Source organism: Lycium barbarum, chromosome 9, assembly GCF_019175385.1.
Source record: "Lycium barbarum isolate Lr01 chromosome 9, ASM1917538v2, whole genome shotgun sequence".
Classification (NCBI taxonomy): domain Eukaryota; kingdom Viridiplantae; phylum Streptophyta; class Magnoliopsida; order Solanales; family Solanaceae; genus Lycium; species Lycium barbarum.
Genome location: NC_083345.1, coordinates 124280002 through 124341744, shown reverse-complemented (window position 1 = coordinate 124341744; position 61743 = coordinate 124280002). Strand labels below are relative to the sequence as shown.

Sequence of the window (61743 nt, the reverse complement as noted above, 5' to 3'; positions counted from 1 at the left end):
AATTCAACTTTAACAAAGACCTCGAGGTTGAAAAGCCTTCCTCCGTTTCAGACAGGGGATTCGACGTGAGGCGATACCTCTCATCTGTTACCGAGGAGAAGCCCGATATAGTCCGGGCCGATTGTGGGTGGGACACTCGTCCAGTTCGAGTTTTCGCCCCCGGACCAGATGAATTTGTTACTGACCATCGTGAAGGGTTTCTGTATGTTTACACATATCCTTTCACTCTCAAGCTCGACCCTCCGGTGGATCCGGTCATTCTCGACATGTGCCAAATTTACGGCGTTACGTTGGCTCAGATCGGCCCAATTGTTTGGAGGGTCGTAGCGTGTCTCCGGTTGTTGGCCAAAAACGCCGGGAAGGAGTTCACACTGGCCCACCTGATACGCCTATACTCCCCGAGGCTATTCCGGGGCGGCGTAATGAAACTGGCCACGCACAGCCGGAATCCATTTTTCTCCAAAATGGATGAAGATAGAGACCGGAGATGGTTGGATCGATACGTCCGGGTGAAGACCGAGGACATTATTCCAGCCGATCATATGCCTTTCCCGCAGAAGTGGAATAACAAGCGTAAGTCCGAAACCTCGAATAATTGCTTTAGCATGCTTCGTCGAATTTTGATTCCGCTTTCTCACTGTTTCTTCCTTACTTCTATCAGCCAACGGGTACGTTCCTCCGGTCATTCGGAATCTGAGTGACTGGGTCACTGTACACCTCAACCAGTATCCTTATGAAAACCGGACATGGGCCCACCTGTCACGTGGTCGATGGGTCGCCCAGAATCACGGTAGTCTTCTACTTCTATTCTACCGCATCCTTCTCTATTCGTCCTTCGATCTTTGCTAACATTTTATCTTTTTAGGTTTGCCTAAGGGCTCGGTAGCCCCTAGATCGGAGTCGGGGACTGCTCCCCCAGCGCTGGTGTCCGAGTTCGACACGGCGGGTTCTTCCCGTGTCCTCGCCGACGCCGCAAAAAGAAAACGGCCCTCCGAAAAGGGGGCAGACGCCGAAAAAGAAGAAAGCAAGAAGCGTTGCCCGGTCCTCAAGGGAATTGCCGGAGCCCGATATCATTGTTAGGAGGGTCGGCTCGGTCCCCTCCGTGGCTCAAATACCGGAGGAGGCGGTCTCCGTTCCACCCCTTCCTTCCATCGGCGAAGGTCTGTTGGTTCCTGCTCCTCGTTCAGGTGCGGAAGAAATACTTTCTCCAGCTCCTCTTCGGTTGATTGACTTTGTCGACATTTTAGGGGAAACTTTTTCGGAAGATGCTCCCCTGCAAAGGAAAAGGAGGTCCGAGGAAGCGGATGCTGCTGAAGCCGATCAAAGAACCGTCCCGGTATCGGAGGGCGAATCCCTCACAGACGCTCGGCCGTCTCCCGAGCATGAGCCCGCTACAACTGCGGAGCCCCTGGCCTTTGCTGAAAATATTAGGGCTGCTCCAAGTTCATCTACCCCGGCTCCGCGGGTGGACGATTTTGATGATATGTTTTCGAGCACTCCCCCTGCTACCGGCGAAGCTGCGGGCTTTGGTTATCTCCCTATTCCTCGGGCCACGAGGCCGGCAACCAGGGCCTCCGAATCTGGTGCCAGGGATGGCATGGTGAATATCTTCCCGGCCCCGAGCGTGGAGCCAAGGAGAAACAGATCGGCCGTAATCACCGTCCCCGAGGACTGCAGCTTTCTATCGCGTCCGGTGGGTGTAGCGAGCTATTTGCGACCCCTCGTCTCTGATTCGGACAGGCGCAAAATGACTGGGGTCACCTGGCAGTGCCTTATTAACGAGGGCATGTATGCGGGTAACCGGGTAAGATTCTTAGCCATCCTTGTATAGTTTATCTGAGGATTTTATCTTTGTTTTGCCTAAGTCTCTGACTTGTTTTACCTGCAGAGTGTGGTGTTGGTTAACGAAGCCTTCATCCGTGCCCAACACGAGATGGACGATCTTCGAGGCCAACTGGATGCCCAGGGCCGAGAAACGGAGAAATACCAGCATCTTCTTCGGGAGAAGGAGGAAGAGTTGAACCGGGCGGCCGTACTGGCCAACCTCCGTCCCGAGCTCGATGCGGTAAGGACGAAAACCGCCGTTTGAAGAGTGAACTGGCCACCATGACCGATTATAACCGGAGCCTTGAGGCTGACAAGATCGGCCTTAGCTGGGATAAAGCTCAGTTTTCCTTGAGGCTAGATGAGCTTGAGACCACGGTTTCCCGCCTCCGGGAGGAACTGGACTGGTGAAGGCTGATGCTGCGGGCTTGGCCGAGAGGAACCGGCTGCTCGGGTCCGAGACCGCTCTGTTCAACGAGCGCGGGAGGGTGCTCGAGGAGAAAGCCGAGGAGCGGTCTCGAATATATGAAGGCCTAAGAACTGAGCTCAAGGAGGCGGTTATTGCCAATGACGGCCTTAAGGCCGAGCTAGAGGCGGCCACCCGTAGAATAAGTGTCCTTGAGGAGAACCGGGCTGATCTGGAAGCAAAACTGGCAAAGGCTGAGGCCGACTTGGAAGAAACCTGGAGAAGTGTGGAGGCGGCCGAGGCTCATACTGCTATTGTTGCTGAGTATGAGAAGTGGAAGTCTCGGCGGATCACCCTCGAGCAAGCTGAGCACGGCCTTTCGGCTCTTCCGGCCCTGATACTCGAAGCCAAGAGGATGGAGGAGGAAGCCAACCGTGCTCTCGGGTCCGAGTCAGACGACTCCGAGCGGACCGAGTTCGAGCACTCATCCACCTCTAGTCATGCCGGATAGAATAGGGCTTGTGCTTCGTCTTCTGTTTTTGTTTTTTGCCTTCGTAGGATTTTGATTTTTGATGTAAAAACACCCCTTGTATATATGAAGAATGTCCTTTTCCTGTTTCTTCGTTTGAATGCTCGCTATTATTTTTGCTATAATTGTTGGTCCGTTCTAGGACAAGTCTACTCGTAGTCGTTAATTCATCGTGCCCGTAGGTCTTATCCGACATTTTGGGGCCGGTGGCTTATCAAATTTTGGCTTGGATCATTGTGATCTCGTTGCCTTGGTCGAATCTTTTGATGATTTTTACGACCTTGTTCCCTTTGTCGAATTTCGACCACGGTACCCAGCGTAGGGTATGCGAATGAGGCAGTATCGAAATACGGTGGTTATCAACCGGGCAAAGTATATTTAACAGAAAGCTGTTATCCCAACTTTTGATAACTTTGTGTTTGCAAAATGTTTGTACATATGAGAATTTTAACTCTTTCTTTCTTTGCCGTAGCAAATGTAAAATGGGACACGATTCGTTATGATCGTTTGGTCCTTACATCGAAGGTTATGGCCGATGGCCGGGCCTTAGATTCGCCGTAGCAAATGCTAAATGGGACACGATTCATTATGATCGTTTGGTCCTTACATCGAAGCTTATGGCCGATGGCCGGGCCTTAGATTCGCCGTAGCAAATGCTAAATGGGACACGATTCATTATGATCGTTTGGTCCTTACATCGAAGGTTATGGCCGATGGCCGGGCCTTAGATTCGCCGTAGCAAATGTTGAGTTTCCTCATCTTTTCTGACCGGGGTCATCTGCGGTGCGGGCATGGTATTCCCCTAGCACTTATCCGAGCTGCAAGGTCGGGTGAGTGCTATTAAGTCCCCAATCGGAGGGTGTGACCTCGGATTTCCGGGCGTTGGTTTTTCATCTTTGTCTAGTAACACGTTGTACTTGTTGCCTCATTAAAAACCTTGTCGAAAAACCCATTTTGGGACAAAACCGTAATAAGGAAAATAGTGCAACACGTGTTTTCAGGCCTAGATTCTAATTTTATCCCGCTCTTGACTTCCTGCAAAAGAGAAAGGTTAATAAGAGAATACGGGGAGATCATACCTTTGCAGTAGTATTTCTTCAGATGGGCCACGTTCCAGTTATTACGCAGACGCTGCCCGTCCATGGACTCCAATTGGTACGATTCTTTGCCCGTTATACCGGTTACCTTGTACGGGCCTTCCCGGTTCGGACCCAGCTTTCCCTCGTTGGGGTTCTTGGTGTGCAAGGTAACTTTTCGAAGCACTAAGTCTCCAACTTGGAAGTGTCGAAAGTTGGCTCTTCGGTTGTAGTATCTTTCCATTCTCTGTTTTCGGTCGATGTACTTATTGCGCCAATCCCAGGTTAAGCCCATCGTGTATATTTCGGCGTGTCCGCTTTCTATGGCCGTGTTTGATAAATGTACCGTTGCCCCGGGATTGATTTCCTCCCCCTCGACCGAGGATCCCAAATTTGCCAATGCATCGGCTTCGCTGTTCTGCTCCCTCGGTATGTGTTGCATGGTCCATTCTTTAAATTGATGAAGCACCACTTGGTTTTCTTCGAGGTACCTCTGCATTCGTTCGTCTTTGACCTCGAACACGCCATTCACCTGGTTTGCGACCAAAAGCGAGTCGCACTTTGCCTTGATTATTTCAGCTCCCATGCTTCGAGCCAATTCCAAACCTGCAATCATAGCTTCATACTCGGCTTCATTGTTAGTCAATTTAGCAGTTCTAACGGATTATCGAATGACATCCCCGGACGGGTTCCTAAGGACAATCCCTAGTCCGGAACCTCCGAGGTTCGAGGCCCCGTCCGTGTGTAGAGACCAAATGCCTGTGGTCCTTGCCGAGGTCAGCAAAAGTTCCTTTTCGACCTCGGGGACCATAGCTGGGGTAAAGTCTGCCACAAAATCGGCCAAGATTTGGGATTTGATAGCCGTTCGAGGTTTATACTCGATATCGTAACCGCTAATTTCTACAGCCCATTTTGTTAATCTACCTGACAACTCCGGTTTATGCATGATGTTTTTCAAAGGGTAAGTGGTTACTACACATATGAGGTGGCATTGAAAATAAGGTTTGAGCTTTCTGGAAGCGCTTACCAGTGCTAATGCCAACTTTTCCAAATGGGGGTAACGGGTCTCCGCATCCCCCAAAGTTCTACTTACATAATAGATAGGGAATTGCGTACCTGATTCATCTCGGACCAAAACTCCACTTACTGCCACTTTGGAGACAGCTAGGTAGAGGAAAAGTGGCTCGCCGGCCTTCGGTGTGTGCAGCAACGGGGGGCTAGACGAGTACCTCTTCAACTCTCGTAGAGCTTCTTGGCACTCCGGTGTCCAAACGAAGTCGTTCTTCTTCCTGAGCAAAGAGAAGAAACGGTGACTCTTGTCCGAGGACCTCGATATGAAGCGACTCAGCGCCGCTATCCTCCCGGTGAGCTTCTGCACCCCCTTTATGTTGTTCACGACCTCGATGTCCTCGATGGCCTTGATCTTGTCCGGATTGATTTCAATTCCCCGGTTTGACACCATGAAACCCAGAAATTTACCGGACCTTACCCCGGAGGCACATTTCTCCAGGTTGAGCTTCATGTTGTATCTGCGGAGCACATCAAAGGTTTCCTGCAAATGCTTTAAATGGTCCTCTGTTTCCCGGGACTTAACAACCATATCGTCAACATAAACTTCCATCGTTTTCCATATTTGTTCTTCGAACATTCCATTAACTAGGCGTTGGTAAGTTGCACCGACATTTTTTAATCCGAAAGGCATGACGTTATAACAGTAAGTCCCATAACGGGTGATGAAGGACGTTTTCTCTTGATCCTCCGGGTGCATCCAGATTTGGTTATACCCGAAGTAAGAGTCGAGAAAACTTAACATTTCATGTCCGGCTGTCGCATCGATCATTCTATCGATGTGAGGCAATGGAAATGAATCCTTCGGGCATGCCTTATTTAATTCCTTATAATCGACACACATTCGAAATTTATTACCTTTTTTGGGCACCACCACCACGTTAGTAAGCCAATCTGGGTATTTGACTTCCTGGATGGAACCTATTTTTAAAAGTTTTGTTACCTCGCCTTTTACGAAGGTGTGTTTTGGCTCCGCCATGGGCCTCCTTTTTTGCCTCACCGGGGGAAACTTCCTGTCCAAGCTGAGCTTGTGAGATGTTATTTCTGGTGATATACATGTCATATCTATATGCGACCATGCAAAGCAATCGGCGTTAGCTCGAAGAAACTCAATTAATTTGCGCCTGAGCTCCGGGGTAAGCCCCGTGCCCAGGTATACCTTTCTGTCCGGTAAGTACTTGATGTGGCGTGAATTTACACCATAATCGATGCTTTTTAACTATAAGTTTTACTTTTTTTTAAGCAAGTCTGTATTATTTTACGTGGTTTTTGTCATGTTTCAGGTTATACGAGGTCCCTAGAGCCTAAGTGTGGAAAACAAGCAAAAAAGTTGCAAAACTGGGGATAACTGGAAGTTCTGGAAATTTTCGCGAAATATTGCTCTTCGCGATCGCGCGGCAAGATCACGCGCTCGCGGTGACGCGCGTCCGTGACACTGCGCGAACGCGCAGTTAGTTCACACGGTCGCGGTCACGCGCGTCCGTGACCCTGCGCGATCGCGGTTCCTCTTCGCGCGTTCGCGATTCGTAAACGAAGCAATTACACGCGATCGCGCAGTGACGTGGCGCGATCGCATTGAAGGATTTTTCAGCGTTTTCGACCAGAACTCGGATTTTGACGAAGCCTTCCATCCCAGTTCATATAAATAGAAAACTAGGGCAAAATATCAGATTATCTTTGGCAGCTCCCACAAGTTGGAGGCTAGGGTTCCTACAAAAATGTTCTCTCTTCTTTTTAATCCTTGTTGATGGAAATCTCTTGGTGACAATTAAGATTGATACTCTTGTTGTGCTTATTTATTCATTTGCATTGTTCTTAATCAAGTAAGTTTTTGCTATTTTAATTATTCTTGTTCTTGAATGTTTTCATTGGATTAGCTAACCTTTGAACTCGCCCATTTACTTTGTTTGAAACTCGGAAGAGGAAGAACGGAGTTGGGATAGAATAATTAACATGAATTTGGGGCGTTAACCCTCATCTAATGGAAGTTGACCTAGGAATAGGCAATACCACTTGTAGCCATATTCGGGTGTTCTTATTGCTCCTAATTGCTTGAGGGATCTTCAATTGGGTAGTCTAGTTAATCTTCGGAAGAAGTTAATTTAGAGTCATTATCCGAGGCTAAATAACATAAACTTGCTATTATTTACAATTCGTGAAATAGATTGGATCGTTACTTGAGAAAGTAGTTTCCCTTCTTCCATTCTTGTTGCCATTGATCAATTTACTTGCTTTGTAGATTAGAATTTATATTTCCATATTTTATAAAAACCTTATCAAAAACAACCATTGATGCGTTCGGGCATAGCTATTGTTAGTGATAATTCCTAATCTGCTTAAATCACCTACATATTGTTCTCTGTGGGATTCGACCCCGACTCATAGTTGGGTAAATTATATTTGCATATGACCGTGCCCATTCTAATTAATAGGGTGGATTTGGACGTTATCAGTACTCGAACAGGATGATCTGCTCCAGCTCCTCTATGGTTGACATGGTCTCGTCCGAGTCATCCGGCTTGACAAAAGATCTGGGTATCCCGAAATCATCCTCTTCATGCTCCGGATCCGGCCCGGTATACTTTGGTTGCTATTGGGAGACCTCCCCTCCGGTTACACCCATTTTTTCCTGAGCCGGCTCCTTGGGCCGGGACGCCGCCTCCTCTACTGCGAACATTTCCTTTGCTGCGGGCTGCTCACCTCGGATGGTTTTCACCCCCTCCGGGGTGGGGAATTTCAACAGCTGATGTAGTGTTGAGGGTACCGTCCTCATGCTATGTATCCAGGGTCTGCCCAATAATGCATTATACTTCATGTCCCCTTCGATCACATAAAACATCGTTTGCTGAATGGTGCCATCCATGTTTACGGGCAATGAGATCTCTCCCTTCGTGGTTTCGCTAGCCATATTGAACCCGCTGAGTACCCGAGCCACCGATACGATTCTATCGAGCAGCCCTAGCTGTTCGACCACTCTCCATCGGATGATATTGTCCGAGCTACCTGGGTCAACCAAAATACGCTTAACCTTAGTTTTAAAGACAACCAAAGTTGAATGATGTCTTCCGCGTCTGCGTCATTGAAGAAAATAGAGCCCCCGGTTGAGTGGTCTCGGATGCGCTTTTCACGAACAATAGAGATCTTTGTCTGTTTCATTACCGGCCCCCGAGGGGCGTCAATGCCCCCAACTATTATGTTGATTGTATGCTGGTGTTTGACCGGTTCGACCCTTCGATGAGCTTCCCTTTCCTTGTAATGATTATTGGCTCGCTCGCTCAGTAGATCTCGGAGATGGCCGTTTTTCAATAATCGGGCTACTTCTTTTCTCAACTGGCGGCAATCCTCGGTTTTGTGACCATGAGTTCCGTGATATTCACTCACCATGTTCGGATCCCGTTGGCCCGGATCTGACCTTAGTGGTTTTCGCCATCTCACATCCGGGACGCGGCCGATGGCCGAGACGAGGCCCGAAGTACTAATGTTGAAGTTGTACCGCAAAATCTTCGGTGGACCCTTATTGCCGGCAGAACTTCCGGCATTGCTCCTGAACGAGAGCCCCCGGCTGTTTGACGGGCGCTCGACCCGCTTGCTACCCCGACCTGAGAAGTGGCTCGGGATCTCCCTTGACTTTTTCGACCTGAAATTTTGTCTCTCCGAGTGGGAGTATGGCCGAAACCTTTCCCTTGATGATTCGACCTTCGTTTCATAACCCTTCCTCGGTTTCCCAAAGCTTCTATCCATTTTTAACTGGACCGGAGGGAGCTCGAACTGATCATCCTCCACCCGAATCTTCGATTCATACCGATTATGGACATCGGCCCATGTCACGGCCTCGTATTCCAGCAAATTTTCTTTCAATTTGGCCGAAGCAGTTGAACTTAGCATGTTGAGCCCCTTTGTGAAAGCTTGCGCGGCCCATTCTTCCGGAACCGGGGGGAGCTCCATCCGTTCCCTCTGGAACCGGTTGACGAACTCCCGCAGTAACTCATCGTCCCTTTGGGTTATTCGGAAGATGTCGGCCTTGCGGACCTGCACCTTTTTGGCACCGGCATGAGCCTTTACGAAGGCATCGGCAAGCATCTCGAAAGAAATGATCGAGTGCTCGGGTAGATGGTCATACTACGTCAACGCTCCCTTCGACAAAGTTTTCCCAAATGTTTTCAGCAACACTGAGTCGATCTCATCTTCCTCCATATCATTGCCCTTTATGGCACAGGTGTATGAGGTCACGTGCTCGTGCGGGTCCGTTGTGCCGTCATACTTCTGTATATCGGCCATTTTGAACCTCTTCGGGATCCATTTCGGGGCAACACTCGGAGGAAAAGGCCTTTGGATGTACCTTTTTTAATTCGGCCCCTTCAGCAAAGGTGGAGCCCTCGGTATCTGGTCCACCCGAGAATTGTATGTCTCGACCCTCTTTTCGATTGAGTCTACCCGTTTCGCCAAAGTTTCGAGCATCTTTAGAACCTCGGTAGAGGAGCCGGCTCTAGAGCCGTCGCTCTCAACCATTCGCGCCTCGTTTCCTCCGATTTTGGCAGTACCCTTTGCCTTTTCCGGCCCTGCTTCACCTTTCCCGCTCTGCAACTGGGCAATTGCTATTCCTTTCTCGGCGATTGCCGCTCTTTGTTCCTGCAACATTTCAAAAATTAAACGTAAGTTAACACCGTCGTTTGGTGTGTCCGGTTCTCTTCGGCCCTGGGTCCGAGACAATGTAACGGAATTGTGAGTATTTAGAGGATCAGTGACCGGTAGGGCGGCATTCGCTTGATCCACTGCATTTTGCCGGTTGAGTCCCTCCCTTGAATCGACGGGGTTCGAGTCAGCGGGGTTTGGCAATGCCCGTAGTCCGCTTCCTTCGTTTTCCGCCACAATCTCGGTGTTATTGACATGACCGGATTGTTCGATGTCGGCCATTTAGTCCGTTTTCGCAGAGACGGGCAGGGATGTTTTTGATTTTGATGAATACGATAGAAATCAAGACCAAAGACCACTATTATCCTTGCCCCACGGTGGGCGCCAAACTGTTTACCCCGAATTTGGGAAACCAATTGAATTTGTACGCGGGTATGGGATATGTGCTTGGGTCTTGATGTATATTTGATAGTGTAAAATAAGCGTGTGAATATGTAGTAAGAAAACGGCTAATAATGATAATCTGCTTAATATTTGATGGAATAAACACAATATAAATGGAAATAAATGGCCTTGGCCGAATCAGATATTGAGAGAGAGATTGTATATATGAATTCTTTTATTATGAATGTTCTTGGTAAGTAAAGGAGCCAACCCTTACAAAGGAGGGGGAGGTCCTCTATTTATAGTGTAACCTCCATGGGTTTCATACAATGTGAACTAATAAAATAATAGTAATAAGGACAGCTCTGCACGGATTTGGTGGGATTAGACTGACGGCGCCGTCTGACACACGCATGGTGGGTAGTTGACCATGACAGGACGCTACTGGCGCGTGGCTCGCGTGCAACGGCCACACGGTCCAACGGCTACTCGGACCGATAGCTATACGGATCAACGACCACGAATGCTCGGGTCACCGGGCTTGGCCGTTTCAATCACGCAGAAGGCAGACCAATCGGTGCCCTCGCTTAGCTCCGGCCCAAGCGTTACCCCGGTCAAGGGCGAATAGTATCCGACACATTCTCATTCCTTCCTCTGGTTCCTCGTTCCACCGGTTTGCCTCGTATCCGGTTTTTACCGTATACAATTATAATTTTCGTAATTAATATATACAAATATTACAATCATCATATAACTAATACAATAAGCCAAACGACCCCTTAAATGTAATTTGCGAAAAGGAAATGGAGATAAAAACTTAAAGGGGCTTTGTAGCACGTGGTTGAATTAACTGGTGAGTTGGCAAAAATTTAGGATAATGACCATACTTTATGTTTTTTATTTCTACTTTCCATTATGGGTCTCAATAATGGGATAGAAATTTGTCGAATTTTTGTAGTTTCCTTTTTTGGGTCAATGGGATAAAAACTTTGTCGGCTTCTGAGGAAAACAGATGGAGGTAACATACACGGGTCACGGGTGCTACGGACTTGTGCTACTTCCAAACCACGAATATTCCAAAAAAGAATTGGTTAGATTATTAAATAGCATACATGTTTGGTCAAATTTTTAAAATTTATTTATTTTAAAGAGTATTTTTCAAAGGTGTTTATCAAAAAAATTATTTTTAGAGAGTAGCAATCTGTTTTTTGTTAAAAATCTTACGGAAAATACTTAAACACGAATCTTGTATCGGAAAATACTTGATCACGAATCTTGCAGAAAATTCTTGAAAGCTTGAGCCATGTCAATTAAGACACTGTTCTTAAGGATATTTCACCTGGTATGGACGTATCCTCCAGGATTCAGTAAACTCTTCTAGTACAAAATTTCGAGCCAAAACTAATAAAAATTTCACAAAATAGAAAGCCCAACACACTACAATCTATTAGAAAAATATGTTTTGTATATGTCTCTAATTTCTATTCCAAAAGAAAAGGACTTCAAATGTATATATAGGTAAGTCAAGACCAAAACTACCAGAGTGAATCTTGTTTCCAAACCAAATTTGCAACGGTCAAAAAGAGGATTCATGATAGTAAAGAATAGAGGCAATAAATGGGTGAAGAGAAACTGTTAAAGAAATAATATTATTTCATTAATTATCCATTAAAGACTGATTAGTTGTATGGAGAAATAATGGTCAATCAATGGCTATTCATGGAGTGGAAATAAAGTTCAGCCTTTAAGGCTATATAATTAATAGTCTTTATGTAATTGTAGATAAAATAATTCTTTTTTGAGATATGAAATAATATTTTTTCAGTAATCCCCCACTATCTAAAAAAGAACACTAATGAATAGACTGAAACAAGAAGCTTTGGAATAGAATAAAATGAGAAGTTTTGTTGGTTTTCACATATGAGCATAATGCGTAGAATTTGGTGTCTCGTAGACTATGAACCAGATCTAGATAAAACAAGATTAAACTTACAGAATAATTGGTGAAGTTTAGAACTTCTACAAACCAAAAATTCTTTTGTAAGCTCATGGTCTTATTCTATCACACTATACTCGCACAATCTTTGTCGTTATCGCGGTTTTGCGCTAAGAGGCCATGCGCGTGTCCAGGTATTCATGAGTGCTCTAGAAATCCTTCACAATTTCATAATAGCGACACCACTCCACACTCATATAGGTCCACCCACCAAGTGTACTATGCAGAGCAATATACCACTTATAAAGGATATAGTAGTGGATTAAGAGTTTATAACTCAGCCTCACTTTGCCTTGCAGAACTGCACAATATTCACACACCATAGGAAGGGATATAATTTTATAGTGCACACTTGATCAACTAAGACTTGCTATTACCCATATGATCCTAATTCATGGAATCTCCAATCATAGGTTGGGTCGCCATCATTGTTGATATTTTCAAATTGACTTAAAAATCTCATTCCCCTCGATATTCTTATAGTCTGTGAATTGATCAGATTCACCTCCGACTTCACATAATTTACACAAATGATTTCATCTCACAGCAATTGCTTTATCACATTATGTCCCAAATGAATGTATTTTATTGCCATTGAAAAAATTATTTTTCAACTACAACTAATGTTGCATGGCAACCACAATATATAGACACGTCGATTTTATCTCAACCTCAATACTCACTAAGAAGTATCTTAGCCTCATTAGTAGCCAACTTCAAACCACAAACTTAAATTTCGTTATTGTCTATTGGCTGATTTTCATATTATTACACCCCCACAAGGGGTAAACACAGAATCACTAATGGATTTTGAGATCCACTTTAGCATTAAACTAGCTAGACACCCCCACATTTTCAAATATTTTAATCCAATGAATAATCTTCCACAATCCATAAGAGATTTTTCCAGTCTTATGAGGTATCCGAATTTGTATATATGTGACATATAAATTTATACTCGAAAACATATCAAAGATAAAATAGAGAAGAAATGGACATAGGATAACGTTCTCATCGCAACGTTTGGATAGTAATTCTCTATCCAATATCATAACTTTATTAAATCCATTCAAATGCGTTTGGTTTAGAAATATTGTCCTAAAAATTATAACTTTTTATCCAGACTACTAAAACACATACATTGCAACTTCATCAAAGTAAGTAGTATGCTATAATTTACAATGATTGTTTAGGCAAGTAATCTAGTCATCAGAAAAGCTAGAGAGTGATTAAAAAGATAACAGGAAAAGAACACCAAAAGTCAAAGCTAATTATCACATTGTTTGTTAACAATTGTAATTCAAGGAAAATGAATTACTACTATATTAGAAGCACCAGTTGGGCTGCTTTTCGTCATCCGTTGTGAGCATTTTGTCGTCCGTTGTGGGCATTAAAATAAAATAAAATTGAGCCCTATATTAAACAGGCCCATTAAAAAAAAATTGTAAAAAAAATGTGGATCCCATATATATTAAACAAGAACTAATATAAAAAAAAATTGTGGGCCCTTCTATATAGTAGTAATATATCCGTTCCAATTTAATTAAAAAAAAATTGTGGGCCCCATATATATTAAACAACAACTAATATAAAAAAATAGTGCAAATTAATAATGTAAAAAAAAAGTGCATCCCATATTAAAAAATCAAACAATATTCATGTAATTTCCAACGTATCTCATTAAGTTAATAATGATGGATTCATTGTCACGTGCGTATTTGTAGCAAACACTAATATAATAAAGTTTTAAATACGGAGCACAAACTACAATGTTATATTAATCGTGTTTTGAACATAGTATCCCATATTATTAAACAACAACTAATATAAATAAAAAATTGTGGGCCCCATATGTATTAAACAACAACTAATATTAAAAAAATAGTGCAAATTAATAATGTAAAAAAAAAAGTGCATCCCATATTAAAAAATCAAACAAAATTCATGTAATTTCCAACGTATCTCATTAAATTAATAATGATGAATTCATTGCCACGTGTGTATTCGTAACAAACACTAATATAATAAAGTTTTAAATACGGAGCACAAACTACAATGTTATATTAATCGTGTTTTGAACATAGTATCCCATATTAACAAAATCAAGCAATATATATATATATAAGTGAATCCCATATTAAAAAAACAAACAATGTCAAAAAAAAAAATGCAAACAAAAAATTGTGGGCCCCATAATTCTAATATATATATATGCATAAAAATAGTGCAAATTAATAATGTCCAAAAAAAATTGCACCCCATATTATATATATATATATATATATATATATATATATATATATATATATATATATATATATATATATATATATATATATATATATATATATATATATATATATATATATATATATATATAATTGTGGGCCCTTCTATATAGTAGTAATATATCAGTTCCAATTTAATTAAAAAAAATGCGAGCCCCATATATATTAAACAACAAGTAATATTAAAAAAATAGTGCAAATTAATAATGTCAAAAACAAAAGTGCACCCCATATTAAAAAATCAAACAATATTCATGTAATTTTCAAAGTATCTCATTAAGTTAATAATGATGGATTCATTGCCACGTGCGTATTCGTAGCAAACACTAATATAATTAAGTTTTAAATACGGAGCACAAACTACAATGTTGTATTAATCGTGTTTTAAACATAGTATCCCATATTGACAAAATCAAGCAATATATATATAAAAAAAAAGTGAATCCCATATTAAAAAAACAAACAATGTCAAAAAAAAAAAGGTGAAAAAAAATTGTGGGCCCCATAATTCTAATATATATATATATACTAATAAATGTGAAAAGAGATTAACGTCGTAAAAAAATATATATCAAATGGAGATCAAATAATGAATAAGGTAAATTAGTAAAATTACAATTCTAATCGACGTTTTCTTAAAAAACCATGCAAAAGATAACATGACAAGTAAAATGAGCTAAACCAAGAATATTTACCAAAAATTAAAAAATAGTATTTCTTCATTTAAATAGAAAATCAATTTCTACTTTGTTTCGTCTTAAACATGTAAAATTAATTTAATAATTTGAATTAGAATTATCCAAAACAAAATTTGGTAAAAAGGAAAATAGTTTCCTTTTAAACAAGTCTTCTCTTTTAAAAAATATTAATAAATTTGCCGATTTTGTATTCGTAGCAAACATTAATATAATAAAATTTTAGATACAGAGCACAAACTACAATGTTATATTAATCGTATTTTGAACATCATATATGCTCTCTCTCTCTCTCTCTCTCTCTCTCTCTCTCTCTCTATATATATATATATATATATATATATATATATATATATAATCACTATTCAAAGACAACTACATACACATAAATGCACTATAATTTAAAGTGTTGGGCCCGTGCGCAGCACGGGCATAGGCCGTCTAGTATTATATTAAAGCCTCATTAACAAAATTTTAAGAAATGAATGTAGACATTACTTCAGTAAATATGACTTTGAAAAATCTTCTTTTGTCATGTCATAAATCAAAACAATCAATCAAGTAAATATACTACATTTTCATCAAATTCAAATGAAACTTTCACCCCACTTTTTCGAATAATCCCATGAAAATCAAATTAGTTCAAATATTAGGAACATGTACTACCTCAATTAACGTTAATATTTTTTAGGATTTTAAGAAGAACTTTTCCATTTCAAGAACTTGAGTAGTTCTAGAATCACGAACATAAATAAATCATTCTTTTTCTTCAACTTGGGTGTAGCACACAAAATTATGTTAGCACAAATATGCTTAGTACCACCAAAGACTAACACCCTATCTCTCACATTAGCCACAAAATTTGTTTGAAAAATAACCACAATAATTATATATCATCCGCTTACTCAAATTTATTTTAACTTAGCGGCATTATCATTTTTCTGAATCTTTTCCACATTTAGGGTTATTATGGCTTAATTTGCCACACACAAGACCATAGTTATTTCATAAATCACCACGTGATAATCCAAATATAACTTATTCACAAATCAAAATTAAAAACAAAATATAATATCATCTTAACAATAACCCATGCAATCATTGAATTTACTTTGCTTCGGGACAAATAGAGATAAAGTACTTCACCAAGAAAGAGCTCATTTTTATCCTAGCCAAAACAGATTTTCAAATTCAAAAGTCACATAATTAAATCACACATTAAGTCTCTGCCTCCAAGTTGCTGTTAATAAGACCATGAAAAATGTCATATATGAAACTAGAACAACAGATTTATCCAATGACTTAATAATCCTTTTAAATGTTGACAGAATATCAAATATTTAACTTTTGTATGGTCTGATGTGCACTAAATTCACATTAACAATCTACAAATTCACACCAGCAAATAATTTACAATAAATATTTCTAAAATAGAAAGGAGATTATATGAATCATATTGACGCCAAATCTACCTATTATAAAGTACGTTTAGCATCAAATATTAGCAGAAACATACTTGGAACTTAGACAGCTTGTACTAAGTTATTGTCTATTAATTTTTTGTAAGAATAGAGTGAGAAATATCCTTAAGATTGTTAGAAATCTTACGGAAAATACTTGATCACGATCCTTGTCTCGGAAAATACTTTATCACAAACCTTGCAGAAAATTTTTGAAAGCTTGAGGCATGTCAATTAAGACACCGTCCTTAAAGATATTTCACCCAATATGGATGTATCCCCAGGATTCAACAAGCTCTTCTAGTACAAAACTAGGAGCCAAAATCTAACAAAGATTTCACAAAGTAGAAAATCTAGCATACTACAATCTATAAGAAAAATATGTTTTTGTATATGTCTCTAGTTTCTATCCCCAAAGAAAAGGACTTCAAATGTATATATAGGTAAGTCAAGACCAAAACCACCAGAGTGAATCTTGTTTCCAAACCAAATTTGCAACGGTCAAAAAGAGGATTAATGATAGTAAAGAATAGAGGCAATAAATGGGTGAAGAGAAACTGTCAAAGAAATAATATTATCTCATTAATCATCCATTAAAGGTTGATTAATTGTATGGAGAAATAATGGTCAATCAATGGCTATTCATGGAGTGGAAATAAAGTTCAGCCTTTAAGGCTATATAATTAATAGTCTTTATGTAATTGTAGATAGAATAATTCTTTTTTGAGATATGAAATAATATTTTTTCAGCACTTTTGGCTAACAACTTTGAAAACATGATTTTGGCAATATTAAAACAACCATTTATCAAGAGAAATATTAAAAAAAGCTTCTGCTTTTGGAAAAATCTACTTCTTTCAACTTCTGAAGACAGTTTCTGCTGCTATTCCATGACCTCAATTTTTTTGTAAAAGCTTAGCCAAATGTCTGAACTTCAAAGAAGAAATAAAAAAAAACATCTACTTTCTACAAATCATTTTTATTTAAAAAAAAATTAAGCACATGCTATAAGTTTGTTTGAGTTGTGTGAATATACCCTTTAACCCTTAATCTAAAACTTTAAGCTTTTCAGTAATTCTTATTGTGACACTTTGATGTGTAAAATTGATTTTTTTTTATCTAAAAAGAATATAACTCTAGCATACTCAGTGAACTCTAAAAAAATAATGTAAATATATTTTGTCGATGAACAACGTTAAAACTCGTGGTAGACATTAGTCAACTATACGACCTCTAAGCTCCAATATATATGTATGGCTGAATTCAAAATCCAACTCCCATTCTGTATCCATGACATAAGATGACATTACTTAGGGGATGTCGTCATCGTTGCACTCTCTTTATTCTTTTTCTTATTCTTTTGTTTCTTCATTTCAAGAAAAGTAAGAAATATCAAACCAATTACGTATTGTCTTTGTTCCAATTTACCTGATGAGGCTTAATTGCGCACACAGTTAAAATAAGGAATTTACAAAAGAAAATTATTATTAAAAATAACGAGGGAATAGTGGTTGAAAAAAAAGAAAAGAAAAGGAGAGTCTCGGTTAAGTACGGAAAAAATTATTTGCAGTAGGTGTTTACACTCAAACAATAAATAAAAGACATGGATCAGTCATGCACAAGTTTATCATTTAAACAGGTTAAGTGATATATATTTTTACCTTATTTTTTAGTTAAAAGAAAGTTAAGATAATGAGTTTCGTGTAAATACATGATGCGAATAACTACTTAATCGTACCTGGTCTGATCTGAAATTTTTAAAAATCAAATAAAGGGTCCAAAATACCCCTTTACTTTTATTTTATTGGTCAGTTTTATCCTCCTTTATAAGTGTTGCTATTTCTACCCCTGCAGTTACTAAAGTTATAAAAAATACCCTTCATTTAATGAAAATCTCCAAATCCACCCAAATAACCTGATTTCAATTGAAATTACCCGCTCCCCTATTTTAACTCATCCCACGACCCACTAAACTAAATCAAATTAAACCCCAACCAACTAAACTAAATCAAATTATCCCAACGTTCTTGGGAGTGGTGGAGGATTTGTTTTTTTTAGAAAATGGGTTGGGTTTAATTTGGTTAGTTTAGTGGGTTGCAGGTCAGGTTAAAAGAGGGAAACGGATAATTTCATCTGAAACCGGAATATTTGTGTGAATTTGGAAATTTCCGTCAAATAAAGAGTATTTTAGATAACTTTGTAACGGTGAGGGGAGAAGCAACCCCAACGTGTAACGGAGAATAAAAATGTCCAAAGAGGTATTTTTGACCCTAAAATAAACCGTCATGTAGGCAAAGTGTGTACTATCACTATGTAGCACCCGTGTGGCTGATATCACAAAGTTTATGTCTCATTGACCCAAAACTGGAAAGGACAAGAAAAAAATAAAGTCCTCCATTTTTTTAATCTTATCCTAAACTTTGCCTACTCACTACAAGTCTTCAGCCAATAAACCTTCCAGTTTATTCTTCTTCATTTTAGTCATAATAATAAGCAGACCCCACGAAGAAGAAGAAGAAGAAAAGCTGAATAATTCAATCTCCTGTTCCTTTAACAATTCTTTAACCAACTGATTTCCGTGTTCGCGTCTATATCGTAGCCACGTGCTCTCTTCTTCTTTACTTAATTCATAATCCATTTATATCCAAAATCTATAAAAACCGCTTTCAAACTTTCACCAAATTCTCAAAGCCTCAGCAACCAACAAATCAACAATAACAACAACAACAACAACATACTCTTAGTCATAGCACTTTACTCACTACAAAGTTCGAATAGTATACTCACTACAAAGTTCGAATAGTATTGACTATTACAACTATATCAAGAAAACAAGTAGTTTCTTCTACTATTCCATAGATGAATTATAATAACACGATCTTGTGCATGTCAGATGCCAATTCAGGAAACCTGGAGAGAGATCACTTGCAAGAAACATCATCATCATCAGGTCAAGATGAAGGAGCATTCCTATTAGCTTCAAGCCGACCCAAGAAACGTGCCGGAAGGAAGAAGTTCAAGGAAACTCGCCACCCGATTTATAGGGGAGTGAGGAGGAGGAACAATAACAAGTGGGTTTGCGAGGTTCGTGAGCCTAGTCAACAGAAAAGAATATGGTTAGGAACTTATCCTACTCCAGAAATGGCGGCTCGAGCTCACGATGTTGCTGCATTAACACTTAGAGGTAATCTAGCCACTCTGAACTTCGCTGACTCTCGTTGGAGGTTGCCAGTGCCAGAATCGAAGGACCCCAAAGACTTACGCCAGGCTGCTGTGAAAGCAGCCGAGGCGTTCCGTCAGGATTCTGACTTAGTTAGAGTTGACTATATGAATGAGGAAGTCACTTCTAGTGCTAAAGAAGTAAAGTACCAAGAGATAGTTGTTGGCGGGGCCAATGGAAGTGACGTTGATTTTAGCACGAAGTCATTACATATGGATATGGAGAACATTTTATGTTGCAATTGGGGAGAAAATAATGAGATGTCCGAGATGGAAGGATGGAGAGAAAAGATGTCGGAGGAGCTTTTGTTTTCACCAACTCCTCGTTTAAGTAGTTATTTCAGTTGGGATGATGTGGAAAGTGAAGTCGAAGTGTCATTGTGGAGTTATAGTATTTGATACTAATATAGGAATAATTGGATTTCGCTTCACTAGCTAGTACTTACAAGCTAGGACTGGCATCTTTATATTTTTATATGAAAAAAAAAACACTTAAAGGGAAAATACTCAACAAGATTGATGTGAAAGTGTTCACAATAAAACAATTTGCTGATCATTGCAAATAGATTCATGTTATTATTTGTAATACCATTCAATAAGAACATACCTCCTCGAATTCTTTTTGTATTATTATAGTACATGCATCCAGCATAAGCATCATATCTTTTGTACACCCCTCGTGGAGATCCTTCAGCCTACATATAATAATGAATGTGTTAAATTTCCCAATTCTTATATTATTTATTCACCACATAATAATTTTCGTAATTAATATATACAAATATTACAATCATATAACTAATACAATAAGCCAAACGACCCCTTAAATGTAATTTGTGAAAAGGAAATGGAGATAAAAACTTAAAGGGGCTTTGTAGCACGTGGTTGAATTAACTAGTGAGTTGGCAAAAAGTTTAGCATAATGATCGTGCTTTATGTTTTTTCTTACTAGTTTCCATTTTGGGTCTCAATAATGGGATAGAAATTTGTTGAATTTTCGGGGTTTCCTTTTAGGTCAATGGGATAAAAACTTTGTCGGCTTCTGAGTAGGAGTGTACAAAGTAAACTGACAAATCACATCAAATTGATAAATCGAGTCAAACCGAGAAAAAATCACTAGTTTGACTTGATTTGGTGTTGAAAAAAAAAACCGATCATAATTGGTATGGTTTGATTTTAATTAAAAAAAGTCAAATCGAACCAAACCAACCCGACATTACATGTATTCAGTTTTTAAAATATTTTATACATAAAAATATTTATTTGTAATATAATTTATAAATATTTCTTAAATTTTTTCGTAGTTTTTTTAATCTATTATCATATTATTCAAGCTTGAACTTAAAATTTTGAATGTCAATAAGTTTTATATCCTATGTTAGTAACTCAAATAAAATCCAAACCAAAACCAATTCAACACTAATGCTAACAAAAGAAATTCAATTTACCACTAAGAATGACAATAATATTGGATATCTATTCTTTAGTTTTGCATAATTGATTTACAGAGTGAAAATACATACAACAACAACAAGCCCAGTATAATCCCACTGAGTGGGGTCTGGGGAGGATAGAGTGTACGCAGACCTAACCCCCACTTTGAAAGGTAGGGCGGCTGTTTCCGAAAGACCCTCGGCTCAGAGTGAAAATACATAACTTAAGTTTTTTTTCTTTGTCATGTAATTAATACTTATTAGCCGTACTTATTTTAGCATGACTTAGTATTTTTAGATTATGGTCATTTTCTTTATAGCTTGTTAATTAGCAATATTTATTTTACCCGATTTTATTAGCTTTTGTTGAATATTTTAATACAATGTCATCACTCTTCTCACATTTTGTGTTATTTTCTTAAGAAACACCTTAATTATATAGTTGTATCTTACTAGGACTAAAGAAATATTTGAAGTCAAAGTTATATGTTTTGTATCAAGACTATTCCGGAAAAAAAAAAAACCGAAAAACCAGAGAAAATTCGAGGTTGAAAAACCCGAATTTTAAGATTTGATTTGGTGTATAAATTTTAAAACCCGACGCAATTGATTTGGTTTGATGTTTAAAAAATCCGAACCAATCCAGTCTATGGGCACCCCAACTTCTGAGGAAAACAGATGGAGGTTTAACACACACGGGTGCTACACTGCTACGGACTTGTGCTACTTTGAAACTACGAATATTCCAAAAAAGAATTTGGTTAGACTAATAAATAGCATGATTGGTCAAATTTTTTACTAGTTAACTAAAGTTAAAATAATTAATTTCGTGTAAATACCTAGTACAAATAAATATAAACCATGTACATGGTCCAATTTCAAATTTTTTCTTTAAATAAATCTAAACAATCATGTAGGTTTACTAATTTCACAATTGACCAAATCAAATTAAACAAAGTCAATACTTCACATTAAACAAATTCTCGTACCCGTATAGCAACGACATATGTCAAGTGTGTACCATCGGTGTGTCTCATGTCGCTCTTTTCCGAACCGACACATTTTCAACTCATTGACCCAAAGCTAGAAAGGGCAATAAAAAAAAGTCCTCCATGTTTTAATCTTATCCTAAACTTTGCCAACTCACTACTTCAACCAATAAAATTTCCAGTTTATTCTTACTTCATTTTTCTATTCATATAAATAAGCATATATTTATTTTATTTTATTTAATAATAGAAGCAGACCCCACGAAGAAGAAGAAAAACTGAATACTTACACAATTCTTTAACCAAATGAATTTCCGTGTTCGCGTCAAGATCCTAGCCACGTGCTCCCTTCTTCTTTACTTAAATATATAGTCCATTTATATCCAAAATCTATAAAAACCACTTTCAAACTTTCACCAAACTCTCAAAGCCTCAAACCACCAATAAATCAACGACAATAACGTTCTCTTAGTCATAGCACTTTACTCACTACAAAGTTCGAATAGTATTGACTATTACAAACAGTCCTGACTATTTCAAGAAAACAACTGGTTTTTTTCTACTATTCCATAGATGAATAGTAACTCGATTTCGTGCTCTTCAGATTCCAATTCGACAAACCTGGAGAGAGATCACTTGCAGGAAACATCATCATCATCAGCTCAAGATGAAGGATTATTCCTACTAGCTTCGTGCCAACCGAAAAGACGTACTGGAAGGAAGAAGTTCAAGGAAACTCGCCACCCAATTTATCGGGGAGTGAGGAGGAGGAATAATAACAAGTGGGTATGTGAGCTACGCGAGCCTAGTCAACAGAAAAGAATATGGCTAGGAACTTACCCTACTCCAAAAATGGCGGCTCGAGCTCACGATGTTGCTGCATTAGCACTTAGAGGCAACCTAGCCACTCTGAACTTCGCTGACTCTCGTTGGCGGTTGCCAATGCCAGTATCAAAGGATCCTAAAGACTTACGCCAAACTGCTGTAAAAGCGGCTGAAGCGTTTCGTCAGGATCCTGAGTTAGTTGGAGTCAACTATATGAATGAGAAAGTCAATTCCAGTACTGAAGAAGTAAAGTACCAAGAGATTGTTATTAGTGGAGATAATGGAAGTGGCAGTGAATTTAGCGTGAAGGCATTACATGTGGATATGGAAAACATCTTATGTTGTAATTGGGGAGAAAATAATGAGATTTCAGAGATGGAAGGATGGCGAGAAAAGATGTCGGAGGGGCTTTTGTTTTCGCCAACTCCGCGTTTAGGTAGTTATTTCAGTTGGGATGATGTGGAAAGTGAAGTCGAAGTGTCATTGTGGAGTTATAGTATTTGATACTAATATAGGTATAATTGGATTTAGCTTCACCACCCGGTTAGCTACAAGCTAGGAGTAGTTTTTAAAAGTACAAAAAGAAGGGGGGAGGGGGGAATAGTCAACTAGATTGATGTTACAATAAAAGAATCTGCTCATTGCAGATAGATTCATGTTATTATTTCCATATAGGTGAGAAAACATTATTTGCAATGCCAGTCAATAAAGACATGCCTCCTTGAATTCCTTTTGTTTTTTTCGACACATCTCAAATTCATTGTATTGTAACACATGCAGCCAGCATAATCCATCTCTAATGTAGATCTAGATTGGACATATAGGTAATGCGCTAATGTCTAATGAATTGCCGGATGGTCACTAAATATAAGATATAAGAAATTGGGATTTTCCGATAATCGGAAATCCAAAGTTCCAAATTCAATTTTCTTTTCTAAAAGCTTAGCCAAATGCCTCAATTGTAAAGAAGAAGAAATAAAAATAAATACACACATCAATGATATAAGATGCATTATGTTGGTGATGTATCCTCATCTTTCTTTTCTTTGTTCTTAATTGTTATTCTTTTGTTTCTTCATTTCAAGAAAAGAAAGAAAATATCAAACCAATTACGTATTGTCTTTGTTCCAATTTACCTGATGAGGCAGAAAATTTCAAACCAATTACACATTGTCTTTGTTCCAATTTAAAGACCTAACTGACAAAGTTTTTTTTTTTTTTCTATTTAAGAAAAGGAAATTACAAATGAAAACTATTTTAAAAAGGAAAAAAGGGCATAGTTGTTGGGAGAAAAGATAAGAAAATGAGTGTATTTGTTGAATTAAATAAATACTTACCCGCATCGAATGTTTCCGCTCGACCAATAAATAAGAGTTATGTGTCTTTTTTACACAAGTTTATCATTTAATCATAATAAGTGATATGAATAATTACCCTATTTTTTAGTAGTTAACTAAAGTTGAAATAATTAATTTCGTGTAAACATCTAGTGCGAATAAATATAAACCATGTACATGGTCCAATTTGAAATTTTCTTTAAATAAACCTAAACAATCATGTAGGTTTACTATTTTCACAATTGACCAAATCAAAATAAACAAAGTCAATACTTCAAATTAAACAAATACCCGTACCTGTATTGGAACGACATATGTCAAGTGTGTACCACCCGTGGGTCCCGACAAATTTTCTGTCTCATTGACCCAAAGCTGGAAAGGACAAGAAAAAAAAAGTCCTCCATTTTTTAATCGATATGGAAATGAAATAATGCAAGCGACACAGATAACACAGGATAATCAAAGCACAGGAAATAACAGATAATAGCAGAAATCGGAGCAGATAACACAGGATAATCAAAGCACAGGAAATAACAGATAATAACAAAAATCGGAGCACAAGAAATTATATTGCAATAATGCGACTACTAATAAGAACGGATAACGAGACTATCTACTAGCCTTCTACCCTAATTTGGGTCCTCCAAACCCTACTATCTAAGGTCATGTCCTCGGTAAGCTGTAGTTGTGTCATGTCGTGTCTAATTACCTCTCCCCAATACTTCTTCGGCCTACCCCTACCTCGTCTGAAACCATCCATGGCCAACCTCTCACACCTCCGCACTGGGGCATCTGTGTCTCTCCTCTTCACATGCCCAAACCATCTCAATCTCGCTTCTCGCGTCTTGTCTTCCACCGAGGCCACCCCTACCTTATCCCGAATATCCTCATTCCTAATCCTGTCACTCCTGGTGTGGCCACACATCCATCTCAACATTGTCATCTCGGCAACTTTCATCTTTTGAACGTGAGAGATCTTAACTGGCCAACACTCCGCCCCATACAGCATAGTCGATCTAACCACCACTTTGTAGAACTTACCCTTAAGTTTTGGTGGCACCTTCTTGTCACATAGCACTCCAGAAGCAAGCTCCATTTCATCCACCCTGCCCCAATACGATGTGTGACATCATCGTCAATCTCCCCGCTGCCTTGCACAATAGACCCAAGGTACTTGAAACTACTTTTCTTCTGGATGGCCTGGGTACCAAGCCTTACTTCCAAGTCATCCTCCTGAGGTGCTTCACTGAACTTACACTCCAAGTACTCTGTCTTGGTCCTACTCAACTTAAACCCTTTAGACTCCAGAGTATGTCTCCAACACTCCAGCTTAGCGTTAACTCCGCTACGAGTCTCGTCAATCAGGACTATGTCGTCTGCGAAAAGCATACACCATGGCACCTCACCTTGAATTTGCCGTGTCAATCCATCCATCACCAAGGCAAATAAAAACGGACTAAGAGTTGATCCTTGATGCAACCCCATCACAACTGGAAAGTGCTCTGAGTCTCCTCCTACTGTCCTCACCCTGGTTTTGGCTCCCTCATACATGTCCTTGATCACCCTAATGTACGCCACAGGTACACTTTTAGCCTCCAAGCATTTCCATAGGATCAGTCTTGGAACTTTGTCATAAGCCTTTTCTAGGTCGATGAATACCATATGTAAGTCCCTCTTCCTCTCCCTATACTGCTCCACCAACCTTCTCATAAGATGGATGGCTTCTGTAGTTGAACGTCTCGGCATGAATCCGAACTGGTTTTCTGAAATAGACACACCTCTCCTCACCCTCATCTCCACCACTCTTTCCCACACTTTCATAGTATGGCTTAGCAGCTTGATACCTCTATAGTTGTTGCAACTCTGGATATCTCCCTTATTCTTGTATAGAGGGATCATTACACCCGCCCTCCAATCTTCGGGCATCAATGCCGTCTTAAAGATGACATTAAACAACCTAGTTAACCACTCTAAACCTGTCGGGCCCGCGCTCTTCCAGAATTCCCCCGGAATCTCATCAGGTCCGGTCGCTCTTCCCCTGCCACCATAGACATCATCATAACCTCCCGAAATAGGTCCGATGTGTCCATTGAAATCACCTCCCACGAATAGCTTCTCAGTAGGCGGTATGCCTCCCACTAATTCCTCCAAATCCTCCTAAAAACGCCTCTTCTCCTCGTCGCCTAAGCCCGCTTGCGGCGCATATACACTAATAATGTTCAAAGTGAGTCCTTCAACGACCACCTTAATCGACATCATCCTATCAGTGACTCTCCTAACCTCTACCACCTGATCCCTTAATTCACTATCTACTAAAATGCCCACCCCATTTCTATACTTCGACCTACCAGAGAACCACAGCTTATACCCGTCTACCTCCTTAGCTTTAGGACCTACCCATTTGGTCTCTTGGATACAAGCTATATTAATCTTCCTCTTCTTAAGAATCTTAACTAGCACTATGGACTTCCCCGTTAACGTTCCAATGTTCCAAGATCCTACTCTCAACCTAGACGCTCCTTTAACCCACTTACCCCTCCTAACCCTCGCCCCCGTCCCCGAACGAGAACATGACCCTAGTCTACCATCACTAAGCAAAGCCACGAAAATGAGTATGAACTAATAAATTATTCAAAAGTCTAAAGTTAGCAAAAAATGTAACTACAAGTGTATGAACAAATAATGGATATGGCAACCAGAGGTACCAACTCCAGTTGAAATGAACCTAATCGCCGCCGGAAAACACTGTTCAACGTCTGAGAACTGTTCACTGTTCACTGCCGGAATTATTCTCACAGAGACCTGAAACAGTAGCAGAGAAGAGGGGGACAAGAAAAGAAAAAGAAAAAAGAAAAAAAAGGAGAGAAAGAGAGGGCTGGCCGGAAAATGGTGCCGGAAAAAGTCTCCGGCGATGACGCAGCAGTGTTCTGGCAGCGCCAGGAGCAGCTAAAAAAGGGGAAAAGGAGAAGAGAAGAGGAAGAAGAAGAAGAAGAAGAGAAGAGAAGAAGAAGAAGAAGAAGAAGAAGAGGAGAAGAAGAAAAGGAAAGAGAGAAAAAAATAGATCTGGCCGGCGTTACCTGGTCGCCGGAGTTACCTGGGCAGTGGTACGGTCTGGTCGCCTGACGGGGTGGCGGGAGGAGGGAGGGAGGAGATGTTACCGTTGGAGAGTTGGAGATCAGAGGAGAGAGAAAGCAGAGAAAAAAAGAATCTGTAATCTTAAACTACATTAGTAATGTAAAATATTTTAAAACTATATTTGAAAATAATTCTAGGATAATAAGCGTATATGAGCTCACTAAAGAAGCAAAATATTGGACGTTTTAAGGATAAAAGATATTATAATACCTAATAAACGCTTCAGTAGTAAAAGGAAATTTGGTTCCAAAGTTACCCTAATTTTACCTGAACGTATAAGGACAAATAATATATTTTCTCCGTCCCAAAATATAAAGTCAATTTAACTAATTTCGAATCTAAATTAAGTTGGATTAATTCAATATTTTAAAATTAAAATTTAGATATTCGAAAAATACTATAAGTTGCAATTCTCCTATCAATAATGTGAAAAGATTCTTAAAATATGTATTAAAATTTATGTAATTTGACTCCGAGAAGTGAAATGTAACAAATATTTTGAAATAAAGGAGTAAAAAATAATTTAATAAGGAGCAAAAAAAATTCACAAAAAGTCACTATTATATTGATCAATTACAAAGGCGCAGGTGGAAAAAAGAATGATGCTAAAAGTGAGAATACACAGGGAAAAGTAATAGCAACACCTATAATAAAGTGTCAATGGATTGTCTTAAAAATAACGAGGGCAAAATGAGAACAAGAAAAAGAACAAAAGCTACTTAAAGATTCGTAGGATCAAAGTTAATGTGATGACTATAAAAATCTTTAATTTCCTCTTATATATAGTTATAATTTGTTTTTTCTTTCTTATTCTTATGTTTCTCGTTTCAAGAAAAGTAAGAAAATTTCAAATTGCCTTTGTTCCAATTTACCTGATAATCAGGCTTAACTGCTCAAAAGAAAATATTTTTTTAGTAAACTAAAGTAAAAGTAATTAGTTTCGCGTACACCTAGTGGAGATAAATATTTATTCTTCGCCATAGTTTCTTTCCATTGACCCAAACCCGGAAGGACAAGCAAAAAGAAAAAGTAACTCAATTTTTTTTAAATCATATAATATCCTAAACTTTACCAACTCACTACTTCAACCAATAAAACTTCCAGTGTATTTATTTAATTTAGTTAATTTAATAATAGAAGCCACTAAGAAGAAGAGGAAGAAGAAAAACTGAGTACTCACGCAATTCTTTAACCAAATGAACTGAATTTCCGTGTCCGCGTCAATATCGTAGCCACGTGCTCCCTTCTTCTTTACTTAAATTCAGAATCCATTTATATCCAAAATCTATAAAAGCCACTTTCAAACTTTCACCAAACTCTCAAAGCCTCGTAAGTCGTACCACCAACAAATCAACTACAATAACATTCTCTTAGTCATAGCACTTTACTCACTACAAATTTCGAATAGTATTGACTATTACAACAGTAGCAACTATTTCAAGAAAACAAGTATTTTCTTCTACTATCCATAGATGAATTATAATAACACGATCTTGTGCATGTCAGATGCCAATTCAGCAAACCTGGAGAGAGATCACTTGCAGGAAACATCATCACCTTCAGCTCAAGATGAAGGAGTATTCCTACTAGCTTCGAGCAGACCGAAAAAACGTGCTGGAAGGAAGAAGTTCCGGGAAACTCGCCACCCCATTTATAGAGGAGTGAGGAGGAGGAAAAATAACAAGTGGGTATGCGAGCTACGCGAACCTAGTCAACAGAAAAGAATATGGCTAGGAACTTACCCTACTCCAGAAATGGCGGCTCGAGCTCACGATGTTGCTGCATTAGCACTTAGAGGTAATCTAGCCACTCTGAACTTCGATGACTCTTGTTGGCGGTTGCCAAGGCCAATATCAAAGGACCCTAAAGACTTACGCCAAGCTGCTGTGAAAGCGGCCGAAGCGTTCCGTCAGGATCCTGAGTTAGTTGGAGTCGACTACATGAATGAGAAAGTCAATTCCAGTACTGAAGAAGTAAAGTATCAAGAGATAGTTGTTGGCGGGGCCAATGGAAATGGTGTTGATTTTAGCGCGAAATCATTACATATGGATATGGAGAACATTTTATGTTGCAATTGGGGAGAAAAAAACGAGATGTTGGAGATGGAAGGATGGCGAGAACAGATGGCGGAAGGGCTTTTGTTTTCGCCAACTCCGCGTTTAGGTAGTTATTTCAGTTGGGATGACGTGGAAAGTGAAGTCGAAGTGTCATTGTGGAGTTATAGTATTTGATAGTAATATAGGTATAATTGGATTTCGCTTCACCACCCAGTTAGTTACAAGCTAGGAGTAGCATTTTTTTTTTTTTTTTGACAAAAAGAAGGGGGAATAGTCAACAAGATTGATGTTACAATAAAAGAATCTGCTCATTGCAGATAGATTCATGTTATTATTTCCATATAGGTGAGAAAACATTATTTGCAATGCCAGTCAATAAAGACATGTCTCCTTGAATTCCTTTTGTTCTTTTCGATACATCTCAATTTCATTGTATTGTAACACATGCAGCCACCATAATCCATCTCTAATGTAGATCTAGATTGGATATATAGGTAATGCGCTAATGTCTAATGAATAGCCGGATGGTCACTAAATATAAGATATTAGAAATTGGGATTTTCCGATAATCGGAAATCCAAAGTTTCAAATCAATTTTCTTTTCTAAAAGCTTAGCCAAATGCCTCAATTGTAAAGAAGAAGTAATAAAAATAAAAACACACATCAATGATATAAGATGCATTATGTTGGTGATGTATCCTCATCTTTCTTTTCTTTGTTCTTAATTGTTATTCTTTTGTTTCTTCATTTCAAGGAAAGAAAGAAAATATCAAACCAATTACGTATTGTCTTTGTTCCAATTTACCTGATGAGGCAGAAAATTTCAAACCAAATTACACATTGTCTTTGTTCCAATTTAAAGACCTAACTGACAAAGTTTTTTTTTTTCTATTTAAGAAAAGGAACTTACAAATGAAAACTATTTTAAAAAGGAAAAAAAGGGCATAGTTGTTGGGAGAAAAGATAAGAAAATGAGTGTATTTGTTGAATTAAATAAATACTTACCCGCATCGAATGTTTCCGCTCGACCAATAAATAAGAGTTGTGTGTCTTTTTTACACAAGTTTATCATTTAATCATAATAAGTGATATGAATAATTACCCTATTTTTTAGTAGTTAACTAAAGTTGAAATAATTAATTTCGTGTAAACATCTAATGCGAATAAATATAAATCATGTACATGGTCCAATTTGAAATTTTCTTTAAATAAACCTAAACAATCATGTAGGTTTACAAATTTCACAATTGACCAAATCAAATTAAACAAAGTCAATACTTCAAATTAAACAAATACCCGTACCTGTATTGGAACGATATATGTCAAGTGTGTACCACCCGTGGGTCCCGACAAATTTTCTGTCTCATTGACCCAAAGCTAGAAAGGACAAGAAAAAAATAAAGTCCTCCATTTTTTAATCTTATCCTAAACTTTGCCCACTCATGACTTGAGTCCGAAATCATAATAGTCCTATAAAAATCATTTTGAACCAAAATACCCCAATAAAAAAAAAAAGTTACAAAACTATTTATAGCGCAGTATTTTACTGGGCTATAGCACTAACATAGACGGAGCCGTTAACTACTATAGCGCAATAATTTACTGCGCTATAGTGCCTTCATTTTATTTTTTCCAACCCTTTTAGTTAACCCTTCTTCCATTACACTGTTTAACGTATTTTGACCATAGATTAATCATGCTTCGCGACCCCAAAACATCAATATTTTATATAGAACCCTACTTATTTTTGTGCGATTAACAAGGTAAGATCAATACATCAAGGATACGCAAAAGTTCGGATGGCCGTTTAGTGGCTGAAAAGTGCTCGAACGCCATTTTCGTTTGAAGGTTCGACGACATTATCTTGAAGTTCTTTGTGAATACTTAAATTTGTTCATCAATAATTAATCAAAAGTTTCTCAAAATGACAGCATTCATACAAAAAAAAAATTAAATTAAATTGCACCATTCATTCATAACCTTGAGTAGATGAAAATACTTAACATACTAATATTCTTCAAAATAACAGCATAATCATACAATTATCAAAGTAAGAAAAAATCTTAAAAAACATTCATCAATTAATGCCCTTGAGTTGATCTTCCCCCATCACCGCTAGACGTGCCACCACCACTAGAGGTACTTCCACCACGAAAGTTTCCTCCACTACGAGAGGTACTTCCACCGCGAGATGTAGTTTGACCACCATGTCGTAAGGGACACTTGCGCTTATCATGACCAACATAATTGCAAAATGAGCATTTTCGAGTGTATCTCCCCGGTGGAACATCCATTTCATTAGGAATACGCGAGTATGCATTCTTTCTGAATTTACGGATAAATGCTTTATTTGCGACCATTGAAAATGGATCCGGTGGCCAATAACTCTCACTGCCAAGTGGGTAGAACCTTCCAGCATACGTTCTTGTATAATTTTCAACTGTATATTCCTCAGCCATGTACGAGGAGGCGTTCTTTCCCATTGTGATGAAACACTTGAAGGCATGAGAACATGGCATGTGATATGATTGCCACTTGCCGCATGTGCATGTTCTTGGAATCTCACAAATTGTGTGGACGTTACCTCCTTTACCTTTTAAACTAATCTAACACAACAAAAAAAAATCCATTAACTTCAAATATATACTGCAATAAATATAACCTTAATTTAGAATCTTTACACAAATTAACATAGTGATCCTACAATGGTATTAGTAAATAAAAATTAAACTACATTAGTAATGTAAAATATTTTAAAACTATATTTGAAAATAATTCTAGGATAATAAGCGTATATGAGCTCACTAAAGAAGCAAAATATTGGACGTTTTAAGGATAAAAGATATTATAATACCTAATAAACGCTTCAGTTGTAAAAGGAAATTTGGCTCCAAAGTTACCCTAATTTTACCTGAACGTATAAGGACAAATAATATATTTTCTCCGTCCCAAAATATAAAGTCAATTTAACTAATTTCGAATCTAAATTAAGTTGGATTAATTCAATATTTTAAAATTAAAATTTAGATATTCGAAAAATACTATAAGTTGCAATTCTCCTATCAATAATGTGAAAAGATTCTTAAAATATGTATTAAAATTTATGTAATTTGATTCCGAGAAATGAAACGTAACAAATATTTTGAAATAAAGAAGTAAAAAATAATTTAATAAGGAGCAAAAACAAATTCACAAAAAGTCACTATTATATTGACCAATTACAAAGGCGCAAGTGAAAAAAAGAATGATGCTAAAAGTGAGAATACATAGGGAAAAGTAATAGCTACACCTATAATAAAGTGTCAATGGATTGTCTTAAAAATAAACTAGGGCAAAATGAGAACAAGAAAAAGAACAAAAGCTTCGTAGAATCAAAGTTAATGTGAGGACTACAAAAATCTTTGATTCTCTCTTATATATAGTTATAATTTGTTTTTCTTCTTATTCTTATGTTTCTCGTTTCAAGAAAAGTAAGAAAATTTCAAATTGCCTTTGTTCCAATTTACCTGATAACGAGGCTTAACTGCCCACTAGAAAATATTTTTTTAGTAAACTAAAGTAAAAATAATTAGTTTCGTGTACACGTAGTGCAGATAAATATTTATTCTTCGACAAAGTTTCTTTCCCATTGACCCAAACCTGGAAGGACAAGCAAAAGGACAAAGTAACTGATTTTTTTTTTTAAATCATATAATATCCTAAACTTTGCCAACTCACTACTTCAACCAATAAAACTTCCAGTTTATGCTTCTTCATTTTTCTATTCATAATATAATATAATAAGCATGTATTTATTTAATTTAATAATAGAAGCCTCTAAGAAGAAGAGGAAGAAGAAAAACTGAATACTTACGCAATTCTTTAACCAAATGAGCTGAATTTCCGTGTTCGCGTCAATATCGTAGCCATGTGCTCCCTTCTTCTTTACTTAAATTCAGAATCCATTTATATACAAAATCTATAAAAGCCACTTTCAAACTTTCACCAAACTCTCAAAGCCTCATACCACCAACAAATCAACAACAATAACATTCTCTTAGTCATAGCACTTTACTCACTACAAATTTCGAATAGTATTGACTATTACAACAGTAGCAACTATTTCAAGAAAACAAGTAGTTTCTTCTATTATCCACAGATGAATTATAATAACACGATCTTGTGCATGTCAGATGCCAATTCAGTAAACCTGGAGAGAGATCACTTGCAGGAAACATCATCACCTTCAGCTCAAGATGAAGGAGTATTCCTACTAGCTTCGAGCAGACCGAAAAAACGTGCTGGAAGGAAGAAGTTTCAGGAAACTCGCCACCCCATTTATAGGGGAGTGAGGAGGAGGAATAATAACAAGTGGGTATGCGAGCTACGCGAACCTAGTCAACAGAAAAGAATATGGCTAGGAACTTACCCTACTCCTGAAATGGCGGCTCGAGCTCACGATGTTGCTGTATTAGCACTTAGAGGTAATCTAGCCACTCTGAACTTCGCTGACTCTCGTTGGCAGTTGCCAATGCCAATATCAAAGGACCCTAAAGAGTTACGTCAAGCTGCTTTAAAAGCAGCTGAAGCGTTCCGTCAGGATCCTGAGTTAGTTGGAGTCGACTATATGAATGAGAAAGTCAATTCCAGTACTGAAGAAGTAAAGTACCAAGAGATAGTTGTTGGCGGGGCCAATGGAAGTGGCGGTGATTTTAGCGCGAAGTCATTATCTATGGATATGGAGAACATTTTATGTTGCAATTGGGGAGAAAATAATGAGATGTTGGAGATGGAAGGATGGCGAGAAAAGATGGCGGAGGTGCTTTTGTTTTCGCCAACTCTGCGTTTAGGTAGTTATTTCAGTTGGGATGACATGGAAGGTGACATCGATGTCGAACTGTCTTTGTGGAGTTATAGTATTTGATAGTAATATAGGTAATTGGAATTCGCCTCACCGCCCAGTTAATTACAAGTTAGGAGTAGCATTTTTTTTTTTAAAAGGACAATAAGAAGTGGGAATAGTCAACTAGATTGATGTTAAGAGTGTCCACAATAAAAGAATCTGCTCATTGCAAATAGATTCATGTTATTATTTCCATATAGGTGAGAAAACATTATTTGCAATGCCAGTCAATAAAGACATGCCTCGTTGAATTCCTTTTGTTCTTTTCGACACATCTCAAATTCATTGAATTGTAACACATGCAGCCAGCATAATCCATGTCTAATGTAGATCCCAGATTCGACATATAGATAATGCGCTAATGTCTAATGGATAGCCGGATGGTGCCTAAATATAAGAAATAAGAAATTCGGATTTTCCGATAATCGAAAATCCAAAGTTCCAAATTTAGAATCAGAAAATTTAAAAATTAAAATTGAGATCCAAACCAACATAACAAACAACATACCCAAACCGTGATATGAAAATCTAAAACAAAAATTCAAAATATTCTGATCTCGGGTTTATCCAAACTATATAGACCCCTCGTTAAAATTCATGGTAGACATCATTCAACTACATACGACCTCTAGGTAAACCCGTCAACCGGTTCGGGTTAACCGGTAACCGGACCGGTAAAACCGGAACCGGAACCGATTGAACCAGTTAACCGGTTCCGGTTAACCGTTTATTATATACCGGTCCGGTTTCAATTTTTTTGGAATCGGAACCGGTTAAACCCGTAAAATCGGAACCGGAGATTAAATCGGTGGAATTAATTATTTTTTTTAAATAGAGTCGTTGGGCTGCTCTGTTGGACCGTTAGCCAACAGTCCATTTGCAAAAATGGCCGTTGCCAAACAGTCCCAAACCCATTTTTTGCACCAATCCCCCAAACTTTTTTTTTAACACTTTAACCCATCCCCCACCCCTATATAAACCCCTCTCTATTTTCATTTTAATCCACACCAATTCATTCTTCTCTTTCTCTCAAATCTCAATCTCTCAATTATAGTTACTTTGCAACAATTAGCCACTTTAAATTTCTCTCAAATAAATATTATAAAGTCTTATTATAGTTTCAATTATTAATTTTGCAATTATAATATTGTTGGTGGAGTTGGTGATTTTGCAACAATCCAAATTAGCTTTGGTGGATTTGTAATTCTAGCCGCCTTCACTTTGTTGGAAATTAGTCCGGCAATTTGGTACCTTCATTCCAACTCTATCTTTATTTTTCGCAATTTAATTTGTTGCAATTTATTTTCTTGTGATTTGTTTGAGTGTGATTTAAATTAATTCTATTTAATAATGGCGAAGAGATTTAGACGTGGTGCCGGTAGTAGTGGTATTGTTAGGGGTGGGCTTAATGAGGAAACATTTGTGGAAGAAACACCTAATTTAGGTATTGATGTTGGTGGAAATAATCTACTTATAGGTCATGAGGCAATGCAACAACATTATATCGACACTTTTAATGACATTGATGATGATGAAACACAAGCCCCCGAAAATCCCATAGGAGATACATGTCCTGCACAATCACATACACAAGACAAATCATCCAGAACTCGTAAGCCAACCGCTAAAATTTGGAAATTCATGACTAAGGATTGGGAAAGCCAAACAGCTAAGTGTACCCTATGTGGACAAGTATTTGCTTTTAGGCAAGAAACTAGTAAGGATGGTGGAACGGGTACACTAAATGGTCATATGAGAAAGAAACATATGGATGTTTGGAGAGAGAAAACGGGTTCAAATGTAGGGGGTATTCAAATGACGATAGACCCACCAACCGGTAAAAATTTTAAGTATGACAAGAAAAAAGAGCGTGTAGAAATAGCTAAAATGATAGCTTATGGTTGTTTACCATTTTCCTTTCCTTCGGGTTTAGGGTTTGTTATTTACATTCAACGTTGTTATAATCCGTTATTTGAGGGTATTCCTACAAGTACTTGTAGAGCGGATGTTATAGATTTGTATAAAAAATAAAGATCGCCATATATTTAATTCTTTAAATTGTAATATTTCTCTTACCGCTGATTTGGGTCTTAGTCTTAACAAGTTAGATTTTTTTGCTATTACATGTCATTGGGTTGATGACAATTGGGTTATGTAAAAAAGAATTATGTCTTTTTTATATGATGAAGGAAAAGATCATCACAATGGAATTTTTTTAGCGAATTCAATGTCTACTATTATGAGATTTTTTAACATTTATAGAAAAACACTTTGTAATGCTTTAGATAATGCTTCTAATAATACAAAGACGATTGGTCTTTTAAAAAGAGAATTAAACCCTCCGCTAAAAAATATTTTTCATGTGAGATGTAGTTGTCACATTTTAAACTTAATTGTTAAAGATGGTCTTGTGTGTTTTGACGATTCTATTCAAAAGGTTAGAGATGCGGTTGCGTTTTTCTTTTTTGTAATGCTAATAGGGGAAGACTTAGAGATTTTAAGAATTGTTGTGTGGAAAATAACCTTAGACCTAGAAAAATTCAAGTAGAAATTGAGACTAGGTGGAACTACACTTACATTATGCTACAACAAGCATATGAGTATAGGATTCTCGTACAACAAGTTCACAACAAATATTAATAATGATGATTGGTTAAATTTTATGCATTGGGAAGATGTTAAGGAATGTGTTGAACTCTTAGAATTTTTTTATAATGCAACTCTTGCTTTTTCTAAACAATTCTATCCCACGGTAACCGGAATTTTAGCCTACTTAGCGGAAATAGCTAGAGTTTTACAAGAGTATAAATATAAACCCGGTTATCAAGCGGCTACTTTTGATATGACAACAAAATTTAAGAAGTATTTTTTTCCCATCCCAACTTTATTTATATTGGGTTTTCTTTTAAATCCTTATTTAAAAATGTCTTATACTAAAGCATTGGTTGGTCAAATTTATCCATTTTTAGAAATTGAAGAGAGAGTTCAACCATCTTTAGCTGAAGCCGAACTCGCTATTGATGACAAGTTTAGAAAAGTTTTTACTCATTATTCTAATTTGGAAGAACATGCTATACCCATTGCTCCATGCCTTACTATTTCTCAAAGTAGCAAAAAGGGCTTGTCGGGTTTAAAAGTTTTACATTCACATCCAACTCTTTCTTGTAATGCAAACTTTGATGAATATCACTTTTATTTGATGCAGCCAAATGTGGATATCTAGGAACTAGATGAGTTGGACGTCTTAGCATAATGGAAGAAATACAAGGCAAGTCATCTGATACTCTCAAGAATGACTCGAGATATCCTTATGGTTCAAGTATCAACCGTGGCTTCGGAGAGTGCATTTAGCCAAGGAAGACAACAAATTGAAGACCATAGACACTCATTATCCGGTTTTAGCTTGCAAGTACTAGTGTGTATTCGCGATTGGATTAGATCGGAGCGACGCAACCAAAACTTAGAAGCGGAGGAAGGTGAAGAGGAAGAGATTGAAGATTTGATAGCAAGTGGACCAGACCAAATAAAAGACTTTGAAGATATCTCCATGGCCGAATATGATATGGGGGAAATTAACCAAATGATTGAGAGTTGGTGATTTTATTATTCTACTATTTCTTTGCAACTCATGTACTATCTGCAAGTTAAAAAAAAAACAACAACTTGCAAATAAATTTTATCCAAGAATGAATAAAATATATGGCTCATTGAGTTTTCTTCTATTTACTTGTGTTCATATTTTCACTTATATTAAGTTAGGAATATACCTAAAATATACTAAGAATATACTTATAATATACATTTATTTAAATTAAAAATTAGAAAGTTATATACTTAAAAAATAACTAAAATATACTAAGAATATACTTAGGTTATATAACTTACATATATATATATATATATATATATATATATATATATATATATATATATATATATATATATATATAACCTAAGTATATTGATATATATAGGTATATTCTTACTATATTTTAGGTATATGTAGTATAACTTAAGCATATAACTTAATATATATATATATATATATATATAACTTAAGTTATAATATTAAGTTATAAATAACTTAAGTTATAATATATAAGTTATAAGTATATATTGTATACTTAAACATATATATATATATATATATATATATATATATATATATATATATATATATATATATAACCTAAGTATATTGATATATATTAGTATATTCTTACTATATTTTAGATATATGTAGTATAAGTTAAGCATATAACTTAATATATATATATATATTAACTAACTTACTGTTAGCTTGTTAGTCAGTAAATATATATAAATTTTACTTATAAACTTATATAACATATAAAAATATACTTACAATATACTAATAAATACTATAATATATATATATATATATATATACTATACAAAAAACAAAACAAAAAAAAGAGATTTTGGACGTGTTTGAACCGGACCAATTCCGGTTTCGGGTTTTTAACCAATAAACCGGAACCGGTTAAACCGGAGCCGGTGGCCGGTTCCGATTTTTTAACCGGAAACTGGCCGGTTTATTAACCGGTTACCGGTCCGGTCCGGTTCAAACCGGTTAACAGGTTTACCTCTAAGCTCCAAAATATGTGTGGCTGAATTCAAAACTCTCCGGTATTCCCATTCAGTATCCATGACATAAGATGCATTACGTAGGTAACGACTGATGTGTCGTCATCTCTCTTTCGTTATTTTTTTCTTATTCTTATGTTTCTCGTTTCAAGAAAAGTAAGAAAATTTCAAATTGTCTTTTTTCCAATTTACCTGATAGTTAGGCTTAACTGCTCAAAAGAAAATATTTTTTAGTAAACTGAAGTAAAAATAATTAGTTTCGTGTACACGTAGTGCAGATAAATATGTATTCTTCGACAAAGTTTCTGTCCCATTGACCCAAACCTGGAAACACCAGCAAAAAGTAAAAGTAACTCAATTTTAAATCATATAATATCCTAAACTTTGCCAACTCACTACTTCAACCAATAAAACTTCTAGTTTATTCTTCTTCATTTTTCTATTCATAATATAATAAACATGTATTTATTTAATTTAATAATAGAAGCAGAACCACGAAGAAGAAGAACAACTGAATACTTACGCAATTCTTTAACCACATGTTTTGAATTTCCGCGTTCGCGTCCATATTTTAGCCAACGTGCTCCCTTCTTCTTTACTTAATTCATAGTCCATTTATATCCAAAATCTATAAAACCACTTTCAAACTTTCACCAAACTCTCAAAGCCTTAACCACCAACAAATCAACAACAACAACATACTCTTACAACATACTCTTAGTCATAGCACTTTACTCACTACAAAGTTCGAATAGTATTGACTATTACAACGATCGCGACTATTTCAAGAAAACAAGTACAGTAAGACCTCTCTATAACTGCACCTGCATATAACAACACCTCTCTATAGCAGTCAACTTTTTTCGGAACCAATTTTTTATATTATTTATTACTTCTCTATAACAACATTTCACCTATAACAACAATAATCAACTTTATAACAGTACGCTCTTTATAAAATTACCCCCCATATAACAGCTATCTTCTTTTTTTAGTAATATAATAATTAACCATCTTTAAAAAATAGAATATCTATGATCACCAATAATAAGTGTAAAGATTTTGACAAAATATTTGATCATTTAATACACTATTACAATAAAATAAAATATTATATGAATATATATATTTTCATCATTAAATGATTTTCCTTCATTATACAAAATGAGATTCAGCTTAGAATTTGGCAATTAAAAATGAAAATTAGATTTTATGCATCTTTTTTGCTTATAACAGCAAAATATTATTTAAATGTCAATGCCGTTATAGGTGTATAACAACCATTCTCTATAAAACTGAAAAATTTCGGACCCAACGATGTTGTTACAGAGATGTTTGACTGTAGTTTTTTCTACTAACCATAGATGAATTATGGTAAGACGATCTTGTGCATGTCTATTGCGGTATAATATCTTTGTATTATTTGATATTATTTGGTAGCATATTTGTAGGGAGATAATTACCATATATTAGTTAGTTTCCTTGTTTCACTAATTACCATATATTGGTTAGTTTTCTTGTTTCACTGGGATCTTAGTTTCCTTGTTTCACTAGGGTTCAAGATTGTATCCTATATATATTCTCTCTTGGTGAATGAATGGAAGAAGTCAATTGTATAGTTTCTACATGGTATCAGAGCCACACGATTTTTTTCTTCTCTTCATCGTAAATTTCCATGGCCGGTGACGCCGTACCTCCTCCACCACCACCCAAAATTGAGTCTAATTCTCCCTATTTTCTCGGTCCTCAAGACCAACCCGGGGACTATATCACGCCTACTCGTTTCAAGGGCGACAATTTTGATGAATAGGCAGCCGACATACAAACGGCGTTGGAGGCACGACGTAAATTTGAGTTATTGGACGGCACTATCACTGAACCGCAGCCTCCTTGTACAAAGTCCGATTGGACTGCAATTAACGCAATGTTAATATCTTGGATCACAAATACCGTTGATGCTGATGTCAAATCTTCCTTGTCAAAATTTAGGGAGGTCAAACCCTTTTGGGATCACCTTAAAAGGAGGTTCGCGCAGACTAATGGACCACGAGTTCAACAGCTTCGGTCTTCCCTGGCTAAATGTGAACAGACCAAAACCATGTCAGTGTTCGTATATTACGGAAAATTACATGCTCTATGGCAAGAATTGGATCATCATGAGCCCCTGATTTCTTGTACTTGTTGCTCCGTCATACGTTTCAACATCTTCACAATTGGCAGACATTTTTACCAAAGCTCTCGGCAAAACTCAGTTTGACTTCTTGCTTTCCAATTTGGGCATTTTTGATTCCCATGCTCCAACTTGAGGGGGGTATTGCGGTATAATATCTTTGTATTATTTGATATTATTTGTTAGCATATTTGTAGGGAGATAATTACCATATATTAGTTAGTTTCCTTGTTTCACTAATTACCATATATTGGTTAGTTTCCTTGTTTCACTAATTACCATATATTGGTTAGTTTCCTTGCACTAATTACCATATATTGGTTAGTTTCCTTGTTTCACTAGGATCTTAGTTTCCTTGTTTCACTAGGATCTTAGTTTCCTTGTTTCACTAGGGTTCAAGATTGTATCCTATATATATTCTCTCTTGGTGAATGAATGGAAGAAGTCAAGATTGTATAGTTTCTACAATGTCAGATGCCAATTCAGCAAACCTGGAGAGAGATCACTTGCAGGAAACATCATCATCTTCAGCTCAAGATGAAGGAGTACTCCTACTAGCTTCATGCCGACCAAAAAAACATGCTGGAAGGAAGAAGTTCAAGAAAACTCGCCACCCGATTTATAGGGGAGTGAGGAGGAGGACTAATAACAAGTGGGTTTGCGAACTACGTGAGCCTAGTCAACAGAAAAGGATATGGCTACTTGGCTAGGAACTTACCCTACTCCGGAAATGGCGGCTCGAGCTCACGATGTTGCTGCATTAGCACTTAGAGGCAACCTAGCCACTCTGAACTTCGCTGACTCTCGTTGGCGGTTGCCAATGCCAGTATCAAAGGACCCTAAAGACTTGCGCCAAGCTGTTGTGAAAGCAACCGAAGCATTCCGTCAGGATCCTGAGTTAGTTAGAATCGATTATATGAATGAGGAAGTAAATTCTAGCATTGAAGAAGTAAAGTACCAAGAGATAGTTGTTGGCGGGGCCAATGGAAGTGGCAGTAATTTTAGCGTGAAGTCATTACATATGGATATGGAGAACATTTTACGTTGCAATTGGGGAGAAAATAATGAGATGTTGGAGATGGAAGGATGGCGAGAAAAGATGGCGGAAGCATTTGATAGTAATATAGGTATAATTGGATTTAGCTTCACCACCCAGTTAGTTACAAGCTAGGAGTAGCATTATTTTTTTTGACAAAAAGAAGGGGGAATAGTCAACAAGATTGATGTTAGAGTGTTCACAATAAAAGTATCCGCTCATCGCAAATAGATTCATGTCATTATTTTCATATAGGTGAGAAAACATTATTTGCAATGCTAGTCAATAAAGACATGCCTCCTCGAATTCCTTTTGTTCTTTTCGACACATCTCAAATTCATTTGTATTGTAAGACATGCAGCCAGCATAATCCATCTCTAATGTAGATCCCAGATTGGACATATAGGTAATGCGCTAATGTTTAATGGATAGCCGGATGATGACTAAATATAAGATATAAGAAATTCAGATTTTCTGATAATTGAAAATTCAAAGTTCCAAATTCAGAATCGGAAAAATATAAAAATTAAAATTGAGATCCAAACCAACATAGCAAACAACATACCCAAACCGTGATATGAAAATCTAAAATAAAAATTCAAAATATTCCGATCTCGGGTTTATCCAAACTATATAGACCCCTCGTTAAAACTCGTGGTAGACACCATTCAACTATTTACGACCTCCAAGCTCCAAAATATGTGTTGCTGAATTCAAAACTCTCCAATATTCCCATTCAGTAGGGCTGGGCATGAAACACCGCAAATCGAATTACCGAACCGAACCGAGGGTTTCGGTATTTCGGTTTTCGATAATAAAATTAAAAAAGTTCGGTATTCGGTAATCGGTAATTCGGTATTTCCCGAATACCGAAATATTTATTAAATAGAAGGCCATTAAATTAATAGTCCGGCCCATCTGCGATCAGCCCATCAGCCCATGTCCTTAGCTTATACATTTCTTTTATAGTGAAAGTTCTCATGCTCTCCTTATATTATTAACCGTTAGCGTAGATTATGTTAATTGCATTTTGAGCACTGATTGTTGAGAAAAACGAAAATCTGTTATTCTGATCTTTTACATTTTATAATTGTTGCAGATGATTTATCAAAAACTGTAGTTCCAACAGGCCAAGGCAACTGAAAGTGAAAAACTATGAGTGAAATACAGAGAGCAGAGTAGACGACTATAGCAGCATTATGGTCTCATTGTCAATATAGAGTGGCTGGCTTTATATTTTAGATTGAAGGATCTTAACTTAAACGAAAAGATCAATAAATTACTCCAGAGACTTTATAAAGCATGCACAGTTACAAAGACTAATATTAGGCAAATGACAGAGAGCCTACCAACCCAATTACTATAAATTCTGCCATTCTTAGGTAGACATCATTGGTAGGGAAAAATTATCTGTCAAATGGATATCACATTGAAGATCACCAACTGTGCACTTGCAGATATCACAAATCTGGATATCCAAATTTACAGCTAAAAAAATTAAGAAACCCCAAATCTGTGCTTGTTATCTAACCATTGATGTAATACAGTGAACTCGACTTAATATGGTATTACCGAATACCGTACCGAACCGAAGTTTGATTTACCGATTACCGAATTACCGAACCGAAGTTCGAAAGTTCGGTATTTGGTATCTACTTTCAATTACCGATTACCGAATTATCGAACCCGAACTTTAAAAATACCAAATCGAATACCGAACGTCCACCCCTACCATTCAGTATCCAGGACATAAGATGCATTACGTAGGTAATGACTGATGTGCCATCATCTCTCTTTCGGTATATTTTTCTTATTCTTATGTTTCTCGTTTCAAGAAAAGTAAGAAAATTTCAAATTGCCTTTGTTCCAATTTACCTGATAATTAGGCTTAACTGCTCAAAAGAAAATATTTTTTTAGTAAACTGAAGTAAAAGTAATTAGTTTCGTGCACGCCTAGTGCAGATAAATATTTATCTGTACATGGTCCAATTTGAAATTTTTCTTTAAATAAAACTAAACCATCATGTAGGCAAAGTGTGTAGCACCCGTGTCTCCTATAGCTCTGTTTCCCGAGAACTCGACAAAGTTTCTGTCCCATTGACCCAAACCTGGAAGTACAAGCAAAAAGAAAAAGTAGCTCAATTTTTAAATCATATAATATCCTAAACTTTCCCAACTCACTACTTCAACCAGTAAAACTTCCAGTTTATTATTCTTCATTTTTCTATTCAAAATATAATATAATAAGCATGTATTTATTTTATTTTATTTAATAATAGATGCAGACCCCAAGAAGAAGAAGAAGAAAAACTGAACACTTACGCAATTCTTTAACCAAATGAATTGAATTTCCGTGTTCGCGTCTATATCGTATTCACGTGCTTCCTTATTCTTTACTTAATTCATAACCCATTTTGTTATTATATATAAACGTCCGAGGTGGACGAACACAACAATAATAAATTATATAAAAAGTAATTAAAATTGTACTCTAAGTCGGGACTAACACGTGTACAAGTCAGAAATTGAACATTAATTCTACCTCTTGTGTGTTTAATTTTTAAGTTCCCACGGGTCCGCAGTGTCTTAATTGTTCTTTCATTTCCTTCATTTGGCATATACTCCCTCTGTCTCAATTTAAGTGTCTACGTTTGACTGGATACGGAGTTTAAGAAATAAAGATAGACTTTCAAATCTTGTAGTTCTAAATTAAAAATGTGTATAATATGATAAAATATCCTTTGAATCTTGTGATTATAAACTTGACACCATTGTCAACTTACTAAATATAAAAAGAAGCCGACATAACCAAAATAAGAAAAAAAAATTATTTAACAACAAAGGCCCAAGGTGAACGACCACAACAATAATAAGTTCTACAAAAAGCAACTGAAATTGTACTCTAAGCCGAGACTAACGTGTGTACATTTCAGAAGTTTATCTTTAATACTACCTCTTGTGTGTTTGCTTTTTAAGTCCCCATGATCGCAATGTCTCAATTGTTCCTTCATTTCCTTCATTTGGCAACTCTGTCTCAATTTACGTGTCTACGTTTGACTAGCCACAACGTTTAAAATCAATAAAGATAGACTTTTGAATCTTGTGGTTCTAAATTAAAAATATGTATAATATAATAAAATATCGTTTGAATCTTGTGATTATAAACTTGACATGTACGATATTTGAATTGTCAACTTACTAAATATAAAAAGAAGTGGACATAACCAAAATAAGACAAATTTTAACAACAATTGAGAAATTAAGGGGGAAAATAAGAGGAAAAGAAAAAAAAATATGAAGATTTACTAAAGAGAATCGCAGTATCCTTTGCAAAATATATAAATCATAAAGACTAACTAAAGTGATTAACCAAATTAATCATGTTGGGACCCGTGCATCGCACGGGCATAGTTAGCTAGTATATCCAAAATCTGTAAAACCACTTTCAAACTTTCACCAAACTCTCAAAACCTCAACCGCCGACAAATAAACAACAACAACATACTCTTTGTCATTGCACTTTACTCACTACAAAGTTTGAATAGTATTAACTATTACAACAGTGGCCACTATTTCAAGAAACATAAGAGTTTCTTCTACTAATCCATAGATGAATTATAATAACACGATCTTGTGCATGTCAGATGCCAATTCAGCAAACCTGGAGAGAGATCACTTGCAGGAAACACCATCATCTTCGGCTCAAGATGGAGGAGTATTATTCCTACTAGCTTCGTGCCAACACGCTGGAAGGAAGAAGTTCAAGGAAACTCGACACCCGATTTGTAGGGGAGTGAGGAGGAGGAATAATAACAAGCGGGTTTACAAACTACGTGAGCCTAGTCAATAGAAAAGGATATGGCTAGGAACTTACCCTACTCCAGAAATGGCGGCTCGAGCTCATGATGTTGCTGCATTAGTACTTAGAGGCAACCTAGCCACTTTGAACTTGGCAGACTCCCGTTGGAGGTTGTCAGTGCCAGCAGCAAAGGATCCCAAAGAATTACGTCAGGTGACGGTTAAAGCAGCCGAGGCATTCCGTGAAGATCCCGAGTTAGTTGGAGTCGCCTATATGAATGAGGAAGTTAATTCCAGCACTGAAGAAGTAAAGTACCAAGAGATTGATATTGCAAGGGCTAATGGAAGTGGCGCGAAGGCATTACATGTGGATATGAAGAACATTTTATGTTGTAATTGGGGAGAAAATAATGAGACGTTGGAGATGAAAGGATGGCGAGAAAAGATGATATTACTCCAAGCTCACTCATTAATCTATTGAGCTTAATTTGTCTCTCTTCTCGAGATCCTCTCTCAATTTAGCCCATGAAACTACTCTATTTCTCTAAATTCAGTTCATCGAGCCATTGGCATTACTCCAAGCCCACTTATTTGTAGAAATCTCAAGCTTACTCAGAGGGAATATTGTGTTGTTATTGATGATTATAACCGAGTACATGTGCTCCATATATAGGAGTGAATATACAAGAGACCTTAGCCTACTACACTTGAAATACAAGAGTTCTATTCTAATACAAACAATACTACCTAAACCTTATCATGTGTAAACTAGATACATGCAAGAATTTGAGTACAACTATAACTCGGCTAACAACCACTAATGTATATCGTGTATATCTGGTGTATCCTGTATATCAGGATGTATATCCTGTATATCAGGATCCTTATCTTCAACACTTCCCCTCAAGCTAGTGAGTGGAGGAACTGCCACTCCTAGCTTGCTTCTGAAACCAGTAAACACTTGCTTTGTCAAGGCCTTAGTGTGTATATAAGCTAGCTGATCCTTTGATCTTACAAACTTTGTTAGCAATTGTCCTCTAGCCACCCTTTCCCTAACAAAGTGGTAGTCCATTTCAACATGTTTAGTCCTTGCATGCATTATAGGATTAACAGTCATATATAGCGCACTTAAGTTATCACAGTATAATATAGGAACTCTTTTGATGTACACGCCAATATCATGAAGAATGTAGGTGATCCATGTCATCTCAGCTGCAGTAGATGCTAATGCTTTATATTCAGCTTTAACACTTGATCTTGCTATTGTAGATTGCTTCTTGGATGCCCAAGAAATGCAGTTTGCTCCAAGATAGATGTTGTAACCTGTAGTTGATCTCCTAGTAGTTGGACAACCTCCCCAATCTGCATCTGAATAACCATATAACCTGCAAGAAGACTGTGAGATAATCCTGAGATCATGCTGCAGAGTTCCTTTGACATATCTGAGGATTCTTTTGACACCTAGAAGATGCTCACTATTTGGACTCTGCATAAACTGACTAGCCAAGTTGACTGCATGAGTGATATCAGGCCTGGTGAGTGTTAAATACTGCAGGCTCCCAACAATGCTTCTATACAAGGAGACATCAACAGGATTGCCTGTTGCTTCTTATAGTCCATGCTTCTGAGCCAGTGGTGTATGCACTGCTTTGGCCAGGGTCATGTCAGTCTTATACAGTAGTTCAGCAGCATACTTGCTTTGACTCAAGTGAATTCCTCCTGAGAACTGCTTGACTTCAATGCCTAAGAAAAAATGAAGAGGGCCAAGATCCTTCATTGCAAACTCTTTGCCTAGTGTGATGATAATCTCTGAGTCATGCTCAGAATTACTTCCTGTTATTATGATATCATCCACATATAATAAAAGCAAAATTGTGCCTCTTTTGCAATGTAGTATAAACAAAGAAGAGTCTGCCTTGCTACAAAAGAATCCTAGATGAAGTAAATGTAGGCTGGATCTGTCAAACCAGGCTCTAGGTGCCTGTTTGAGGCCATACAATGCTTTCTTTAGGAAACAGACATGATTGGGATACCTGAGATCAATGAATCCTGGAGGTTGGCTCATATACACTTCTTCTTGTAAATGACCATGTAGGAAGGCATTTTTGACATCTAGCTGCTTGATCTGCCAATTTGAGCTGATTGCAACTGACAACACAACTTTTATGGTAGTGGCTTTAATCACAGGACTAAAAGTTTCTTCAAAGTCAATTCCTTCAAGCTGTGAAAAACCTCTAGCAACTAGTCTTGCTTTATGTCTGTCTATGGTTCCATCTGCCTTCAACTTGGTTTTGAACACCCATTTTGAGCCAACTATGTTCATCCCTGCTGTTTTAGGCACCAGTATCCAAGTCTTGTTGTTATGCAAGGCATCAATCTCCTTTTGCATTGCTTGAAGCCAGTGTGGACTCTTCAAAGCTTGCTTAATATTTGCTGGTTCCTTGTATGCCGCTATTCTGCTAACAGTAAGAGCAACATGTGTTATAGGGACATTCTTAGACTTAGACTTGTACCTTGTCACCATGTGATGACCTTGTTCACCATCAGTTGTAGAATCTGCAACTGACACTGCTGGAGCTGTATTGGTTGAGTCTAAGGCATGATCTGGATCCGTACTTGTTACTTCTTGATGTTGACTAGCAGGATTGAACCACTTTGAGAGATCTACTTCCAACTGTATACCTTGAGGATTATATACAGAAACATTATTTTCCTGTGCTGCACTTGACTCAATGGGATCAGCAGAGTGATCAACAGCCTCAAAGTGATCATCAGACTCAATGTGATCATCAGAGTCAGTATGATCATCTGGAACTTTGGTATTTGAAGCATGATCAATATTAGCTGCTGTAACATCTTCAGCTGCTTGAGTAAACTGTAACATGTCATGCTGAGTGTCATCAGTAGTTGCACCATCAGTAGGCACCACTTCCCCTAAAGTGATACCATTAGTAGTTGCAAGGTCATGATCACCATGATCAGCATGATCACTAGGCAGCACTTCTCCTGAATTTTGTACCTGTAACTTAGAGAAAAATTCAGTAAAAGTGGCTAAGTGTGTTGAGACATCAGGCGTTGCCTGCCTTGGATCTGAGTGGACATAAGGCAGTAGAGACTCATCAAATATCACATGCCTAGAAACATATACTCTTCTTGTTGAAGGGTGATAACACCTATATCCCTTATGCAAACTACTGTAACCTATGAATACACAAGGATAAGTTTTTGGACTGAACTTAGTACTGCCCTTTAGGTATGGAAAACTCCTACATCCAAACACCTTTAGACTATTATAGTCAGGTTGAGTACCAAACAACTTAACAAAAGGTGTTTCCATTTTCAATACTGATGAGGGCAATCTATTTATGAGAAACACTGCTGTCACGAATGCTTCTACCCATAGGAACAAAGGCAACTTGTCTTGAAATAGTAAAGTTAGTCCAGTTTTAACTATATGCTTGTGTTTTCGTTCAGAAATTCCATTTTGTTCTGGTGTGTTAGGACAAGAAATATGTCTGCACAATCTTCCAAATGTTTGATGAATTCAGTTTTGATGAACTCACCTCCTCCATCACACTGAAAGATTTTAATAACCTTTAAAAACTGCCTTTCTACCATTTCTGGAATTTGAGAAAAATGCCAAAAAATTCTGATTTCTTTCTCTAAGGATAAACCCATGAATATCTTGTATGATCATCCACAAACACTACATAATATCTCATATGCTGAGATGATTCAACTGGAGCAGGACCCCACAGATCACAGTGAATTTTTGACAAAGGTTCTTTCTCAATTTTATTTCTCAAACCAAATGGTAGTTTACATTTCTTTCCCAACTGACAACTAGAACAAACACTAGGCACTTTATTCCAACTACTAACATCAATGCAGCTATTTCTACTTAAAATTTGTAAAGACTTTAAACTAGGATGTCCTAATCTAGTATGCCAAATAGTGTCTGATTTCTTCAAGTCTTGTGTTGCAGTTAAGGCATATAAGTTGTTATCCTCCAATGCATATAGGCCTTCCTTTTTATTTCCCTTGGCCAGTAGACTCTTTATCTTCTTGTCCTTAACAACAAAATGAGACTCATCAAATTCAAGAGTGCATGAATTATCTTTTGCAATTTTATTGACTGAGAGTAAGTTCTTATTGATCTTAGGCACTACAAGAACTTCCTTTAGTTTCAGTCCTGCTCTAACTGTGTTTCCAATATGAGTAATATCTAACTTAGAACCATTTCCAACAATAATCTTATCAGAACCATCATAACTCTTAAGTTCAGACAGATTACCTGAGTTATTAGTCAAATGACTAGTTGCACCTGAGTCTATGTACATTGCATCATCTGTATTGGTTGGATTCTGCAGATTCATAGCACTCAGTGCTTGTGGCAACTCATCTGCTGCTTGATATGAGTAATCCCACCTGTAAAAACACTTCAAAGCAGTATGGTTGTTTCTACCACAAATCTGGCATGACTCAGAAGCACTTTTTCCTTTGTTCTGAGTTCCACCTAAGTTGTTCTGATTATTTTGATTATTGTTTCCTTGGCCTGCAGGCCTGAAACCTCTTCCCTTTGAGTTGAAGTTGTTGTTCCCTCTGCCTCTTTGAGTGTAGTTTCCTCTTCCTCTACCTCTTTGAGCAGAGAATGCCATGTTAAAGTTCTGTTGAGGCACTTCTTCTTCATCCTCTCTCATGTCAAAACCCCTGAGTGCATTGACAAATTGATTTAGAGTAGGATAGGGTGCCTTACCTAACATGACAGTTCTGAAGGTTTTGTACTTCAGGCCTAAGCCTCTAGCAAAGTTGATCACTTTGTTGTCTTCATCAACATGCTTGTGTATGGCTGCAAGTCCATCACAGATGCCTTTGAACTCTTTAATGTACTCATCAACCTGTTTGGTTCCCAACTTAACATTCTGCAACTGCTATTTAAGTTGAAACTCCTTATCTTTGGTTGCTTGGAGATAGGCTTCCTCCAAGCATTCCCACATCTCTTTAGCAGTATTGCATCCTACTATAAGATACATACTTTCTTCTGTCAGAGTTCCTGAAATCCAACTCCTCAGCAAAACATTTTTCTCCTCCCAATCTTCACTACTACTACTGTCTACAGTTTCTCCAGAACTGATTTCAGCAGTTTTTCCAGTTTCCTTCACAGATGATGGTGCTGTTGCATCTTCCTTGATGAGATACGTCAGTCTCATCACCTGAATAAGTTGCAACATCTGTGTCCTCCATATCAAGTAGTTTGTTGGTTTAAGTATGATGGAACATGAGGCAATAAGGTGGTGCAGTGATGAAGTTGAGAGGGTATTAGTCGTAGGTGTGTTTGGAGCCTTGAGGGTGGATAGAAAAGGAGTAGTTGCAAGGTTTTACAACTTAAGCAGCGAGAAGAGTTCTAATGCTCTGATACCATGTAGAAATCTCAAGCTTACTCAGAGGGAATGCTGTGTTGTTATTGATGATTATAGCCGAGTACATGTGCTCCATATATAGGAGTGAATATACAAGAGACCTTAGCCTACTACACTTGAAATACAAGAGTTCTATTCTAATACAAACAATACTACCTAAACCTTATCATGTGTAAACTAGATACATGCAAGCATTTGAGTACAACTATAACTCGGCTAACAACCACTAATGTATATCGTGTATATCTGGTGTATCCTGTATATCAGGATGTATATCCTGTATATCAGGATCCTTATCTTCAACATTATTAACCTATTGAGCCTAAATTGTCTCTCTTCTCAAAATCCTCTCAATTTATCCCATGAAACTACTTTTGGTTTCTTTCTTTTTCTTTAAATTCAACCCATCAAACCATTAACATTACTTCAAGCTCATTCATTAGGTTGTTGAGCCTAATCTATCTCTACCTTCTCAATTCTCATTCATGTTGAGCCTTCTCTTTCTGCCTTCACAAAAACCTTATCTGTCTCTATCTTCTCAAGGCTCATTCTGGTTGAGCCTTTTTTCTCTACTTCCACAAAAGATAATCAGACAAAAAAAAAAAAAAAAACAAATCTACATATAAACTCTAAAATACGTGTCGGGGGGCATTAAAAAATGCTACATTATATATCCCTTATCAATTGTGTTCCATACTGGCCGGGATCATGCACAAGTTCTTACATCTAGCCATAGTAGATAAAAAACTTTAAAAACCTAGCTAGCTAATACCTCGTAGTTAGCACATTACCTAACTACGATAAATATATAACTAATTTTTGTTTTGTCCTTTTTTGTTTAGATAAGTTTAAAAACAGAATAATAATAATGTATTATATTCAGTGTGTGCAGTTTATAACATGTATATATTGATGTAATAATGTATGCAGTGTTGTTAAGTGTAACGCAGACAAGTATCATGCTTCTATTTTAGGCAGACGGAATCTTACTAAATTATAAATTATAGTGCCAGCTAGTAATTAAATACGGAGTATTGAATTTCCCAAAAAGATGAGGAACCAAATTGGGATAGATTCAGTGTTCTTTTATGATTAAAGATTCGAAAAGATTCTTTTAGGTGAGATTTGAATTAAAGAAAAGCAGTAGCCACAGTAGGTATATATATATATATTCTACTTTTAAAATAATTATCCGATATTCGAAATTTATTGACTCAACTAATTCAAAAGCGTAACCTCTAGGATTTAAATCGCTCAAAACTCACCTAAAATCTTAAGCTCTGGTTAAGAGTGAAAAAATTTCATATAGTATCTGAAATACACCCTTGATAATGCAGTACAAGTCTAATTCTTTCAACTTAGTTTTCGTTACACCAATGAACTTTGTTATAATAATTTCCCGTTTTATGTAGTCTCTATATTGTTATCTTGTTTGCAGCCTAATTATTGAAGCCTCTCTAGATATATTAACTTTTTCAAATTGTATTTCCACACGTGTTATCTCACATAAGAAATATATTAGACTTGTTATGAATATTGACATGTCAAATTGTAGTTTTACCCCTATAATTTTATGCTATAAATGGTCTTAAACTTTTCTTTTAGTTAAATTATCAAGATTGCCTTAAAAAAAAAAAAACATTGCCTGATATCTTATAGAAATAGAAGGGTGACAAGAAGCATTATAAGGGATCGTTTGGTTATATTATTCCAGCAATTAATCACAATATAAAATCTCACATAAGACGACACATTGTTTGGTGTAAATGTGACATTTGTTTTGTTGAATAATACATGAGGTAAGTTATATAGTATACAGAATATAATGTGGCATATGTATATTAACATCGCATGAATTAACATTTTAGAGAGAAAACTGCCATTTTAATTAAGTACTTCATTTATTACAATTCTGATCCGCATAAACAATGTTTGTACTTTGTATTATAATCCCCGCATAATTAGTAGGTGAACAAAACGAACTTAAAACGAAACGAACTTAACAATGTCTCGTTTGAAATAGATTACTTACACCCGATGTATCAAGGTAATATGTTCTCTAATGTTAAGAAAGAATGTAAGATTTTGTCTGCAATGGCCACCTGACCTTCAATCGGAATACCTTTCCCATCACCATATTCTAAGCTTAAATTATCTGTATTGGAATGAAATGAACCTGAATAGAGCAAATTGGATTCAGAAGATTCATATAACCAAACCTAAATTAATTCAAGATTGAGGCTTAGTTGTCGAAAAGCACCAAGGAAACTATGACTTCCATCTTTATTGCTGCTACATAAATGCCTAGGCAAGAGAACAATCTTAACTGCAAAGGACGTGTCTTACCTAAACAATATGCTCAAAACTTCGTCAACAAGGCAATCTCCCAATGGAAAAAGAACGCTGGGGACGGTAATAGCAATGTATTTTTAGAAGTCCAATAAATTTGCGTTCTAATTATACACAAGGATAAAAGATCAGCCCATATACCATAAAATACCAGGGCAAATTATGAGCTAACATAACCGACCTGAATATTGGAACTAAATAGAGCGAAATTAATAGTAAGAAATCATATAGCCTACCCCAAGTTAATTGGGATTAAGGTATGATTGTCATTGTTATACCACAATAGACTAACAGTAACAACAACAACATACCCAGTGTAATCTCACAGGTGGGTTCTGGGGATTAGAGCGTACGCAGACCTTACCTTTATCTCGTGGAGACCCTCGACAATAGACTAACAGTATGTGACAGATTTTATATATCTCTTTTTATACTTCAATTATTTTCTTTCTTTCTAGGATAGTGCAATGCAAGGGGTCAAAAATCAGCTTGACAAAGAAGAGCACTTTTAACTGTTAGAAGATTAAAATCATAAAATCAACTACCCATAAGTCAAAGTCTTTATATACAACATAAAACCCTAAATTTTCATTCTCATTCTCCCAAACAAAAAAGAAAGTAGATTTCTTTTAAAAGGAGAAATCCACTATTTAAGCTTCAAACTTAGTGTATAATCGGACCGATCCTCTGTCCTTGTTTATACAAATCGGATTTAGTTAACTATACAGGATTTTGAACTCGTGACAAGAGACTTAAAAAGGAGTACAAATTTCACTAAGCTGCTACAAAATCGAGTAAATTTTCAAGTTAAATCATGATTAATAAGCACGTTTTTCTAAAAAGGAGCATAAATGACACTGTAACTACACCTAGACTGCAACAGAATCGAGTAGATTTTCAAGTTAATTCATACATTTAATAAGTATTTTTAAAAGAGACTTAAAAAGGACAACAAATTTCACTGTGACTACAAACTAAACTGCTACAAAATTGAGTAGATTTTCAAGTTAATTCATGATTCACTAGCGAGGATTTGAACTCATGATAAGAGACTTAAACAAATTTCACTAAACTGCTACAAATTAGAGTAGATTTTCAAGTTAAATTCATACAATTAATAAGTTCATTTTTCCTGTGCGACGATGTAGGGATTGGATTCCTGTAGCTATTCTCCAATTTTTTTTATTTTTTATTTTTTTAATAGCAAAAAAGCTATTCTCTACTCGTTTTTCTTCTTCGCATAATTCTGAAAGGGCAATTTGTAGGATTCGGGGTGGTCTTTAATTTTTGGCCCTCAAATTGGTTATTTTTTAATTTTGTCTTCGGCTAATATCCAAAGTTCCGGGTTCGAACCTCATCTCAGAAAAAAAAAATCGTAAGATAGAGGTTTATAGCAAAATTAGGCCTATTCAGGCAAAAGTTAGGCCTAAAGGCATACTTTTACCCAATATTAGGCCTATTCGGACAAGACTTAGGCCTTAAGGCAGAGATTTGTAAAATTTCAACTAAATTAAAAATAAATAAAAAAAGTGCCTGAAGGCAAACGCAAAACTCTACCTTAAGGTAGAATTTGAAACTATGCTTAGCGAATTCAAACTCTACCTTGCGATTTTTTTTTAATTTTTGACTGAGTAGGGATTCGAACCCGAAATTAAAGGATTTTTAGCAAAAGACAAAACTTAAAACCACCAATTTGAGGGACAAAAATTAAAGACCAGTGCTTTGAAGGACAATCCTGCTAATGACCCATTCTGAAATTGAGGTAGTTGGGCGACTTCTCCTTATGAAATTTGGGCTGTTTGTTGGGCCGAGCTTGATGTAGGTTGGGCCGTTAAGAAGAAGGGAAAGGGGACTGATTTAGGCCTTTTTTTGCGCGGATTGTCCTTCATTTGGGGTGGTCTTAATTTTTGTCCTTCAAATTGGTGGTCTTTAAGTTTTACCTTTCGCCTAATACCCCGAGGTTGTGGGTTTGAACCAAAGCTCAGTAAAAAAAAAAAATCGCAACTCGCAAGGCAGAATTATGCCTATGACAGAATTTTGCAAATTTGTCCATGCAAGGCAGAATTTGGGCCTTAAGGCAGAATTTGCATGGACAGAATTCTACCTTAAGGGCAAAAGTTAAAGACCACCATTTTGAGGGAGAGAAATTAAAGACCACCCCCAGTGAAGGACAATCCTGCAAATTTCCCGATTTAGGCAAATATCCCATTTAGATTTTAAGTGAGTAAAACAGGTGAAAATTTCGTAAGAAAGAAGACATTTACCCGGAAAACTTACGCAAAAAATGTTCATTAAAAAATATTATGTTTTTTTTTATAAAGTATCCAACAAGTATATACGTTGTACAATTTACATTTTGTCAACTTAAATCATATACAATATTGTAATTCAACTCTTTGTATCATAGTGTATATTTTAAAGAATATGAATGGTATACCTCAAAGGGGCTAGTTGCCTATTTTACCGAAATATAATGGAAAAACTTTAAAGTGATACTAAAAGGGTAAGAACTTTTTGTTGCAGTGATAGCACTACAGCCTGTTTACCAAGCTTTGGAAAGTAAAAGATGTTTCTTTAAAAAGAAATAAGCTTATTTTAGAGAGTTGAGATATTTGGTCAAGCTTTTAGGAAAACAATAAATGTATTTAACTAGTAACAAAAGTTTTATTTCGGAAGACGAAAAAAATAGTTCTCCCCAGAAGAACTTAATTTATGAAAATTTGACCAACTACAAATTGTTGCTCTAGAGTCTAGTCTATGTCGAGTCCGAAACCAAAATAACCCAAAAAAAAAGAGTATGAACCAAAATCATGCGTTAAAGGAATTAATGGAGACGGACCCCTAGAGTCCTTTAACGCATGATTTTCATGCGTTATTGGATTATCTTTTTTGTTTCTTAATTTCTTTCTTTCTTTCTTTCTTACTTTCTTTTCTTTCTTTCTTTCTTTCTTTCTTCCTTTCTTTCACACTTTTTTACATACTTTAGTCATAGATTAATCATGCTTCGAGACTCCAAAACTTGAATATTTTATATAGAACCCTATTTATTTTTGTGCGATTAATAAGGTAGGCTCAACACATCAAGGATACACAAAACTTCGGATTGTCGTTTTAGTGGTTGAAAAGTGTTTGAAGTCCATTTTTGTTTAAAGACTTGTTGTCATTAGCTTTAAGTTATTTATGTTTTAGGGTTTCGTGTTATTTTTATATTAATGCGTAACTTTATTTTGACAATTTCACAAATAAATAAATTAACAAATTAATAGTCCATAATCAATTAACAAAATATTAATTCATAATCAATTATTTTTGTGTAATTTTTTTTTTTTTTTTTTTTTTTTTGCGTTATACCCTTCAACACCCAACTAAATGGAGTCCGCAACTTAAATAACTTCAAAAGTGGGTTTGGGTACCAAAATAATCCATTAACGAATAACGAACAATAAGCTAAATCCCGAATAACGAATAATAAACTAAATCCCGAATAACGAACGATAAACTAAATCCTGAATAACAAACGATAAGCTAAATCCATAGTTTTGGATTGAACATCATTAACAGAATTTCCGAAAAGGATTAGTTAGTTAACATCATTTTTTGACGAAGGATTAGTTAGTTAATATAAAATTTTGTTCGTTATTACTTTAACTACATGTGTTAAGTAAATTATAATCAACAATACAATATCATGGATTATTCAAAATAACTAATTAAATCCTCCATAACTTGTCCTAGTTAAGTAAGTTCTAATTAGAGAAAAAAATTTAGTTAATTTCAAGAATAATGAATAATTTAATATTTACAAATACGACACCTCCATGGATCTCCGTTAATTATTTGTTAATTATGGCATTGTTAATATTTGTTAATTATGTCATTGTTAATATATTTATTTCTGAAATTGTTTTTCCCATGTTAATTACTTGTTTATCCCATGTTAATCGTTAAATAAATTAGTTCGTTTTTTTACTAATAATATCTTCTCAATGCTCCTGCCGAGGTTTGATCCCTGGTGGATGAGATAAAAAAAAAGTCAAAAGCCAAAGGCTTTACCACCAAGCCAAGTTGGTTAAAGTAACAATGTAGACACTTTTTATTATTTTGTATGTTCACTAATGCTATCTAACTTGTTTTCTTAAATTGAATTTGAAACCTTGAAATTGACATTGAAAACATCATTATCACAGGATTATGGAATTGAAATATATTTTTCGCCATTAGATTTAAAAAAGAAATAAATGAAAATTGCGCACGAATTTGGGGGAAAATTGAAATTGAATGGGATAATGGACGTTTTTTGAAAATTCGGGGCGGGCGAACAGCCTTGCGGCAGTTCAGACGCATAGATCTCGAAAAAATACCCAAAATAAAAAAAAATCGCATCAAATGGACATCCGAGCGCAAAGTTATGACCATTTGAAATTTCACCAACTTACAAATAAATTTGTTCGCAAAAGGTTTTTTAATGGGTTATTTTGGTACTCAAATCCACTTTTTGGGTTATTTAAGTTGCGGACTCCAATTAGTTGGGGGTTGAAGGGTATAACGCAAAAAAAAAAAAAAAAATTACACATAAATAATTGATCATGAATTGATATTTTGTTAATTGATTATAAAAATAAAGTTATAATCACTAAAAATAAAGTTACGCATTAATATAAAATAACGTGAAACCCTAAAACATAAATAACTTAAAGCTAATGACAAGAAGTCTTCAAACAAAAATGGACTTCGAGCACTTTTCAACCACTAAAACGATAATTCAAAGTTTTGTGTATCCTTGATGTGTTGAACCTACCTTATTAATCGCACAAAAATAAATAGGGTTCTATATAAAATATTCAAGTTTTGGAGTCTCGAAACATGATTAATCTATGGCTAAAATATGTAAAAAAGTGTGAAAGAAAGGAAGAAAGAAAGAAAGAAAGATAGAAAAAAAATAAGACAATCCAATAATGCATGAAAATCATGCATTAAAGGTACTTTTGTATTTTTTTTTTTCTTGAGGTATTTTGGTTCATATTCTTTTTTGGGGGTTATTTTGGTTCCGGACTCGTCTATGTCACTCTTTACTGTCTTCTTGAATCCAAATTGTCCTTTAAAGTTAAAACAAAAGGCAAAAGAAACAAAAAAGGAAAAGAATCTTTGGAAGTAAGTCTAGATTCCAAAGTTGAAAGTCCCACATTGATGGTATCTTATTGAGAATTTAGATTCCAAAATACAAGATGGTATCATATGGAAATTGACTGTTAAACTACAATATCCCTCCTAGCTACTGTCAATGTACTACAAAACAAAGTGTGGCCCCCAAGCCATCAATTTTTGTACATCTATCATTTATAAGCTTTGCCTCGTCTAGACGGTAATGTTCTGGTGAGTTTGTTCCAACTTCATCCGTTATATTAGATACTTATTATCTTTCATCAGCATAAATATATAATTCTTCCCATCAAAACTTGGATAGATAAAAAAATTACATACTATTTTTTTTACCTTATGTAATTGGTTTGCAACTGTGAAATTGGGACTTACTCTCACTTTTTATATTAAATAAATGAATTCAAGACATATATTTGGTATATAAAATTTCATCACTTAACCAGGTTAAGTAATATCTATTATCACTTTATCTTACGATTCTTATGATTCAATTATTTGATTTGGTATGTATAGAGTGTGAATATACATTTTTCTATTATTTGGTCCATTTAATTATGGTCTGATTTTAAATATTTTTCTTAAAACTATAAAGTTAGAGACTTGGTATATGATGTTTCAAATCCCAAGGTTTAGAATCCACAACGATGAATGTACTGAATGATATTGTGGTGGTCAAACAAAATCAGTCTTGAAAAGTGAAATAGGAATTCCTTTGGTTCTTGGAAATTGTCAAGACCTTGTTACAACTAGTTGTGAATATGATTAAGGTATTGCAACTTACTCCTGCCAAACAGGATGGCCATGATTTCTTTTTCAAAAAGGTATTTCTATCACACTAAATTTGATCACAATGACCCAAATGAGGTTGGTAGGTAAATTGCAGTCATTTATATTAATTTAATGACATTATTACCCTTTCCTCCAATTTCAGTTGTCATTTAGCAGCGTTGTTCTCTATAATGGAGGTTGTTGGTGAGTTTGTCCAAACATTAATTATTTCATCGGGAAGTGATACTTGATTGACTTTTCCTAGAACTAGGCTTGTGTTGTTCATTTTTGTCACTCAAATATTAACGCTGCTCCATTTTTCTACATAGGGCCAACATGCATCGCCAAGGTTTATGGACACTGCAACCCCAAGATATATTAATTACCCAAGTATTTTTACAAAATAAATCGATAAACTGCATCAAATCAATAAATCGAGTCAAATCGGAAAAAAAAATCGACTAGTGGTTTGATTTGACTTGATTTGGTGTTGGAAAAAAAAACCTGACCATAATTGGTTTGGTTTGGTTTAAGGTAAAAAAAGTCAAACCGAACCAAACCAACCCGACATTACATGTATTTAATTTTTAAACTATTTTATACATAAAAATATTTATGTGTAATGTAATTTATAATTATTACTTAAAAAAATTTGTAGTGTTTTGTCTTTTATCATATTATTTCAAGCTTGAAATTAGAATTTTGAATGTCAAAAGTTTTATATCTCATGGATGTTAGTAACTCAAATAAAATTCAAACCAAAGCCAACTCAGCACTAATGCTAACAAAAGAAATTCAATTCCACCACTAGGAATGACAATAATGTTGAATATTTATTCTTTAGTTTTGCATAATTCGTTTAGAGAGTGAAAATACGTAACTTTTTTTTTCTTTGTCATGTAATTAATACTTATTAGTTGTACTTATTTCAGCATAATTTAGTATTTTTAGATTATGGTCTTTTTTTCTATGGCTTATTAATTAGCAATATTTATTTTAACCGATTTTATTATATTTTTTGTTGAATATTTTAATACAATGTCATCACTCATCTCACATTTGTGTTATTTTCTTAAGAAATACCTTACTTATATAGTGGTATCTTACTAGGACTAAAGAAATATTTGAAGTAAAAGTTATATGTTTTGTATGAAGACTTTTCCGGAAAAAACCCAAAAAACCCGAGAAAATCCGAGGTTGAAAAATCTGAATTTTATTGGTTGGTTTGGTATATAAATATAAAAACCCGATGCAATTGATTTGGTTTGATATTTAAAAAATATGAACCAACCCGATTTATGTACACCCCTATATTTTATTATTCACTATATTATGCTCCACTAGTACGTATGCTATTGGCAAGCCATTTGGTCCATAAGATTCCTTTTAACTGAATAGTACTCCCTCCTCCGTTCACTTTTACTCACTTCAAATTATTTTTCAAATTTAATAAAAATATGCACCAATTAATATAGATAGATTGGTAAATTATACACTTTATTTATTATTTGTTAAGTGGTGTGCAAAGTCAAAAGTGAACAAATAAAAGTGAACGGAGGGAGTATTTTTTTTTTTTTTAAGAAATAACTTTTATGAATTGGAGTATCTTTTAATATACTCCCACCGACCATTTTTACTTGTCCTGTAAACTAAAAATAGATGTTCACTTTTACTTGTTCAGTTAGAAAAATCAAGAGATAATTTATCATTTCATACCTATTTTACCTTTATCCTTAATGGAAAAATCAAATCTACCACATTGATTTTGGCCACAATGGCCCAAATGGGACTAGGACAGTAAATTCACATGGGTATCTAGATCATATATGCGAAGTCAATGACATTTCTACCCTTTCCTCCCAAAGTTTATCTTACACCATTAATGCATTTTGACCTATTAATTACTTTTTCTTTTTTAAGGTTACCTATTAATATTTGTATACATAATTACGTGAAATTAGTTGAACACTTTCTTCAAGAGAAGAACTTATTCTAGAGATATCTAGTGATTCTTTTCACCTTTTATTTTCACTTTTTTTAAAAACAAAAAAATTGTGAATAATGACTAGTAGAAAATAATTAAATTAATCTAATGTCTTAAAAATGCCTTCCTACTAACTATTCTTCCAAAACAAGATGAACCAATTTTGCTCTTGAACTATTCGATATACTAATATAATAGATAAATTGTATGTGTAA

General features: G+C 36.2%; 4 protein-coding genes and 2 pseudogenes across 4 annotated transcripts; all 6 read left to right on the top strand.

Annotated features, from left to right (window-relative positions):
- The first annotated feature begins 19033 nt into the window (after positions 1-19033).
- Positions 19034-20248, top strand: LOC132609873 (dehydration-responsive element-binding protein 1D-like). The gene has a single exon (XM_060324059.1). It carries the CDS (start codon positions 19218-19220, stop codon positions 19974-19976), a length of 759 nt encoding a protein of 252 aa, XP_060180042.1. The 5' UTR covers positions 19034-19217; the 3' UTR covers positions 19977-20248.
- Positions 20249-22391: 2143 nt separating this feature from the next.
- On the top strand, positions 22392-23553 carry LOC132609870 (dehydration-responsive element-binding protein 1F-like). Its single transcript, XM_060324055.1, has one exon. It carries the CDS (start codon positions 22573-22575, stop codon positions 23326-23328), a length of 756 nt encoding a protein of 251 aa, XP_060180038.1. The 5' UTR covers positions 22392-22572; the 3' UTR covers positions 23329-23553.
- Positions 23554-28597: 5044 nt separating this feature from the next.
- On the top strand, positions 28598-29766 carry LOC132609869 (dehydration-responsive element-binding protein 1D-like). Its single transcript, XM_060324054.1, has one exon. It carries the CDS (start codon positions 28769-28771, stop codon positions 29525-29527), a length of 759 nt encoding a protein of 252 aa, XP_060180037.1. The 5' UTR covers positions 28598-28768; the 3' UTR covers positions 29528-29766.
- Positions 29767-33318: 3552 nt separating this feature from the next.
- Positions 33319-34489, top strand: LOC132609868 (dehydration-responsive element-binding protein 1D-like). Its single transcript, XM_060324053.1, has one exon. The coding sequence runs from the start codon at positions 33492-33494 to the stop codon at positions 34254-34256; it is 765 nt and encodes a 254-aa protein (XP_060180036.1). The 5' UTR covers positions 33319-33491; the 3' UTR covers positions 34257-34489.
- A 6991-nt stretch (positions 34490-41480) lies between these two features.
- On the top strand, positions 41481-43192 carry LOC132612318 (dehydration-responsive element-binding protein 1F-like; annotated as a pseudogene).
- A 2467-nt stretch (positions 43193-45659) lies between these two features.
- On the top strand, positions 45660-46486 carry LOC132612317 (dehydration-responsive element-binding protein 1E-like; annotated as a pseudogene).
- Positions 46487-61743: the final 15257 nt, after the last annotated feature.

Excerpts from the sequence above, each read along its gene's own strand:
- LOC132609873 (XM_060324059.1), top strand. The coding sequence starts at position 19,218 with ATGAATTATAATAACACGATCTTGTGCATGTCAGATGCCAATTCAGGA.
- LOC132609868 (XM_060324053.1), top strand. The coding sequence starts at position 33,492 with ATGAATTATAATAACACGATCTTGTGCATGTCAGATGCCAATTCAGTA.
- LOC132609870 (XM_060324055.1), top strand. The coding sequence starts at position 22,573 with ATGAATAGTAACTCGATTTCGTGCTCTTCAGATTCCAATTCGACAAAC.
- LOC132609869 (XM_060324054.1), top strand. The coding sequence starts at position 28,769 with ATGAATTATAATAACACGATCTTGTGCATGTCAGATGCCAATTCAGCA.